The sequence below is a fragment of the Castor canadensis genome, chromosome 1, assembly GCF_047511655.1.
Source record: "Castor canadensis chromosome 1, mCasCan1.hap1v2, whole genome shotgun sequence".
Lineage (NCBI taxonomy): Eukaryota > Metazoa > Chordata > Mammalia > Rodentia > Castoridae > Castor > Castor canadensis.
Genome location: NC_133386.1, coordinates 133727016 through 133799104, shown reverse-complemented (window position 1 = coordinate 133799104; position 72089 = coordinate 133727016). Strand labels below are relative to the sequence as shown.

The 72089-nt window shown below is 42.5% G+C and overlaps 1 pseudogene; it reads right to left on the bottom strand.

The window, feature by feature from the left end:
* Positions 1 to 22548: 22548 nt before the first annotated feature.
* Positions 22549 to 70972, bottom strand: LOC109674679 (pannexin-1-like; annotated as a pseudogene).
* Positions 70973 to 72089: the final 1117 nt, after the last annotated feature.

Below are 72089 nucleotides of genomic sequence, written 5' to 3'. Positions count from 1 at the left end.
TCAGTCAGTGGAACCTGTAGAGGCCACCGCATGTGCCACTGCATCACAACAGTTACCTACTTGTGTGGGTGTGCATGTGTCTCCCTAGTTGACCTGGGGTTTCCTAAAAGAGAAGTCCTTCTTGCACTGTTCCTAGCACATAAATGTTTATAGGCTCAGCTCAGTTTGAATCTGACTGAACTGCATCTTAGCTTCCACGTCCAAGATGAAGATGCTATCCTAGAATGATGCCTTGGGGTTTTCTTGAGGGGCAGCATGTCCTGCTGGGGCAACAATGCTCCCTAGAAGGGGCACATCTTGATTAAAGCTTCAGTTCTGCTGCCTACAGTTTACCTTTTCTGTGCCACCTGTAAAATGGAGATCAGGTAAAAATGCTTGTCCACATTGGGGTGGCAGAGTGACTCAAGTGCCTCACAAGTGAGAGGCCCCGAATTCAAACCCAAGTACCGCCCTTCCCCTTCCCCCCCTCCAAAAAAAAGCTTGTCCACAACATTGGGTGGGGGGTTCAGTGACACTGAGAAAGTGCTTAGGAAATAGTTGCTGAATGAAGAGTTCTCTGATAGCTTGGAGTAGAAGCTTTGCATTTTGACAGGGCTTAGCCAGGTCTTCCTACACATCAATCTCTGGGGCATAAAGGAAAGACCCTGCTCCCTCTGTCTGCATTCTCCAGCTGAAGGTTTTGAACAGAAAATCACCAAGTTAGAGTTATGAAATATTGAGTCCCATGTGAGACTCTAGCTTCTGAAGTGCAATGTGAGTGAAACTGTCCTTATTTTCTCCTTTAGGCTGTTGATTCAGGTACAGAGATATCATGGTCTGTTTATGCCCCAAGACTTCCATGTGGAAGATGCTCCATATGCATTTGTTGTAAAAAAATGACTCTTTCCTATTTAGGAGTTGCCTTTCTATTTCTTCAGGTCTGCAAGCTGAGTCTCTCTCTATGCAGGTGAACAGCTCTCGTGAAGTTAGCATTCCCTGCACATTCACAAGCTTGAGATTGGGATGAACTCAGTCAAATAATTCTTGATTGGAAAATTCTATTTTCTATATTAGGATGAAAGAAACTTGGTTAGTAGATGGATCAGAGAAGATATTCCACATATCTACTTCAATATAATTGCTTTCAGGAGACACCCATAATCTAAACTTCCCCCAAGTGGAATGGTTTTGTATTTGACAAGAATAGAGAAGACATAGACAATGCCAGAGATTACACCATTTTGCTTAAGTTAGGTCTATTTACACAGTTTAACAACAACAAAAACAAAAACTGCTATGGATTTTTTTTATTAAGTATTGAACTGAATTTTTTTTAAAGAAGGAGCACAGTTTTATTATTCATATAGTTCTATCTTTATTTCTTGAATTCAAAATCTATTAAACATTTATTAAAATATTTTATTGGGTCTTATAAACATATTAGGCAAAATGGCGAAACCAGCTGGGATATTGAATCTGAAATATTCTTGGATTGGTAGGTTCAGTCATTCTTAGGCATTCTCAATCTTTCTACTTAAATATTTGGCTCAATTGAAAAAATGAGCCTAGAATTGTACTGTGGGCATAAATATAAAATGTCAGAAGACTATGTTCAGACTGGCTGATCCTTTTATGCTTTTGTAAGCTCCCAAAAGTTGATTCATGACCGAGCAAAGTTGGAGAGCCTGTATCATTTGGGAGTGTTCTTGTAAAAAGCTGATAAACTATGATAGTTGATTTTCTTAATTCTGGGATCACAACAATGAAACAATGGGCAGAAATCTCTGTCCTCATGGAGTACAATTCTGGAGCCAGAAATCTGAATCCAGAAGCTGGCAGGGCTTGGCTCCTGGAGGTGGTGGAAAGCAGCCTTCCTTGCCTTCTTCAGATTCCTTGAGACCACATCAATCCAATCTCTGCTTCAGTGACCATGTTGCTGTGTCTCTTTCTGTCTGTCTGTCTCATGGGCCATGGGTACTTCATCAATAACATTGCACCAACACTTACTAGGTAAAGCAGCCCACGACCCTTGGACCTTGCTACTGTTGGTGGACAGGGGGCCTGGGCTTTATTTCTAAGGCTTGGGGAAGGAAGTACATTATCACAAACCTTGGAAGAGTTTTTCTCACCTATGTCAATCATCCATCCCTGAAGAATTAAGGAAGAAAGAAGTAAAAATCTCATTGCTTTAATGAAGCTTGGAGATACTGCTACCCTCTGGAGTTGGGGTAGGGGCCTGGTTTAGTGACAATCAGATAAGTAGACCAGAAGAAATGAACCAAAAGCTCATTTACCTGACTGGTTAAGAGTTTGTCTGGGTAACAGGACCAATGGACAGGATCCATGAATTTCCTTTGAGTTTCTCAGGGTACCAGCTTTTAAGGGATTTGACACTTCCCAAGGTCTAGCAGGACCTTGTAGCTGGGCATGGTTGCCGCCTCCTCCCCCCTCAGCTCATGCAGTCCTCCTATCCCATGGTGCGGACATGGTGATAGGATGGCATGGGTGAGTTTGAAGTGGGCATCTTCCAAAGCCTATAGACTCCTGACCATGCACTATTGGTCTGCATGCAGGGCATGAACCAACTCATAGTAGCAGTCAACAGGATGGACTCCATCCAGCCTCCCACAACACCACCTGCTGCCAGGACATCATCAAGGAAGTGAGCACCTATATAAAGAAAAAGTTGGCTATAACCTATAACCCTGACTCCATGGTCTTCATGCCTATGTTCAGCTGGCATGTGTCAACGTCCTAGACCCCAGGACCAACAAGAGTGTGCATGAGTGTGGTGATCAGAAGGTGGAGACAGCCTTGGGTTGGTGTGCCAGGAACCTTGCCCCTGACTGACCTCCACTCTACATCTGGGCAGGTGTCCTTGTTCAAAAGCTGGAAGATATAGGGGAAGTAAGGAACCACCACCTGGGTGACTCTGCTAGAAACTATGTCCCATCCACTGGCCAGGTCAACAAGCCTTGAGGCTGACCCTATAAGACATTTACAAAATTAGACATGACTGAGGGCTGTGTGGGACTGAGGCTAGTGTGCTCATTTAGAAATTAAGGAGTTGATAAGGTAGAGACTGATTTCTAGGGCTTAAATACTTCTTTGAGCTAAGATCAAAATACAAAAATACACAGAATTCCAACCTGTCTGATACATAGTTTACACAGAGCCACCTGGTGTGTTCCACCAGTTCTGTGTGTGGATCTTGTTCTTGAACCCAGAGCCAAAAGGACCTATTCCCCAGAAACTGAGTTCTCACTGAGTGTATCTCTGCGTGGCTAACTTCCCTTCTTACCAAACAGACGTTGGCACTATGTCTGTGGAGCCAACTTCCTGAAACCTGGACTGGTGGTCACCTTTGCCAGGGGTACTTTATCACCAAGGTCAAATCAGTGTTGCTGTATCTTGAGGCCTTACCCAAGGCCCTGCCTGGTGACAACAGAGGCTTCAATGTGAAGAATGTATTTATGTAGGGAATTTGGCATAGGAATGTGGTTGGAGATAGCAAGAAAGAATCACTCCCATCATGGAGACTGGCAGCTTTGTGGCACAGTAAGTTCTAAGTAGCCAAAGGCCTTGGGGGTATTGGTGGTGGTGGGAATGCTTAAGAATTAGTCTTGATTTAGACTGAAGCCCCAGGTATCCGTAGATTTTGTCTCAGTGCTAGACTGTCACACAGTCCGCATCTTTTGCAGTCTTGTAGAGCTGGAGGAAAAGATGGGGCAAGAAGCTAGAGGACAACTCCAAACCCCTGGAGTCAGGTGACATAGCTACACTGCAGATGGTCCCTGGCAATGCCATGTGTGTGGAGACCTTCTTAAAGTACTCACTTCTAGGTAAGCCAGGAATTGCTAACAAGTCATGGAAAGAAAACATTGTCTCCATTCTACAACTGAGGTGTGAGCAGAGGAGCACTCCTTTAGTGCCACTTCCCAGGAATCTCATTCTTTTCCTTCTCTCCCAATCCATTTTGCTGAACAGGACACAAAGCAAACTGTTGGAGTCATCAAGGTTATGGACAAGAAGTTCTCTACTGTGGAGAAGTCACCCAATCAGTGACAAAAGCCAGCAATAAATGAAGCCCATCATCTGAAGTTTCCTTAGCAATCCCCCAAATAACTTTACATTCTGTGTATATACTGAATAAAATTAATTAAATCTGACTAGCCATCTTGCTTCCTTCTGGGGAGGAAAGAATGAGTAGATAGGGACATTTTAGATTAACTAAAAGCCATAGCTTTCCTGAGTTGTAAAGATAATTCAAGGTTCTCTACCTCATTCACGCCCAGGGTCTAGCCATTCCTTTGTGTCATTTTGCTCCCTTTCTAGCCCATTCTCCCTGTTAAGCTAGTAGGAATTTTTGTGATGTGAAGAGTACACTCACAATGGCGTAAGTGAGGAGGGATCTTGGTAGTGTCGATAGATTAGTACAACAAGGCTATGGCTCCTACTGCTGCGTCATCCAGAACTTAGAACAAAGCAGTACATGCCAAAGGTCTCTCAGCTAACAGGACAGGGTGGATACTCTTAATAGTTCATCTGGAAGTGTGGGCTCAGAAACTGGTGGACAGCAGACCAGCTCCATTAGGTTAATGTGCCTAGTGGGTGAGGAATGAATGGAGAGAACTTTGTAGCCTTTCTCCTTAGCTTTTTTTTTTGTCAATTAATGGATGCATAAGGATGAGTCTTTACAGAGCCCAATATGTAAATTATGTGCTTATTTAGCATGTGCTAGGAGTGAGGACCCCAGTGTGCTCTTTATCTCATCTACTCACCCATCAAAGATTGACACTCACCATGTGCCAGATAGTGTTCTGACCCATGGACTTATTTAGTGGGTGGATACAGAAATTGATGTATGAGAAAATAAAATGTAGAGATGGGGAATAGACCATGAAGAGTGCAGAGCATGGAGATCACTGCAATAATCCAAGATAGATGGCAACTTGGATCAGAGAGTTAGACATAGGGTTAAGTGGTGAAAGGTGATTCTCAATGTATTTTCTAAGTGACAGACATGTTTAAAGATTGGCTACAAGGTGTGAAGAAGTCGTGTGATACTGAGGTTTTTAGCCTGTGGAATTATAAGGATGGGACCTCTGATGAGAGGTGGGATGGATTCCTACTAACAGAAATGCTGAAGTATTAGAAATGGCATGGAGTTTGGGGAAAGGTGCAGGCTGACTGAATCAGGGGAGTAATTCACAAGGAGGTAGCACCACTTTTCCCTAAGTACTTTCTAGGGCATACTAGTACATGCAGGCAGACTCTATCATCCTGGAAGGGGATGTTAGCTAACTGCACAACCATGATCAGTTTTTTCTTGGAAAGGCCATCATGCTTGAAGCATTGAGAATGTTGGTTGTTAAAATGGCTCAGTTCCCAAGAGGACTGTGGGAATCTGTTCTGAATCAGCTTGGGAATGCCATCACTTCCTGCCTAGCCCCAAGATTCCAATGTCCAAGGTTTAGAATAGTAGAGAGGTGTAGTTTTTTCACTGATGAATAACATCACCTGTCTTCCCTGTCAAACTGGCTCTCTCTCAAGTGCACATCTCATGGGAAACACTGGACCCTGTGCAAACATAGAAATAATAGCAGGATGACATATCAGAGCTGTCACCAGGCCAGACATCAAGAGGTTCACCTGTCTCCAGTGTTGGAAGGCCTGTCAGATTCCAGATGTTGTCAACATGAATCAGTGCCTACTGGGACCTGCACCAAGCTTTGGATTATCTCAAGCTTGTCAATGTCATTAAAGGCCACCCAACCTGGATGCAGAGTTTGGCAGGTACAAGAGTTGTGGCAGGGATAGGATGCAGAATGATCACCTATTGTATTCTCCACTTCCTTCCTGAGTCCTGTGCAAGAGTAGTCAGCTTCATCCAGAGCACTTTAGACTTCTATAAATCAGAAGTCTAAAATGATTGGGTAACATTTAATCTAACAACCTCTATGTCTCTAATATGCACTCAGTAAACATTTGAGCAATACTGAATGAATACCACTATATATTTGCTGAAATTAGTGAATGACTGAATGCCAGTTCATGTTTTATTAGCATGTCAATTGCACAAAAGGGTTTCATTGTGACGTTTCCATACATGCACGTAATGTGCCTTGATCAAATTCACCCCCTTTATTACTTTCTTATCCTCTTATCCTCCATCTCTCCCATTAAAAAAATTAATGGGTTTCATTGTTCTATTTTTGTACTTGAATATAAAGTACTTCAATTATATTCACACTCCATCGCCCTCTCACCTTCTCTCTTCCCACTGCTTTTCCCCCAAAATATTCTCCCTTTTATATTCATGTCACCTTTTTTTCATTTATGTCTAGATTCTGCATGTGAGAGAGAACACGTGGTCTTAGTTGTTCTTCTTCTGGCTTATTTCTCTTAACATGATGATCTCCAGCTCCATCAGTTTTCCTGAGAACAACATGATCTCACTCTTCTGTATGACTGAATAAGTCAGTTCACTCTTAATTCTCAAGAATTATGGCACTTATTACTTAGAAATGGTTTAAAAATTAGATTGAAAAGAAACTTAAAATATAAGTTAATCCTCTAAGCTCAGTCACTGGGGGGGAGAAAGGAGCTCAAAAACACCTGTTGAAATGAATGGAACAGAAACTGTTGCTGGTAAGAGGGATTGTTTCATTAGAAATTGTGAGCATTTTTGTGCAGCACTAAAAAAAGAGTCACTCAAAACTCTAGGTTTCACATCAAACTGTAGCTGTAGCAGTGCCAACTAGTCCATAAAGGCTTCAAACTTTTATCTGACAAGTAGAACTTTCTAGTCATTCTTTCGTGGGCCAGCAGCAACTGTGCCTGGTGGTCCAGGGCCCCTGTTTGTTCTGAACATAATGTAAGCATCTTGGCCAGTCACAATTATTGGATTCATTTTTGGGGCAGATATCGGAAGCTTCATTGTTAGATTCCTTGCTGCTGCTCACCTGGTGGTGCAGTGAAGCAAGTGTCATGCTTCCATTAGTAGGCCCTAATAGTCAGTTCTTTGTGTTATTTGATAACCTCTCAGCAACCTGTCCTTTCAGTCTCAGATGAGCATCTCTCGTTTGTGTGACAATATCCTGGCAGTAGGCTTCAGTTAGCCCAATGGGGGGGACAATCCTGTGGAAATGACTCAATAGGATGGACTCCTTGGGCTTGGCTGCTGGACTCACTTCTTCATCCAGGGAGGTACCTATGCCATAGTTCTCTTCAACTCACAAGTCTTGAACTTCACTCATTTCACCAGTTAAACTATGATAAATAACAAACCTTTTGGTGCTGACTGGAGATGAACATGGTTGGGCCTGTCTGAGGCTTGTGCTAAAGTCCCCTGGATGGGGGCTTTGAATTATTCTTTCAAATGCTAAATAACCACCTGTAGTATGGATATTCTTAGTTTCAGTGCTTTGAACTCCCAGTTTACTCTACCCTACTGTGTAGAGCAAACTGTCCTTGAAGACCACATAGTGTTTGGAGACACGGCACGGGGAGACCTTGGATCCACTGTTCTCTGAGAGGTCATGCTGCCACCCTGTTTACCAGAAGCCAGATGTGTTTTCCTGGCAGCAGTTTCCCCTCCAGTCACTGTTCAGTGATAAGGAAGCCACCTTGCTCTCTCTCCATCACCCCCAGTGTAAAGTCTGCTGTGCTCTACAGTGCCTGCTCCCAACAGCCCCTGGCTGTAGAGCTACCTAGGCCACCTCTGCCTCAAAAGGAAACACCCTGGCTCCCAGGTTTCTCTATGTCCCTGTTAGATAGCATGGCTCTAAAAACCTTTCTTTCTGTTAGCTCTAAGTCCATCTCCTTAAGCCAATTTGGGAGACTCTGCAACTTGCAATTCACTCTCTGGGGCTATATGTGCTCAGAACTCACTGGGCCCAGCCACTCAGCAATCCAGACTGAAGTCTGTGGGTTCTTGATCTTTCAGACTCACAGCAGTTACACTGAAACTGGAATTTTAGACCCCACCCAAACTCCTGAGGTTCCACGTGTCAGGCCCAGACATTCATCCCTATAAGCCAGATAAAGAGACATGGTGAAAGGCAGAGAAAGATTTATTATACAGTTCATACCCACCACAGGAAGAGGCAAAGTACACATTTCAGCCCATCTTCAACCCTCTGCAGCGTACAGACATGAGCTGTGGGTTTAAATAGACACAGAATTTGGTCAGGAAGTGAAGTATGCACAGTTAAACAGTCCTGGTCAAAGTATAGGTGATCATCATGGAGAGGTTCTGGACAAATTGTTATCCTTGCCATCACTTGAGGGGAGCAATCTGGTCAGGAAAAGCAAGTCACTGTTGCCTAGGATCTGTCCTGTGGAGGCTCTGCTGTTCATTCCTGGGGAGCACTTTCCTCCATCCCGCCTTGCAAACATGTTACTGATTAGTTCAGTCCTGTCCTTCCTGGATTTCAAGGTGTCTGCAAGGTGAATGACTTAGAGCAAAGTCAGATACAAAAACAGAGATAGGAATTGTAAGGAAATATAGGCCCCAAAAGTGACCACGTGGAGAGGAGAGATCTGGCCAAGAGATTCTTTATTGCCGGGTGGGAGAGGGAGAGAGCAGAGAGCCAAGAGAGAGAGGGAGAGAGGGGCAGGGATTTAAATATCCCTCAGTGAGGCTCAGCATGATCTGATTGGTTAGGATCTTATGGTTCATGCTGATTGGAGGTTGGGGCAGGAGGAGGATTCAAGCTGGACTTGAGGCAGGAGTGTGACCCTGGGAGGCAAGACCGTGACCCTGGAAAGCAGAAGCTTAAGGGTGCAGTAAGAACTGAAACCCATTGGCGCCATTATTGCCAACATTCCTCCCTTGTTTGTTAAAGGGGGGCGTTGTGCTTGTTCTGGCTTCTTTGAGCTGGCAAAGGGCAGTGTAGGGGAAGGGAGAGTTAGTTGGCAAACAATGTTGGGGTGCTGAGCCTCATGATGGCATACACCCAGTCTCCAAAAATGAAGATTTCCTCTTCCCTGAAGTTGATGAAGGTCCCTTGCAGCCACAGGTCATAAAGAGTCTCAAGCCAGTCCTCCGACCTCTGCATGGTGGGTATCAGCCAACTGGAATGCCAGGCTCTTGTCCCAATTTTGGTTTATTTGTGAGCCCAAAAAAGGAGTTGGTGCTGTTTAACAATAGCAGTTTAAACACCTGTTACAACCCCACACTTTGAAACCAGAAGGATGGGTTCATTCAGAAACTCACTGATGACAACTGCAGTTAAATTGGGCTGAGCACAGTCTTGCCCATTCATTTCTCACAGTTTGGGAAGGGAGACAGAAGGTTATGACATGAGGGGAGATATGCTGTGATGGGGGCATCTTCCAGGGGCTTTGGAAGAAGGAAGAGGTCAATAATGAAGCTTGAAAAATCAAAGAAACTGCCTCATCTAGAAGCATGTTCAAAAGTCTGAAGAGAAGCAGCAGGGAGGACAGTATAACTGACTTGCAGCCAAGGAAGGGGAGGATGGGCAGCTCAGGGAAGGGCCTTAGTGACAAGGTGGGGCATCTGAACTTGGTACTGAGGCAGAGAAGAGCCATGGAACACTTAGATAGGTGCTTTTCCCCTACGTGAGAAGTGCAGGCTTTCAGTATTCTCAGAACTTAACTTGGGCCCTCATGCAAGACAAACACCATGACTAGACCTGATCTCATAGTTGCATTGGCCACTGGAAAAGCAGGAGCCCTCTAGCCACCTCTCATTAGGCCTGAGAAAGTCCAGTCATGATGGCATATGTGTCGCTGGCACAGAAATAAATGAGCAAGACTCTACCAGACTGAGACAGTCTTTCCCCTGGATAGAAGCTAAATTGAAATTCGGAAATGATTCTCTTCATTTGTCTGAATACAATTGATTTCTTCTTGTCATATTAAACCAAGTTCCAGACACTGGAAACAGAAATTCAGGCTGCCATTGCCATTCATGTAAACAATTGGTGTTTTGGCCTTGTGGGGGATGTCCCAGCTCATGTTTACCAGCTGTTTGCATTTGATGGTGACAACATAATACAACTGAGAAAAGTCACCCGATGGGAAAATCTGTTTTCCTTCTGTTCTGAAAAGAAAAATTCCACCACATCAGACAGAGCAAGTATGTCCGGCATACACAGATAGCAGCAGAGTGAGATTCTCAAAGAGAAATCTGCTCCCCAGCCCTATCCTCTTTACCTTTTTAGATCAACTAGGGGTTAGAAATATTTCCAGAGAAAAATTTCCACCTTACCCACATTCCGTTTCCCACAATTATCCAAGTCCTAATTATTCCTGTATTGTCTCTGCCACATTAGTTGTGTGAGACAATGGTGTGTAGGACAATGGTGCATAACTCAAACACAGGCCAATCTAAATGAGAAACTGGCAGAGGACTCATGGGAGGATTACATTATTCATGAAAAGACATCAGAACAATTGGAGTATAACATTAGATTTTAAATCACAGCGGCAATTACAAGACAATTATCCCAAATGGTATAATTGCCACAGTGATGGGGTGTGGGGCAGAACTTACACAGCATTCATGTCACTTTCTGTGCCATCATGAACACTGGTCTGTACATCGTAAAGGGGAAATTCCACAGAAGAAACCATTAGTATTCCATACTCCCAACCCCCACCCAGCAAGCAACCAGAGGCTGAATGAAAGCTGTAGCCTGAGGCCAGGCTTAAATCTATCAGAATCCCTTGACTTGCTTACTCCACAATGTTTTGCTGTCAATTACTTGCCCCTGTTCTTGTGAGAATTTCAGTGCAGCACAGAACTTTAATTCTGCTCCTAGATGCAGTCCCTTACACTCTGCAAGGGGCAGTGGGAAGACTTGCACTTTGGAGGCAGCAAACTGGGTTTTAATCATTGTACTAATAAATTTAGTATCTGCCAGTACAAAGGCAGGTACCAGCTATTCAATGCATATGATGGACATGCAAGACACCTTCATCTTATTCAACTTAACCCCAATGAGTCCTGGTTTTCACACATTCACTTATTCAGCACATGTTTATCTAGCACCTTCTACAGAGCTTGGATTGCAGAAACAGAACCCTGCCTTTGTGGAGCTTACCTCATGAGAAGAATTTTGCACAACTCTCAGAGGTACAATGGACTCTCTATGGCACCAGCAGAGCAAAAATGCAAATTGGGATCAAAATATTGTCACCTCTTTTTTAAGCTTACTTCTTTCCATCTACTTCTACTTCTTTCTCCTTTCCTCCTTTGCTGTTTGGGCTTTAGATCTCTGTGTCTCTTCAAATCAACTCAACAAACATTTCTTAAGCCCCTATTAATTTGGCAATATCCAGCAACATTTAAAATGGATAAATCCTTTGATTCTACAGTTTTACTATTAGATTATAGTATAACATACTTAACCAAGATTGCTAAAATATGTTTAATGATTTTCATTACAGGTTTGTTTTTGATACAGGAAACAATGTAAAATGTACCTTAATAAAAGGGTCATTTAAAAATTAGGATGCATTCATACAGTTAGTTATTGCAGCTGTTAAAAGAATGTTCAGATTATGGAAAGATGTTCAGGATCCCATGAAGTAAAAAAGGCAAGTTTCAAAATAGGGTAGACAGTCAAATCCCATATTTGTTAAACAAATTTTATATATATATAGCAAAAAGACTGGAAGGTTATGAATGAAAAGACTATATTGGGGTGCCTGTGGGGAAATTAGTCTTCTTTATTTATCTTCTGATTTATAATTTGTACAGATTACTTCTATAGGTAAAATAAAAATAGATGAAGAAGAAGCACCAGACTGCTAAGTAAGAGGGCATGGCTTCCTGTACTTGAGGAATGTGATGATTAAATTTATGTGTTAACTTGTCCACACCTTTGATCTAATATTATTCTAAGAAGATGTTTGTGGATGAGATTAACATTTAAATCAGTGGACTTTGAGTAAATCAGATTGACCCCCATAATAAGGATGAGTCTTAGCCAATCAAGGCTTTAGTCAGTCAGTGGTCTCACCCAATCAATGAAGACTTTAATAGAGCAAGGACTAACCTTTCAAGCAAGAAGAAATTTTGTCAACATACTGCCATTGACACTCTTCCCCAAGCCAACCTACCCCACCAGATTTTGTACTTACCAAGCTTCCTCAATCACTTGAGACCATTTACTAAATTACACTCCCTCCCCTGACTTGTTTCTGTTTCTCTGGCAAACCCTCATTACTACAATAAACGTGTGGTTGAGTAGTCTAGTGACACCATGAGGGGAAGAATGGTTTTGCCAGGAGCCATATGTCTGAGTGTGATTAGTGGACACACCAAGGGGTTGGCTTGGGGGGTATTTTAGACCTCCACAATTTCCTTCAGCCAGTCAAACAAACATGAAATCCCAGAGTATGCTTGCCCAGCAAGAACAGTTTGAGGATAGTCTTCAGAGAAAATCAGGGAGGTTGTCTCTGGAGAACGAGGCAGGCAGACACAAATTGGGAGGCTTTGAAACATTAGAAATTATTCCTCACAGTTCTGGAGACTTGATGTTTGAAACCCAGGTGTCAGCAGAATTGGTTTCCTCTGGGGCTCTGAGGGAGAATCTGCTCTGAGCCTCTCTCCTAGTGTCCAGTGGATGCCAACAATACTTCGTGTTCCTTATGCTTGCAGACACAGCACTTCAATCTGCCTTCACTGACCACCACATGGTTTTCTCCTCTGTGTCCCTTTTCCTAATCATTTTTGTATAAGGTGAGAGAGAATCTAATCCAATGTGATCTCATTTTTGACTAGATTACATTTGCCAAGCCCCTATTTCCAAATGAGGACAAATTAGGACTTTAACATATCTTTTTAGGGGACACAATGTGACCAATAACCGAGGGAATCAAACCTAGCTCTTTCTGAAACTTATGGGGTGCAGTCCCCAGTAGTCTTGATAGTATTCTTAAAGGAGGAATTTTGTAGGTATAAAAAAGACAGTAGATTCTAGGAAATTATTCTAACAGTCTTGAAAATGCACAATTGATGAATTAATATAAAACATCAGAAGAAGACATAAATATTTACATAAGCAATGCCTGAAATAATGTGAAAATGGGTGATTTTGTAGGTACAGTAGATTGTAGCACAACTGTGAATGCTGGGTTCATGGAAAGTTAATTTCATTCTTAATTTTTAACTCCCTGAGTACTAATTGGAGACCAAAAAAATGTTCACAGCCTCTATTTGTCAAGGGAAGCATAATTCATTGGTAACACAAGGTCACCTTTATTGAATATAGCAGTTGATTCATTATCTCTTGCCCCAGTGTATAACATGAAATAATGACATAGCTTAACACACACATCCGCACGCACACACACAGCCACCCACATGCACATACCCATGCATGCACACATGCACCCACACACACCAGCACACACGTGCATACCCACACACACATGCACACACCCACCTGCACACACACCCACACACTCACGCACGTGCACTCATGCACACATGCACACACACACCTGCACGCACACATGCACACACACACCCACACACACACACGCACATGTGCACCAGAATTACAAATACAGCAGTATTAGTAGCTTGATGATAAGAAGACGTGAAATTCAATGGCAATTTATGCACTTTTCTCTCAAATACATTTCAGTTGCAACAATCATTTCCCTGACTTAGATTCAATCATTTGATCCTGATTTTCACTAGAAAATCAAAATCAAAAGAAATAATTTAATTTGCTGACTGCACTACATAAACATTACTCTTACATTATCCGAATTTGCAATCTATACCACATGACCAGAAAATTAAATTTTCTCATTGTTAAAAATGATCAGAATAATTCAGCAGTATGCCTCCAGGTTATGGTTTCTCTAATTACCTTGTATGCTGAATTCTTAATTAATTTTATTCTGTGATGTGAGTAAGTCCCTTTGTGCTCAGAGCCCGTCTCAAGACTTTTTCTGTGCTAGGTGAATTATTTACACAGTAAATCTTATCACTGCATTTCAGTTTTTTTCCCTGGAGTTGCTGCCCTTTTGGTCATTTTAATCTCATTCCTCTCAAAGTCAATTTCCTAGCATTTAGAACAAGCATCCTGAGTGTCAGTCTTCTCCACACCAAGATCATCTCACCTGTCACTGAATTCCTTTGTGACCTAGTTAAATGCCTTTTCTTTCTGGGTCACAGAAATTAAAGTTTGTCTCAAAAAGAAGCTTCTGAAGTTGGTCAGAGCCTTGGCTTTATTAGAAAATGACTGAGTGAGAGGAGATGAGCTTCCACAGGGATGAGCAACTGCATTGAAGCCCCGGATGTCCTAGCTGTGCAAAGCATACTTATTTAAACAAGGAAAGATAATGTTTCCAAGAGTTTCTGAGACAACACGACTCCAGAGAACACCTGAGCTTTAATTCAGCAATTATTTTATTAATTTTTAATCATTATGAACTGAACTGTTTTTCTACAGGTTAACGTAGATGGGACCCCTAGAAGTGATTAAAGGTTATTTTACACAGTGGGGCATAGAAGAAAATTAGGAAAAATATTGAATGGCTGCCATTTGAGTTCTTATTATTGTACTAAGCTCTTCACATGCGTGTGTCATTGTCTTCTTGTAATCAACCTGTCTTGAAGCTTAAGCAACTGAGGTATTGAGGAATTAAACATGCACCCAATTTCACACAGCTGGCAAGTATCAGGTCAAATCAACAGTCAAAGGCAGTGTTTCCCAGATGTGAGCTGCACATAGATCACCTGGAGACCGGTGAACATGTAGATTTTGATTCAGTGGATCTGGGATTCTGCTTTACTGGCGAGCTCCTTGGTGAGCTTGGTGAGGCCATTGTTGCTGGTTCTCCCTGAACCTAAACCCCACAGCCTAGTCATACTTGTTCCTGTCCATGTTCCTTTTCTATTTGCAGCTGATGGAAATTCATGGTGGGACTGGGGTTTGCACTCAGGACTTCATGCTTGCAAAGCAGGCACTTTACTGCTTGAGCCACACCTCCAGTCCATTTTGCTGTGGTTCTTGATTGGGCCACATGAACTATTTGTCTAGACTGGCTTTGAACCACAATACTCTAGATCTCAGTCTCCCAAGTAAAGTATTTAGAATTACAGGCGTGAGCCACTGGCACCTGGCTTGGAAATTCATGTTTTAAGGACTCCTTTTGTCTTTTTTTTTACATCACAGAGATATACAGTATCAAAGCTAAAGGTTGTAAAATAATGACCATTCTGATATGAACTGCTGTAGTGGGCACCTCAGCATTCAGCCTCTGGAAAATTTGCTCATTTTATTCATGAAATCTATCTTTTCTGGACCTTCCTGTACAAATGTCTTGCTCTCAGGCCAGCCATGCTTCAGAGGATGGATTCTTGATGGTGCTTCCAGCCAGCCATCTGGACCTCTCTATGTGCCTACCCTGGACAGCAGAGAGGAAAAATACAGGTGACCTGGAAAGGGTCAGTTTTCATGATGTCAGTAAGAAACCCTGGCAGTACCAACCCAGGATCTTCTGAGAATCTAAAGGAGCAATATGGCTTCCAGAGCACTAGATTTGCTTCACGCACCTGGTACAGAGTTGTATAGATTGCTGTATAATCTATGTAGCAATGGTGGGATTATTTGAGAAAATCATGTTAAAGACAATTAAAATGGGGAAGAGACTCAGACTTCAATGGGAACATATCCTTCACTAAAAATTCTGCTTTCAGAAATCCTAACACACATACACCTTTTCACAAGGTTATTAGTAGGAGCTTTGTCTGTGTTAATAAAACACAAAACAGGCCATTAAAGAAGAGCATGACCTAGTGAATCATGGAATGACCATAACGTGGTGAACAATACAGCTGTTACAGTCAGGTCCTTATTTATGTGCAGCTTGGATGAGTGACAATGCCAAGATAGTCTTAAGTGAGCAAAGCAAGTTTCAGAACAATTTATAAAACAGGATCCTATTGTGTAACTTCCTGTGTGTGTGTGCACATGTTCATACATTGTGTTTGTCAGTTTGGGCTGCTACAATGAAGTACCACAGACTGGAAGGCTTATACACAGTGGAATGTTGAAGTCTGAGATCAGGATGCCAGCAAGATGGGCTCTGGTGAGGGCCCTCTTCGTGGTTTCAGACTATCAAGTTCTCAGTGTATCTGACATGTATCAAGTTCTCAGTGTATCTCACATGGTGAGAGAGATCTCTGGGGTCCTTTTATAATAGCACTAATCTTATTTGTGAGGGCTCCACCCTCATTACTTAATTACCTTCTAAATTTCTGACTTCCTAATACCATCACGCCAGGATTTCAGCATGCAAATTTTAGGGGGATAGAACATTTGGTTCATTACTTACACATACATAGATTCTTCCACATCCGAACCTCTCACAGTTACAAGGTTGGCTGAGAAGCAAAGGTAGTCCACAGTAAGAAAATATTCACCAATGAAATGAAATCTTGAAAACCTAGTCTCTACTCCAGTAACTTCCCTGATTAGCACAGGAGGCTCAGATCAAGTCTGTACTGCTTTGTCTATATCCAGTTGTGGATTCTGTAAACTTAGTGCTAATTTTGTGTAACTGACTGCCAAATGAAAGGCAAAATCTTGCAAGGATGCAGGATTTCACAGAGCCTGACCAACTCTTGTGAAATGCTCATGAGAGTCAATGGAAAAGCTGGTAAATCATGAAACATGTATTAAGGAAATAATCAAGGAAGATCACAAGAAGGCACTTGATGTGAAAATAATTTCAATATGAAGGATTGAAGTGTGTACGATATTTTAAAGATGTGATCTTGCTTATGTGCAGGTGGAGGCAGTATGGAAGACAGTGCAAGGGAAGGGGATGCTTGTGCTTTGTTTTGAAAGCTTTGTATGGGTTCTGTTTTCAGGAGAAAGTAGTCATCTGTTATTTGGAGTAATAGATTTAAAAGCTAGTTTCCATCTCCAGCACCAAATGGAAAGAAAAAACATGGCCTGAAAGAATATATTCTAGATAAAATACTAACTTTGGTAGCCATTATTGAAGACATACATAGGGGTTCTTTATGATATACTTTTGACCTGCATTAATTTTCTTCTTTTTATAATGACTTTGCACTGCTTTGGAAACAAGAAAAAGAAAGAAGGAATACAAGTTGAGCATTCATAACTTGAAAATCTGAAATCCCAAATGCCAAAAATTTGAAACATTTTGAGCAGTGACATGTCACCATGAAGGGAAAATTCCTGCCTTCATGCATCAAATTGGGGCACACTAAAAATTATTGTAAAAAGTTACCTTCAAGCTGTGTGCATAAGTGTAACATAAATGAATTTCATATTTAGACTTGGGCCCTATCCCCAAGATATCTTGTTATATAGATTCAAATATTCAAAATTCAAAAACAATTTGAACTCTGAAACACTTTTGGTTTCAAGCATTGTAGATAAATTGCTACTCAACTCATAATATAAACCATAGTACAAATCTATAGTATTACTCTATTGTAGTACAAAAATTGAAGAGCATTTTTACAAAGTATTTTAAAATTTTGTTTTTAAGCCATTTATTCTTCCTCAGCATGTTACGCTATTTTAATTTTTGTGCCAGTTTGTTCCAAATTATCACTTATTATTTGATAAGTAGATTGTCCCAAATCTTCATTAAAACACAGCATAAAGTAGGCATAATTGTCTGAAAGTTAATTAGCATTTTAAAAAGCAAATGGAGACAAAAATGCAAGAATTTTGAAAAATGCTTCAAGTTGCACATCTAGATGGGAAAACTGCCCATTTGTATATGGAAACTACCAGTTATTTGAAGCTGATGGCTGAAGGAGACTGTTTTTCCACAAGTCACAATTTGATAGAATGTTCTGTTGATCAGCTTGCTTTCACCCAGGATGCTTTTGGCTGAATCATGTTGACCAGTTCTTTTGCTTCCAAGGAGAAGGCAGGTAAGGATTAGAGGAAGAGCAGCAGGCAGGCCACTCAGAGGTCCTCTACGTACTCACAATGTACTCTGCGAGGAACTGAGATTATTCACTGCTAAGAGTTATGGCAAATGGGAGTCAGGTGGAAATTTTAGAGGAAGTGTGAATAGGAAAGTTAACATACAGGTCCAATATCCTTTTGAAAGATTGATCCTTGACTGTTGTCTCGGAACTTGGATTTGGGTAAGGTCTCTACCATTTCCAGAACTGGTAAGAGTGACTTGGTAAGCCTAAACCATACAACCAGTGCCATTAATATAGAACACCTGGTATCATTCTGTGGTTCTGGGATTTTGGTACATCCTAGGCAGAGGCTTCCAACTCCTCAATCTCTACTGAGTGTCCCAGGTTGACAAAATTTCACACATGTGGTCCCAACTTTTGTTGTGTGTCATACACCCTGTGTAACTCCATTGGGAGAAGACACTTAGGAGCTTGCGTCTGATTTCCCCTAGAATCCAGCCTGTACACTTTTTCTTTGTTGATTTTTCTTTGAATCCTTTTATTGTCATAAATCATAGCTGTGTGACTACATGCTGAGTTCTGTGAATCTTCTTGGTGAGTAATTAAATCTCTGACCCAGGGACAGAGAGGTAGAGAGAGAGAGAGAGAGAAAAGAGAGAGAGATTCATATATAACTATTTCCGAGCTAGGTGCCAGCCCTTCTATCTTAAAGAATTAGCAGAGAATGCAGGTAGATAAAAACTGTCTTTTTCTTTTCCTGTTCTCCCAAGAGTCCAATATAATTTCTTAATTAACATCTCTGGATTGATCTGCCATTTTAAACATATGGATGAAGATTTTAAACCAATTATCTTTCTGCAAAAGGTGGCCATACAAAAGACATACATGTAAATACTTTCCTGTTACTAAAATCATGAACATATCACTGTGGTGTGGGGTTGAAAGGAAGGAGACTTCATCATTTTAGTTCTGTTTCTCTAATTCTTCTCAGTAAAGTGGCTAAATTTATCAAAATGAGGAAGGATCAAGGAGGACAAGGCTTATTTATCTGGAAATGTCATTGATTAATTTTTTCATTCTAAAACATTGAATGAGGGCCATATGTATACTACTGTGAGGTGATGACGCTACGCTGCCTTCAGGTAACTTATGGTGTAGTGGTGGTGTGGGGGGACCCTTGGCGTAGCTCCTACTGGCTGGTGAGACTGTTAGACTCTCAGGAATATTGTGAACCACTTCCCATTACCTTGGTAGTGAAAAATCAGTCATGATAGCTGTCTTTACACCAAAGGAATTGGTTTATGCTGCCATTGGGTGCATAAACCCAGCTGTTAAAACACCTGCATACCTCTGGGGGTATGGACAAATTCCCAGAAGAACTCAGTGAGTTTGAAGGTGGAAGTCAATAAGGATTTCAAGTAAGAAGACTCATGTCTAGCTGTAGCCATTTCTCATGGAGTTGTGACTCCCTGGCTGAATCTTGGACAGGATCCGTGGACAGGTTGAGTTCTGCTGCTGGTGTAGACAGGGCCCACTCTGATGGCAGCCTCTGGACATTTGCTTACTGGCTACAGGCCTTGGCCTGTCCTCACCAAAACAAGGCATAGGTTAGCTTCTTTCTAGAGTCTTCCGGGTCTTAGACTACCTTTTTGTGATGTCTCTCATCTTCAAATTGTCAATTTGAGCTCTATACCCTCCCAAATTGTCTTATACATTTTAACTCATTTCACTCCATATAGAATTTCTGGAGATGTAGAGGCAAACTCAAGCACCAATTATGCCCCAAACTTTTGAGAAAACTTTTTTTTTTTTTTTTGAGAGAGTAGTACTGCACCTACTGCCAAGAAGAGACAGAGCTGTGCTTAGGGGACAATTTTGCAGAGGTGGAACCCGAGGGCCCTTACCTATCCTTGCCTCTGCCACTTTTAAAAGCACCACAGAGAATGTGTCCAATAAGAAGTTACAGAAGACTCCAACGTACGTGCATCTCAACCAAGGCAGAAAGTCTTTGAGAGGAAAAAAGCCACAAAACACAATGAAACCAAAAGATTTCCTTCAGGCCAGAGACTGTGTTCTTTGAGTGGAGATGAGAATTGAATTGCTGAGATTGGCCTTTTCACTCTGCCCTGCAGAATATACCCTCCTAGGTGCCATATGAGAAATTAGCCAGGGAAACCCGGGACACACACACTTACAAAGAGTCAGCACAACAAACGGCTTCATTTTTTTTTTTTACTTGAAAACTTGTTTTGACCATCAAATTTTGGCAGTTACAAACCTGTACAGTTGTTTTTTTTTTTCTTTTGTCTTTTTTTTTGGCTGTGTTTTTTTGTTTGTTTTCCTTTCATTTTTTTAGAAAAGAACACAAGACTGAATACTGCCAACAGCAATATATGCAGGAACAATCCATTTCCATAGGGACAAGATCCACTTCAAGTGTTAGCTTTCCGCTTTGCATAAGTTTTGGTGTGTGATGTGTGTGCAAGTTTAGGAGAGTGTGCATGTGTGAGAAGAAATGATACACCTCATCTTGATCAGTTGCTTAATAACTGGGCAAAACACATTCATCTTTAAAAAATGTCAATAGAAACATTTTCTTGAAAACAGAGGAGGTTAAGCGAAAACAGTAGAACCAAAGAAAAGTTACAGTACATTTTGAAATAATTAAAAAAAATCATTCTCAAATCTAAAGTCTTATTTTTTTGTATGTAGTTACCTCAAAAGTTTGCAGACCAACAAGGTGGATGACTTAGAATTATATTCGACCCTCGAAATTAAAGCATCCTGGTAGGCATCAAATATAGTATCTACAAAAGCCTGGAAAATTGAAACATTTATATACAATTTTATAAACATTTTAAACACCAAAACATACATCTTTTACAAAGCAGCCTGTTTGCAACAGGTAAATGTACAAGACAGTCTCTGATACAGTGCTTTAAAAGAACTGCTTGCATTTCCAAACTCATTTGTCACTCCCAAAATGCAGTAGTATGGGCTAATAAAATTGTGGAATAGCAATTCAGGTATCTGTTTGCTGGAAGGGTACTACAGTATACACTAATGGATCTGAACACACTCCAAATGACTACACAATTCTTTAGTGCATCCTAAACACTGGAAGAGACTAATTATGGCCTTCATGTATTATTACATACTTGTAATTATTGCTTTTCATTATTACATAAGGAAAGAAATACCCTATTTTTTTCCTATCTTAGCCAGCTGGCTAAATGTGAACTGACGCCAAATCCACACACAGTGACTTGGAAACTCCAGGATTACACAACCAAAAGCTCAAAGATGTGGGTTGTCGTCAGACTAATGTGCAGTTGAATGTTGCAGGACAAAACCAGCGAAAACACAAAACCACCTTCTCACAGACCACACAAAATGATGACACTGAAGAAATGCCTCTTCAAATCCCCATTTGCCAATGTTTGAAACAAAGAGCACAAGACATCAGAGCCTGACCGCTTTGGCAATATCTGTGTGCTGACAGGCAGCAAACTGAAGAGGGCAGACAATTATCTGGACAATCCAAGCAACACAAACACTAGCTCTTCCTGAACTGTTTCACCTAAGAGTGTTTTCTGGGTCTTCAATGGTTTGTTTTGATCAGTCCTTTTTCAGTCTCCCTGACTGTGATGATGCAGGCACAGCATTAGGGTGAGGCTGGGAAGTAAGCAGGAGGCCAATGGGATACATTTTCGATTTGTCTTTTCTCCAGGCTGTGCTAGTGAGTTCTAAGGGAAGTTCCCAGTAAATCTCAGAGTAAGTTCCCTTTCCAAACTTTCACACTGATTCTCTTATAGGTCAAACCTGAGGTGCATGGGTTTGACTAACTTATATTACTAAGACTTTTACCATGGCATTTCACGAATGTGCAGGAAATTGAAAAAACTCAGCAGGAAGATACTCTAAGAGGAAAGGGAATAAATTAAGCACTTATTCATTTCATCTTTTACTGCCCCATGACTCCTGCTTCGAGTATGTCAAACACCATAGTCCAGCTACTCCCAATCTAACCAGAATGTGTACAACACATGCCAGAAAAAACAGAAAGACACTCATTGGCTTAAATATTTCCCATGTTTTTCATCATGGTGGAGGGGGGAAGGAACAAGCAGTAGGTAGTGCTGTTAGAAGGAAAAAAACAAAAACAAAAACTGATTCTGATTATTCTATAATCAGTTTCACTGCAATTGATGACTGGGCTGAGTACAGTTCTGTACTTATCATCCCCATGTGTGAACATTCATTCTGTAAAAGCAGCATTTTGATGAATGTCCAAAGAAATGCAGGAATTCTGCAAGTGCATCCTTCCTGGGGGTGGTGCTGCTTCAAAGAAACAAGATTATGAGGGCTCCAGAAACATTCTCCATGAATATTCTTTTCTTACATATTCCAAAGACAGAATGGTGGGAACTAGAGGGTCCATCAGAAAAAAGCAATGTCTGCTATGGTCAAGGCTATTGAAATACTTTACAAATATTGTGCAGCTCTGCATCTTTACCTTTATCCAGTTCCAAGATTCTTATTAATTAAAATGTTCAAAATAACTTCCTTGAAAAAAAATTAAGTTACCATCATTTCTAACTCACATATAATTTAATGGTAATAAATATGTAATAGAAGAAAATTTAAAGCCTTGATTCCATTTTTTATATTTATCATTAGTTTTTCATTTCAGAAACTGTCACAGAAGTACAAATAAAATCTGCTTTTCTGTACATTCTGAAAGGCAGATAACAGCTTATATAATGTAGGCTCTTCACCAGAAAGCAGTTACATTAGGTAAACAATGGTCCCCAAGGGCCAAAAGTAAACTTTGAGGTTCCTAAGGACTACTCAGTAAAGCAATGTGTCAAATCTCTAAGAATAAAGATGTGAAGGTCCATAGGTTAGGGGGGTTTTTGTATAACATGTGAACATAGTATATATTTGTATAGTCAGAATGTGAACAGTTTTTGACATTCTGAGTCAGTCTTAAATGTTTATGAAATAATGCTTGTGTTTGTCTTAGCCATCCATTTGTAACATTTATAACTCTCCATCAATGCTACCATGTTCTTCTCAAATGACCTCAGTTCTGACACTGCATAAATTAAAATGCATTTTTAAAAGCTCTGCTTAAATAGAAACACAATCAACTGTTAAGTTGCTCCAGCTCCAAGCAGATAGCAAATGTCATTTATGTGCTCTGGTCATATTAGGCAAAGTGTCCCTCACTGTAAATATTCCTGTGTTCTGTTAATGGGTTTAAGTTAAATTCTGTTTCAAATGCCTTTGATTACACCCTGTAGACAACCTCTCTGAATGTGACTGAATTACATTCTGCAAATTCAGATTTACCCACTGGGCTCTTTTTGAAGGTTTCTTTCTTAAAGTCACTGTGGTATAAACTCATTCCACCTTATTGAGTTTTCAATCAGAGTGGTGCTTGGGCCTGCTGCTCTTCAGAGTAGAGTGCAGCAAGCAGTGGTCAGAGGTGATCAGAGGTCTGCAATTAACCAAGGGTGGCGAGTAACAGGGTAAGGCGAGTTCAAGGGTAGGACAACCAAGACACCAGGTTTACACCCAATTTAGGGCCCTGCCAACTATGGACTGACATCCGGGTCCACAAGTTATCCAGTGAATACTTTTCTTTCTTTTTTTTGCAGCACAATGCAAACTATTTGCCTGGGCTGACTTCGAACCACAATTCTCCTGATCTCTCCCTTCTAAGTAGCTTGGATTATAGGAGTGAGCCACTGGTGCCTGGCTCAGTGAATGCTTTTCCTATCCAACAGTTAGCAAGGGCACATAAGAGATTAATATTGAATTATATTCTGATATTTATTATTATTTCAGAAACAAAACAAATCTTCAAAGGTTCTTGCTTTCTAGTAGCTCTGAGTTTCGTTGCACCTTTGGTACAGAAAGCATTTCCTCCAAGGCTCTAAAAGACTCTTTCCCTACTCTTACAACTCCTTCCACTTTTCATTGTTGAGGACTTACACATATATACTTGCTATAGTGTAGTTATCTTCGTGTTGCTTCTTGTAGGAAGTTCATAAACTAGTCTTCCATCACATTTGTTGATCATTGTGCTCATTAGGGACTCAGTTTATCTACCAAAACCCACTTACTGCAAACCAGCTACAAACCCATCAGGTTTCTGTCACAGAAGTCACAGACTTGAAGTTCAAAAACAAAATCATCAGCAAGAAGAATTCAGAAGTCTCTGGCGAGCATTCTTCTCTCCATTATTTTTCACCATGCATGTCCAAACCTGTCAAAATCGAAAGCAAGTATTTGTGACAGGTGTAGCAGGAACGATCAGTACTAATCAACTTTTCTTCTCATGTACTTTGCTTTATCATGTTGTTTCTTTGCCTAATTTCAAAGCAAAGTGAAGGTAAGGCAGCAATTGATAAATTCCCAGTCCCTTTTAAGAAAAAGAAAACAACAGACAAAGGAATCAGAGATACAGAGAGAAAAGCCAGTAAGACAAGACACATATAAGCAAGAAAGACAACAAGGAGAAGTGCTGGAGCAAGAGGCACAGTATGAGGCAGAAAGAGAAAAGTGAGACACAACAACCTGAAAAAATAAAGATTTCCTTCCCTGGAAATGTGAAATAGCATCAATTCATTCCCACTCTCTCCCAGTCTTGAGCTTCCCCTAAGGGCCATGCTAGGCCAATGGTTCAAATGATAGGCTGCTGCAATGTGCTCTGTGGGCTCTGCCTCTGGAAAACTAACCCTACCTGTGAGCTCTGCCATCTGGCTCCCCGGCTCCTTTCCTTTGGTCTCTGCTGACATGGGAGTTCTGCCATCAATAACATCCATCTTGATCATGCCAAGGTGAGTCAGGAGTAGCATGGGATCAATTCCTTGACTACTGCTTTTAATATTCTCCAGTACCTTAAGACACTTGTATGACTTCAGTTCACTTATATTTTCTTCCAAGAAAAGACTGTAGAGGCTCAAGTCGTTGTACCCTTCAGACTTAAAATGCAGAACATCAAAAGTGGGCAGGATTTCATATACTTTGAGAACATCTGTCTTCTGTCGGAATGGAACAAACAGTGTATAGACAACCACGGGAGCCAGTAGAACATAAACCATGAAGTTAATGAAGCTGAGCAACTGGAAGATGCCAACTGCGATGAGTCTGCACTGAAACTGATCGGGAATGGTGCTGTCGTTTCTCAGGATCCCTGATTTGATGCTACGGACAAACTCATCTGAGAGCGAGGACAGGCTGAAGTAATAGCCCAGGTAGACACACGCCAATAGTACAATTGTGAATGTTACCAGTCGGCAGCTAATGTACTTCATGATTAAATTACTAGAGTTCTTCTTTGTCTTCAAGTATTGCTCAACAATTGGGTACTTGAAGTGGCTTTCAGATATCTCCCACAAACTAAAAAGGAAACAGAAAAATAACTTGGACCCTCACCAAGACCATCAAATATTAACAGCAGAACTCACTTAACAGTGTCACACTAAAAATTTTAAACACCCACATCACCTATACCTTCACTCAAATACTAGGGAATAAAACCAGGTTTAAAAAAAAAAAAAGAAAGCGAGAGAGAAAGGAAAACAATAATAAAATACTTTCTCTAAATATTTTAAAAGTCCAGTTAATTAAATGAATTACTATTTAGAAATTCTGAGAACAATGCCTTGCAACCAACCTAGTGCTAAATGTTAAATTTATCAGTTCCTGAATAGGAACTGTTGCTTTTTTTTAACTACTGTTTTCCATGAAAGTATATAGAGTAAGGTAAAGAGTTTTTTAGCCCACCTAAAATACATGTGCTTCTACAGGGGAGGGCTGGAGACACAAAGTGTACAGGAGCAAGGCTATGGGGCCTCACTGGCATGGTTGAGGTCCCCAACCCTCTCACTTAGAGCTACAAGACAGTGCTTTCAATCTGGGGGGGAGCGGTGGAGGAAGAGATAAATACCCTTAGTTAATAATGCTGTTCTCAGAGTTAAATGAGATAATATACTAAAAGATCTCAATGCAGTGTCTGGGATATTTTAAGTATTTAAAAAATGAGCCTGACACTGGTGGCTAATGCCTATAATTCTAGCTATTGAGAGGCCAAAACAGAAAGGATTGCAATTTGTGGCCAGCCTGGACAAATAGTACATGAAACCCCAATCTCCAAAATAACTAGAGCAAAGTAGACTGGAGGTGTGGCTCAAGTACTGGAGCACCTGCTTTTCAAGTGCAAAGCCCTGAGTTCAAACACCAGTCCCAATTTAAAAGAAGTATTTAAAAATGCAGCGCTCAATATTATCATTATTAGCAATAACAGAAGAATGTGAAACGGCAAGGCACTTGTTCCCCATCTCTCTCATCAGTTCTCTAAGCTTGGTTGTTTCAAAATTCAGTGTGCTTTTCCCTTAAAGCCAGCAAGCCACACATAGTACTTGAACGGTGACCTCTGTAAGAACTTCATTCAAAAGATGAGATGGTAAAGCTGCATCAGCAAGGAAAGGCATCTTAACAGGAGGAAAGGCGCTGGAACAAATGGATGGGTAAGATGTGGGGAGAGGGGATGTGCTTTAGCTCCCACAGACCGTCACTAGGAGGATGAAACCCCAGCCCTTCCAGTGTCTGGCAATGGAAGTTCTAGGCTTAGAATGGCAAAAGAAAGAGCAGAGACCTTGAACTACAAAGTTGTCGAGCTTCCTGCCAGGGGCTGTTATCTTTGCCCTATGTTCTCATTAACACCTGGAGCCGGGCAGGCACCATCGCTCAGGTCGAGGTCACGAGCACTCTTTGCAGCCTTAATTGCACGGTTGTAAACTTTATCAAGTTCTTCCATGATAAACTTCAAGTCTGAGCAAAGGTGAGGAGCAGCTGTGAAGTGCCAGAACAGGGTGGGCAGGTGCAGCAGGACTGCGAATAGTAACAGGATGTAGGAGAAAAACTGAAAAACAAGACAGCAAGTCATGGGTTAAGAGATGCTCCCTCTACAATAACCCGACTCTACTAAGTGCTGCTCTCACTGTATACCCATGTCACTTGTGGAAACTACTGCTTATAGCTAAGTTCATCTGTCCAGGTAATAGTTAATCTGGAAGCTATCCTTTTTAAATTTTGATTTTTTAATACTAAACATTAGTTTGAAGTAATTGGCAACTACGTGGTGACACCAATATTTCCTTTCTGATCACAGAAGGAAAACAAAAGAACCAACTCCCATGTTCTGTACAGAAATTTCTGAACAAAATCCCAATTAATAAACAGGTAAATTCCAGTTTTTAAAAATTATTTATTGTGGATTTAAGAGGCAATTAAAGCTTAAAGCTCTGGTTTTTCTTCTTTGGAATCTTGGAAAATGCCAAAAAATTTTTTTTGGGAAATTTTGGTTTCAGTCCTAGTACTTATCCCAATAAAACAGCTGCAGTAAGCACTTAAGATTTACAGAATGTGGAAGAGCTCTCTAATGTTGGAGCAGACCTTAAGGACAGTCCAAAATGCTCATTTTACGGTTGGATAAGGTGAAGTCCAGAGAAGCCCACCACCACAGGCAACAGAATCATGAGAAGGGCGTTGAATCTGACAGATGCAGAATCTGATGGGCTCAGAGGTCCAAGAGAGTGAGAATAACCTGGAACCCAGTCCTCTGGCTGCCCAGCAGAGACTTAGGAAGATCAACAACAGACAGCACAGAGCTTGCTTTAAGCTCAGCTTTGTGGCCTTGGGCAGTAAGGTCACTGAGCCTCTGACCCTCAGTTTCCTTTCCTATGAAATGGTCATGTAACACAAGTGTCATGAAGATGAAACAGACCACTTACGAAGAATGCTAAGCATGTTATTTGTCATGTGGAAAGTAGTAAAACACACCAGGCAAAACCAGCAAAGGCTCACCTAGGTAGTATGTTACCTTTACTTCTCATGACACCGTAGCAAGGAAGGCCCGTGTGGATAGCTCCATTTTGCAAAGGGGAAGAGAAAGCTCTGAGTAGCCCCACATCAAAAAGCTTGTGACAGTCATGACCCCTGAGCTCTCTGACTCCAGAGCCATGCCTTTTCTACTCTACTGCACTCTACATCACTCCACTTCTCTGAAAACTTCTCCTTACCTTTGGATTGGCCTATCTCAACAATTCCTTAAAGTGTCACTGGAAGAGGCCACAATGGTCTTGAGTTGACCCAAACCCCCATTGAGGCCTTCCCTGTCAGCGGCAGATGCAGAGAAGCTATGAAGTCACATCAGAGCATTTCCATGAACCTCTCACCTGGTTTCCCCCACTAATATCACCTTATATTTCCATGGAACACATGTCAAGACTAAGAACTGACACTGGCACATTACTATGAACTAAACTCCAGACTTTTATTTGGATTTCACCAGTTTTCCACTTTCTGCTCCATCTGCAGATGGTTGTCGTATTTCTCTAGTTTCCTTGGGTTTTTGACAGTTCTTCACTCTTCCCTTGTTAATCATGAAAATGTTTTTAAATTCACAAAATAATACATAGAGGTTCCAAAGGAAATTAACTTCTTTATTAATACGGCAAATAGGCTCTTGCAATTCTTGAGTCTGTGACTTCTGTGGGTGACAACTCCACTATGGATTGTTGCCTATGTATAATTTTTAATGTTAAATTAAATTTCAGTTTGAAGTGAATGAAAAAAGCTCTTGTTTATTTTCCTATTCCAGTTCACAGACCTTCATGAACCCACCTTAGGAATTCCTACCCTAGAAGAGAGAGAAATAAACAAAAATGGCCCTGAAATTTTGCAAGGCCTTCTCAACAATCCAGTTTTATTTTGGGGTTGTAGCATGGAATGGGTTCTCTCAAAGTTAATTAACTCAATTTGCCAAGAGCTAATACACAGTGACAAACCCAACAAGCTGTGATTAGCTGGATTTTAGCTGCATAGTTCATAATTGGTGGTTGGGAGAAGCATTGTTCATTCAATCCTTGCCCACTCTGATGGTTGTCCATTATGATAAAAATGAAACTGCTTCACAGAGTTTGTGCTGCTTCCACAACCAAAAGAATAAGGCATTTTCTCCAGGAACCATACGTGGGGGAAATTATTTCTAACAGGCTTGTGAAATATTTTTATATGTCACTTTTGCTTCAAAGCTATTTAAATAATAGCATTTTACCCCACGCTGTTCTCTCAAATTAAAAAGTGCTTATAGTCTAGGGCAATTTTTCTAACATGCCAAAGTGATGCAATAATTAGCACCAATGAACAGTTCATTTGTAATTAGAAAAAGTGATGTTTAAAATGAATGGTATTACATACTAAGTATATGGTATTTTCCTAAAATATCCCTGGTACACTGATCACCTCTGTGGAAATGTTGTTGATTGCCTCATTTCTTGGTATTCCCTACAGTTAAACTTTTCTTGCTCCCATCAAAAATAAAAAGACAATTTTTAGTGTGTCTTTAACAAGGTAGTAAAATAGTTTCAAATGGAACAGGAATCCAAAGACAATTAAATTATAGTCTTTAAAATCCTTTTGTACAAATAAAGAATGTGCAAAAACTGCTGTGCTTTGAGAGGGCATCTGCTGGACAAGAGGGGCTGTGCTCACAATCTCTGCCCACCCACGTGAGGTCCAAGAGGCTTGGCATCCCTTAAAGCCCTGACTGCACTATTCGGTACAATGTTCCAGCCAGCACTGCATTCTTTCAAAGACAGTGAGATTCCTCAAAGCAAGGAGGAATCAAGCAGTTGCTTCAACCACCACTTCCAAGCTATTGACCTTAAAATTTTGTACTTAGGAGGCTAAGGCAGTAGGATCACAAGTTCAAAGCCAGACTGGGCTACATGGGAAAGAGAACCTCTAGGTGGAAGAAACCTTAAAGATGATTCAGTACAACCCTTTCCCACAATGGTCAAATCCTCACTATCTCATCTAAGACTTAACCATCGAAGTAGGGCTGCACAACTTCTTCCCAACATGTACGCCACTAGTCTTATGGGATTAAATGCAGATGACTACATTTACTCAGACATATCTCCTGGAGACCTTTGTGCTGCAGACTAGATGCAATCTACCCAGAGATCACAAAGGCCTAATAAGTAAAATAATCAAAATACAAAAGTGATGCCTACAGAGTATGTAAGCACTTAGGGAATAGAAAAGTCCCTGGAGAGGCCAGGGAACCTTCATAAAAAAGGTAACACCTGGACAATGTTTTAAAGTACAGTGAAGCAATAAAAATAATGAGCAAACAAAAATAAGTAAAACCCTACTATATTAAGACTAAGCTCAAAGTTTTCCTCCTCTGTAGCCTTTTGTGTATCTACTTTTCTTTGCTTGGAAGCCTTTTCTCCTTGTCTGGTGAACTCTCACCTATCTAAGGCACCAAAGTAAATGAACAAGTCCACAAGTGAGGGAGAAAGAGCTGAGGCTAGAAGGGTATATTGGGTTGAATAGTGTCTCCTAAAAACTCATGTCTACCTGGAACCTCTAAATACAACTTATGGTCTTTGCAGATCTAATTAGTTAAGATGAGATCATATAACACAAGGTGCCCTAAGCCAATGACTGTCCAGCAGAGAATGGAGGGGTGCATCTACCATCAGCTACATTGAAAGAACACCAAGCATTGTGGGCAACCACCAGAAACTAGGAGTGAGGCATGGAACAGATCCTCCCTCTCATCCTCGCTGGAGGAACCAACCCTCTCAACAACTTGCTTTGGATATCTGGCCTCCATTACTATGAAAGAATAAATTCCTAATGTGGTCATTCATTGCAGTTCATGGTAATCTGCCACAACAGCTCTAGGGAACTCACAAAAATGTGAAAGCAGGCACTAGATTACAAAGGCTCCAAGTTCTATATACTATACACAATGGGAAGTCATGGTGGAGAGCATGGTCAAGTTTATTTTGGAAAATCACAGCAGCAGTAGGGAGAGAACATATGGGAGAGGAGACAAGGCAGGAGGTCACTGCAACAGAGGCCAGAGGTAACAGAACTGAACAAAGACAGCAGTTGTAGAGAAGGAAAGGGTCTGACATGGACCCAGAGGGAACCTCTTCTCTTCCAGGAGAGAAGGCTATGGTGGTTAGTGGCCCTGTCCTCTCTGGCTAGGAGTGAGTTCCATTGTCTGAGGGTCACAGCAGAAATGGAGCACCGAGCCTCTGGCTGGTGCAATACTATGCCTCTAAGACCTGCCTCCTGGCTATTCGTATTGGCTGCCAAGTGGGTCTGAGAACCCCAAGCCCAGACCTTCTGAATTCCACCTCCAAAAACTACACCCCAGCAAATGTTTGCTGACAAGCAGCACTGAGTGACCTGAGCTCAGATCTTTCAAATCACATGATTTCCACAGCCCCTTTCTCCACACAAGGAAGTAAACTTCTGAGTGGTATCTGAATACACTGAGACCTGCTTCTGGGGAATTACATGCATCCTGGCATGTGTTAGTTACCAGGCAGGACTACGAACCAGCACTGACACTCCCCAAATAATGAATTCCACAGCCTTCTCCTTACATAGGAACATCTCCCGAGCACAGTCTGAAAGAATCAAGCACAGTAGACAGTGTCTCAGTCCCTCCCATGTGCCCCTGCAAGTGCAGAACTTGGGGCTCTGTTTGCTGTGTCCCATTCGCTGATACACTCAAGGGACACTCACAGACTTGCATACTTGCTGCCCCCACAGACACAAACTGGAAAGGCATGTGAATCAAGTGAGAACCTATGTAGCCCAGGCTATAAAGCTCCATACAGCCAGCAGTGGCTTCCAGTACAAAAAAGGAAGCTTTGCTAGTGAAAGCAGTCCAGACACATATAACCAACCCTTTTACAAGAGATTCCAGCTAGTTCTCCTTAATCTGAATAGTGCTAGGGATCAGGTCTAGTGTTCTTAGTATATGGGAAAATGCTTGGCTACTGAGCCACAGACCTATTTCAGTGAGAAATAGCAGCTCAACTCTACCACTGTACTGTTCTGCCTGAATACTGAGAATACTACATTTGAAAGACTATAGGTGATTAAAACTTCAACAATGACCTGGCCTCATGTGTACAAATTCCAACACAGAAACACAAGAAATATAAAAATACAAAGTAACATTACTCCTCCAAAATGAAACAAACTCAACAATTCAAACCACTGATTACAAGAATGACCCAATACCCAAAAGACTGTGACACAGGTTACTCTAGAGGCACCTGCACACCCATGTTTACTGCAGCATTATTCACAATAGCCAAGTTATGGAAACAGCCAAAATGCCCCAGCACTGACGAATGGATTAAGAAAATGTGGTATCTATACACAATGGAATTTTATGCAGCCATGAAGAAGAATGAAATGTTATCATTCACTGGTAAATGGATGGAATTGGAGAACATCATTCTGAGTGAGGTTAGCCTAGCCCAAAGGACCAAACATCGTATGTGCTCCCTCATACGTGGACATTAGATCAAGGGCAAACACAACAATGGGATTGGACTTTGAGCACATGATAAAAGCGAGAGCACACAAGGAGGGGTGAGGATAGGTAAGACACCTAAAAAATTAGCTAGCATTTGTTGCCCTTAACACAGAGAAAGTAAAGCAGATGCCTTAAAAGCAACTGAGGCCAATAGGAAAAGGGGACCAGGAACTAAAGAAAAGGTTAGATCAAAAAGAATTAACCTAGAAGGTAACACACACGCACAGGAAATTAATGTGAGTCAACTCCCTGTATAGCTATCTTTATCTCAATCAGCAAAAACCCTTGTTCCTTCCTATTATTGCTTCTACTCTCTCTTCAACAAAATTAGAGATAAGGGCAAAATAGTTTCTGCTGGGTACTGAGAGGGTAGGGGGGAGAGGGAGGTGGTGGAGTGGGTTGTAAGGGAGAGGGTGGGGGCAGGGGGGAGAAATGACCCAAGCCTTGTATGCACATATGAATAATAAAACAACAACAAAAAAAGAATGATCCATGAAATTAAAGAGGATATGAGTAAATGCCTGAATGAATTCCAAGAGAACTTAAAGAAAGAGCTGAATGAAATAAACAAGACAATACAAGATATGAAAGAAGAATTCAATAAAGATATAGAAATACTGAAAAATTCAAATTCTGGAAGTGAAAAGCTCAATAAATTAAAAAAAAAACTCAGTTGACAATCTCTCCAACACACTAAATTAAATTAAAGACAATATCAGGGCTTGAAGACAAGGTACATGTATTAGAAAATCCAGATGAAGATAAGGAAATAAAAGAAGTACAAATGAAGCATACAAGACATCTGGACACCACTGAAAGGTGAAACATCAGGAATAGGGGGAGATGAGATAGAGGAGAATGGTGGAGGGGGTGAGTTGAACGAGGATATATTGTAAGAACTTTTGTAAATGTCACATTGTACCCCCAGTACAATGATGAAAAAAGATGTTAAAAAATAAATCAAAGACAAAACATATGAATCATGGTCATAAGAACAAGAATGGTTCAAGGCATAGAAAGCATATTCAATGAATAGCAGAAAGCTTCTCAAATCTTGAGAAAGAAATGGTTGTCCAGGTACAGAAGGGTTTTAGGACCCCACATACACACAAGACAAGAAAAGAATGTCTTCAAGGCTTATTAGAGTTAAAACATTAGAGAGCTGCAAGAAAAACAGGACAGTTTAGGGATAGGAACCAGTGACAGGGGTGAGGGTAACAGGAGAGAGTGAAGGAGGAGTGGAAAATATGGTCAAAGTATTTCATACACATGTATGAAAACAGAAAAACAAAACTCACTGAATCGTTTTTTAAAGTGGGGGTGGTTGGCTGGTGGAGTGGCTCAAGTGATAGAGTACCTACTTAGTAAGTAAGAGGCCTTGAGTTCAAACCCCAGTACCACAGGGGGAAAAAAAGAAGTGGAAGTGGGGTTAAGGAAGAGTAACAGAGGGGTGAACTGATCAAAGTATATGTATGTATGAAAAATGTCACAATGAAACCCCTTTGTGCAATTAATATATGCTAGTAAAAATTTCTTGAGAGAGAAAAGCTGCAAAAGAGGCTGAATCACATATACAGACAAACCCATCAGATTAACAGCTGATTTCTCAACAGCAACTTTAAAAGCAGAGGGCATAGAATGAGGTATCTTAGGCTCTGAAAGAAAATTAAGTACCAACCTAGATTACTGTATCCATTAAAGCTATTTTTCATAATTGAAGGAGAAATAAAAACCATCCATGATAAACAAAATGAAGAGAATTCTGATCACTAAGCCAACACAGCTGATGATACTTAGAAGGAACCTTATACACAGAAAAGGAAGATAAACACAACCATGAAAATACAGGGAAGAATAAATCTTGCTAAATGGATAGAAAAGCAAATAAAGGGCATGAAAGAATCAAACACTACAAAAAATGACAAAAGGGCATGAATTACTACAGACTTATTTTTTTATTTTTGGCAGTACTAGAGTTTGAACTCAGGGTCTCACACTTGCTAGGCAGGTGCTCTACCACTTGAGCCACTCCACTAGCCCAACTATATAACTTAATAACTTGGAATATTAATGGTCTCAATTCTCCAATCAAAAGACACAGACTAGCAGATTGCATTTAAAGAAAAGATCTAATAATTTTTGCCCACAAGAAATATATCTTGGGCTGAGATATGGTTCAAGTGGTAAAGTGTCTGCCTAGCAAGCTTGAAGCTCTGAGTTCAAATCCAAGTACCACCAAAAAAAGAAAGAAAGAAAAACAAAAAGGAAATATACCTCACTGGCATGAACAAACACAAGCTTAAAGGAAAAGGATGGAAAAAGATATTCTAAGCAAATGATGCCTGAAAGCAAGCAGGAATAGCTACACTCATATCTGACAAAGCAGACTTCAAGCCAAAATTAGTCATAAGAGACCAAGAAGGTTGCTTCCCATTGATGCAGGGAACAATCCCTGAGAATAATATAAGTTATAATATACACACCAAACATCAGCACATCCAATTTCATAAAACAAATACTACTGGACACAAAAGCAGAGAGATCCCAACACAGTAATAGTGGGTAACTTTAACACCCCACTCTCACCAATAGATAGGTCATCCAGACAAAAAAATCAACAAGGAAACTTCAGAATTAAATGACACTGCAGAGAAAATGGACTTAATAGACACCTACAGAATATTCCACCCAACAGTAAAGAATATGCATTCTTCTCAGGAGCCCACTAAACTTTCTTCAAAACAGATCATACTACAGTCCATAAAGCATGTCAAGAAAATTGAAATAGCTTCCTAGATTTTATCAGAAAATCAATACCAAGAGAAACTACAAAAAATATTCAAATGCATGGACCTGAACAGTTTACTTTAGGAAGATCAGTGGATCTTTAAAGAAATAAAAAGGAAAATCAAAAAATCCCCAGAATCAAATGAAAAATGAAAACAACTTACCAGAACCTTTAGGATACAGCAATGTCAGTACTAAGAAGAAAGTTTATAACTATGACCACCTACATTCAATTAAATCTGAAATATCTCAAACAAATAACCTAACAATGCACCTCACACTCTAAGAAAATAAGAATAAGTCAAACCCAAAAGTAGAAGATGGAAAGAAATAATAAAGATTAGGGTAGAAATTATCAAAATAGAAACTAAAAAAATACAAAGAATCAATGAAATAAAGACTCTGAAAAATTAAGCAAGACATACCCTTAGCCAAATTAACCACAAGACAGAAAAAAACAATTAACAAAATTACAGATGAGAGAGATGAAATTCAGTCGGTCACTAGGGAATACTTTGAAAACTTTTATTTTAACAAACTGGAAAACCTAGAAGAAATGGATAAATTTATAGATTTAAATGACCTACCAAAATTGAACCAAGAAGATAAAAACAATGTAAACAAACATGTAACAAGCAATGAAATAAACAATGGTCAGGCTCACTGCTGAATTCTACCAGACCTTTAAAGAAGGACTTATACCAAGGCTCCTCAAATTAGTCCATAAAACAGAGAGGGAAGGAATGCTACCAACCCCATTCTATGAAGCCGGTATTACCCTGATAACAAACTGGATAAGGACCTAACAAAAAAATTATAGACCAATTTTCTTGATGAATCTATATGCAAAAATTCTCAAGAAAATCCCTACAAACTGAATTCAACATGTGTTAAAAAGATCATATACCAAAAGGGGAACAGGTACTAGAGAAAAGGTTAGATCAAAAAAAAAAAAAAAAAGATCATATACCTTGATCAAGTTGGTCTCATTACAGGGATGCAAGGATGGCTCACTCTATGCAAATCAGTAAGCCTAGTACAGTGCATAAAAAAAAGCGAGGAGAAAAATCACTTGATCATCTCAACAGAAGCAGAAAAAGCCTTTGACAATATTCAAGATCACTTCATGATAAAAGCTCTGAAGAAACTAGGAACAGAAAGAACATACCTCAATACAATAAAGGTTTATATGATAAACATATGGCCTACATTGTATTAAACAGAGAAAAACTGAAACCATTTCCTCTTAAGTTAGGGACAAAAAAGGGTGTCCACTCTCTCATTCTTATTCCATGTTAGTGCTTGAATTCCTACCTGGAGCAATTAGAGAAGGTCCAATTGGGACCCCAATGATGACCGAGATCACTGGTGACTTGAGCAGTATCAGGAGGCATTATTGGGAGGCATAAAGGAAGGAGGGGGAAAGGCCATAAACATGAGCAAAATATCAGTGGTTCTCCAAGGACCAGATGAGAGTCCCAGCCAGTTTTATGAGCATTTGTGCAAGGCCTTCCATTTGTACACCCCCTTCAACCTGGAAGCCACTAAAAACCGGCAGATGATTAGCACCACTTTTGTTGGCCAGGTGCAGGGAGACATAAGGCAGAAATTGCAAAAATGGGAGAGATTCACTGGAATGAATGCTAGCAAGCTTCTGGAGCTCTCCACAAAGGTTTTTGTCAATCGAGATCCAGAGGCTAAACAGGAGGCCAACAGGAATATGAAAAAGAAAGCAGAATCCCTTGCTGCAGCCCTTGCTGGACAGTTGGATGGTCCCCAGCATGCTAATCCAGGCAGAGGCAGAGGCAATCCCTGTGACCAATGCCCCAGGATGCCCGCACCTAGGAAGAAACTAGGGTGAAATTAATGTACCTACTGTTATCAGGAAGGGCACTGGAAGAATGAATGTCCCAACAGGCCAGGGACTCCCAAAAGGCCCCAAAGGCCAGTTTGTTAGAGAAAATATCAGCCTCCTCTCAGGGAAGCCACCCCCCTGGGAGGAAAACATTGTCAGTCTGGTAGGCATGGAAGGCTATGAGGAGGACTAGGACAGACCGGTCTCCATTCTACAGAAGACTATGGTCTGAATGAAAATCGGAGGCCATCCTGTGATCTCATGGTGGACACAGGTGGAGAACATTCAGTCATGACCCAACCAGTAGGTCCTCTTTCCAAAAGGCATATAACTATTTTTGGGGCTACAGGGGACCAAGTCCACCACCCTTCTTAATGGCTAGATGATGCAATCTTAGGAGTCATGAAGTGAGGCATGAATTCCTCTATCTCCCCGATTGCCCTGTGGGTCTGATTGGCAGGGATTTGTGATGCAAACTGAGGGCATAGATAACTTGATTCGATGGCACAGCAGCCTTAAAGTTGAGAGGACCCGAGGCAAAGACTCTAATCCTCATGGTTGCACAAGAGGAGGAATGGCAGCCCTATGCCCCTGAAGGGAGGCCTCTTGAGGTTCCTGAGCTTCCCTTCAAGATTCCAGGTGTAGGGACTGAAGATACCCCCCCAGGTCTGGCCCAAAATGTGCCTCCAGCAGTGATGGAACTAAAGCTCAGATCACCCCCATCAGCCAGAAACAGTACTTCATTCCCCGCAAGGCCCAGGTTGGAATTCAAAAACATTTTGACACATTCTTAAAAACATGGGATCCTCTGACCTTGTCAGTCATCCCAGAACATCCCTATATTACCAGTCCAGAAACTGGGGACTGAGGATTTCAGGCCAGTTCAGGACCTCCCAGCAGTAAATTCAGCAACTGTCACTTTGCACCCCATAGTTGCAAATCCTTACACACTTTTAGGCTTTGTCCCAGCTGAGACAAAGTTTTTTTACCTACGTAGATCTTAAAAATGCATTCTTCTGCATCCGCCTGGCCCCACAGAGCCAGCCTATTTTTACCTTTCAATGGGAAAATCCCAATACTGGGGAAAAGGGGCAACAGAAAAATTCACCCACTATTTTCAGAACTTCCTTGGCATTCAACCCAAAAGCCTTCTCAGCCAACCACCACAGCTGCACACTCCTTCAGTACTTCCTGTTGGCTGGACTACCTCAGGAGGACTGCATGGAAGGGACATGCCTTCTCCCTTCTCTTTATGGGAGGCAGGATACAAAGTCTCTAGGAGAAAGGCTCAAATTTGCCCAAACCACTGTCAAATACCTCAGCTTTCACCTGTCCCAGGGGCAATGCAGGCTTGGCCCTGAGAGGAAACAGGCTGTGTGTTCCATCCCAGATGCTAAAACCTGATAGCAAATTAGAGTTTTGGGGAGCTGCAGGTTTCTATTGAATCTGGATCCCTAACTACTCCCTCCTGGCCAAACTCCTCTATGAAGCCACAAAAGAGGGGAGAACAGGAGCCTTTAGTATGGAGAAGGGAGCAAGAGAACACCGTTAAAGAAATCAAGAAGGCACCCACAAATGCCTCTGCTCCAGGCCTTCCAGATATGATGAAACCCTTTTTCCTGTATGTCCATGAGCAAAAGGGAACAGCTATTGGGGTCCTGACTCAGTTACTAGGCTCCTGGCACTGTCTGGTGGCTTACTTATCAAAACAACTTCATGCTGTTTCCCAAGGCTGGCCACCTTGCCTGTGTGCCCTAGCAGCCACTGTCACCCTGGTGACAGAAGAAAACAAGCTCACCCGAGGGCAAGAACTCACTATTTGGGTTCTCCAGTCCATCCTGACACTCATGGAGTATAAGGAAAATTACTGGCTGACTAAATCTCAGATGCTCAAATACCAGAGTATGCTATGTGAAAACCCACACACCCGGCTACATGTTGTTTAGACTCTAAACCCAGCCACCCTGTTGTCAACTGTCTCAGCCCCCTGGAGCATGACTGCTTAGAGGTTACAGATGAGGTTTTCTCGAGCTGGCCAGATCTAAACAATCAGCCTATCAGCAATCCACACATTGAATACTGCATACATGGCAGTAGCTTTGTCCAGGACGGCACATGCTTTGCCTAGTATGTGGTGGTGACTTTGGACTCAAGTCATTGAGGCCTGCCCACTGCCAGTTGGGACTTCTGTACAAAAGGCTGAACTTGTTGCCCTCACGTGGGCACTCCAACTCACTGCAAGAGTACAAGTCAACATTTACACTGACTCTAAATATGTCTTTATAATGATTCATATCCATAGGGCCTTATATAAAGAGAGGACTCATTAACTCAGGAGGAAAACGTATCAAGTATGGGCAGGAAATCCTCGAATTGCTAGATGTTGTGTAGGCCCCTAAACTGGTGGCAGTTATACACTGCTGAGGGCACCAGAAAGGAGATGCACCAATTGCCTGGGGAAACTGGAAAGCTGACAGAAGCCAAACAAATGGTCCTCATGAGGTGATCAGCCCCAACTGTCCTGATGGCTGCCTTGTTCCCATGCCCCTTAGCTGAATAGGGCCCATGGTACACACCATAAGATCAGGGTTGGTTTAACACTGAGGAGAGAAATTTTCCACCAAATGGATGGTGGAAGTTTGCCAATGGCCACACTGCCATTCCTGAGTCACAGTCTCCTACATTTGTCAAGTAGTTCCAAGAAGGAACTCATTCCAGGTAAACAGCCCTTGAGACTACCCAGCCCAGCATTTTTATGTCCCCAAGCTCGTGAGCATAACTAGGACAGTATGTGAGAGATGCACCTTATGTGCCAAAAACAACCCCAGACAAGGCCAAGAGTGCTTGCCCAGGTGCAGAGTATTGGTGGAACTCCTCTTGAAAACTTGATCACAGACTTCACTGAAATGCCATGAGCTCAGGGATGAAAATATCTGTTGGTGTTTGTCTGTACCTTCTCAGTATGGGTGGAAGCCTTTCCTACACAGACTGAAAAGGCCATGGAGGTGGTCAGATGTCTGTTAAAGGAAATCATTCCTCAGTTTGGAATACCTGTGTATTCGGTTGGATAATGGTCCAGCCTTTGTGGCAGAGATGGTACAGCTAATGGCTAAGAGCCTAAGAATCACCTGGAAGTTGCATATGGCCTACCACCCCCAGAGTTCAGGAACAGTAGAACACATGAATAGAACCCTAAAATTACAGTTAGGAAAACTGTGTCAGGAGACCCATCTGCAGTGGGATCAATTACTGCCCATAGTATTACTAAGGATTAGGTGTAGTCCCACGAAGTGGACAGGGCTCTCACCCTTTGAAGTCCTTTATGGATGCCCATCCTCATTAATCAAGGGCATAAGGGAGGAACCTTAAGGAAATACGTGACTTCACCTTGAGGCAACAGATGCAGGCCCTCAGTGTGACTCTCTTAAAGATGAATGACTGGGTCCAGCAGAGACTTCCTGTCAGCCTAACAATTCCCACACACCCTTACAGGTCAGGGGATGCCATCAGAGTAAAAGGAGTGGAATGTCCAACCATTAAAGCCTCACGGCAGAGGCCCTTTTGTTGTTAGTTTGTCTACCCTTACCTTAGTTAAAGTAGCAGAGATAGCTCCTTGGATCCACTACAGCCAAGTCAAGCCAGCTTCTCTCAAGTGGGAGCACATCCCTGATCTGGTTTTGCTGTGTAAGATTACGCTCTGGAACATCAGCACCCTTCCTAGGCAGGACTCCACTTCCCAGGAAACAACAGGGGACCACAAACAACAAAATAACAGCCCTGCTCCTAATCACTCCAGAAGCTGAGTAGTCTACACATGGCAGAAGCTCCAATATGGGATGCACCCTTGGTTTCCTCTACATACTTGGACTCTTACCATTTGGGTTGGCCCTTGCAAGGTTTCCCCCATGTACTGAATGTTATAAGAGAGCCTTTGCTGGGACCTCTGCACAGCCATACTTTATATTATACACCCATTAACAGGTCGGATGTAACATCGGCTCATACACTCCTTCAGTTTGCGAGATTGCTGGTAGGCGATGCTGGAAGTCCCACAGTAAGGGGAACAATGCAGGCTATATTTGTCATGGAAAGAGGGGAGAATGGGTCTTCTAGGCTTATTAGGGATACTGGGGAAGCTCTAATTGTGGGGGAGTCCAAGACATAGCTCAAGAACAACTTATTAGAGAGACAGCACACCCCACTGAGTGTCAAAGGTACTCTCACCCAGACTGGGGTCGGCTGCCAATCAAAGTGCTGGGCCACCGTATAACAAACTCAGAAGTGAATCAGGCAAAGGATTAGCCCTCCCAACAACAGGAAAAGATCATTTTGTAGACCTGGTGGAAAGGACTGCTAAAAAACTAAATGTCTCAAACTGCTGGGTGTATGCAGGCGTCCTCATGAGTGAGGAATAGCCTTGGAAAGGGACAAGTTTAAATGCCTACCAACTTTTATTGTGGAACCAATCTATAACTAAACAAGAGAGAAATCAACCTCAGACCTAGATTCTCACATCAGAGGTCACTGGGAAAGAATGCATCAAAAGACCAGGTCAGAGTATGAAAAGTGGGTGGGGGAAACTCCTTGTAAAAGGGTACTCTCTTGGAATGGGAGTAATCTAACCTGGTGGCCCGATGAGCTTAAATGGTATTGGCACTGCCCCCATCGGAAAACGGTTCCCAATGTCATGATCCTCCAACCAATGACAGTCTCTTAAATTGTTCTACTACTAGCAAGGCATCCCTGACATTGGCAAATATTGGAATAACCTCACCAATACTGACCCGGTGTGGTGGAGGACATTAGATGGGCTATTTTGGATATGTGGGAAGTAAGCTTATACCAAACTCCCTAGGACTGGGAAGGGAAGTTGTACTTATAGGTGTTATCCAGCCTGGGTTCTTCCACTTGCCCAACGTCCAAGAGGAAATGCTGGGGGTTCCCCTTTATTCTGGTGCCTAGAATAAAAAGGGACCTCAAGGTGGGGGACTGACAGAGATGGGGAGAAGACAAATGGCCTCCCCAGAGGATTACTGAGAGCTATGGACCAGCCACCTGGGTGCAGGGAGCACCTGGGAGCTGGGGTTACCGGACTCCTGTCTATCTGCTCAGCAGAATTATTAAGTTACAGGCAGTCATGGAAATTATTTCCAACCAGACTGCCTAGACCTACTGGCCAAGCAGCAAACCCAAATGCAAGCTGCTATATATCAAAATCACCTGGCTTTGGATTATCTTTTTGTGGAAGAAGGGGGAATATGTGGCAAGCTCAACCAGTCAAACTGTTGCCTCCATATAGATGACAATGATCAAGGAGTAATGGAAATTGCCACTAATATTAGAAAGATGGCACATGTACCCATACAGGTGTGGAAAGGATGGGACCTAAATAGTCTGTTCGACGGATGGTTCTCTGTCTTGGGCGGATTCAAAACTCTGATAGGAGCAGTGGGTCTGATCTTGTGAGAGTGCCTGATGTTACCCTGCCTGGTTCCCCTGGTATTGCAATTTATCAGGACCATTATGGAGGCCACTACAGAAAGAAAATAGCCTCCCATGTAATGATGCTATGGAAATATAAAGTCCTAAATGAAGATGATGCTCTTTGACCATAGGTAGGTGTGAGCATCAAAAGGGATTATAATGTAGCAGGGAGGAGGGCCAAAAAAGAGAAATAAGCAAGTCTGTGTTCTGATAATGTAGCAGGGGGGTGGGGTTGGCATAGCAGGGAGATAAAACCTAAAGAATCCAAATGTAAAGAGGGTCACATAGCACTCAGGGTGAAGTAGCCTATAGAACTGCATCTAACCATATACAGGTTAAACCTTTTTTTTTTTTTTTTTTGCCTCTGTAACCTGCTTGCAAGGGTACATAAGGTGAAACACCTTTGTTCTTGGGGCATGAGTCCACTGAGTCTGTACCAGCACAATAAAATGTTGCTTCCTAGCCTCAGGGTCCCATCTCTCTGTTCCAGTTTCCCAGAACTATACAACACTGAAAAAAGAAACTGAAGAAAAACACTAGAATACAGAAAGACCTTTCATATTCATGGATCAGAAAAATTAATACTATGAAAATGGCTAATCCTACTGAAAGCAGTATTATAGATTCAATGCAATTCCCAGCAAAATCCCAATGTCGTTTTTCATAGAAATAGAAAAATCCTAAAATTCATATGGAAACATAAAAGATCCCAAGTAGTCAAAGTAATCCTAGACAAAAAAGAGTAATGCTGGAGACATCACAATATCTGACTTTAAATTATACTACAGAGCCGTAGTAACAAAAGAAGCATGGGACTAGCACAAAAACCAACACATAGACCAATGGAAGACCAACAGAAGAACCAGCAATACACCTTCAGAGCTACAACCATCTGATTTTTGACAAAGGAGCCAAAAGCATACATTGGAGAAAAGACAGCCTCTTCAACAAATGGTATTGGGAAAACTGGATATCCACATATAGAAGATGGAAAGTAGTCCCCTAATTCTCACCCTGGCCAAAAACCAATTCAAAATGGATCAAAGATCTTAATGTAAGCTCTTAAAGTGAAGATTTTAAACTATTAGAGGAAAATGTATGGAAAACTCTTAAAGAAATAGGAATAGGTAACACCTTCTGAATAGGACTCCAACTGCTCAGGAAATAAGAGCAAGATTGACAAATGGGATTGTATCTAATTAAAAACTTCCTGCACATCAAAGGAAACAATCACCAGGATGAAAAGACAACCCACAGAATGGAAGAAAATCTTTGTAAGCAATTCATGAAAGGATTAATATCCAGAATATACAAAGAGCTCAAAAAATTAGACACCAAAAGAATAATCCAATTAACAAACAGACAGATGTATTTAAAAGAAGTTGTGAAAAGAAGCAAATAGCCAATAAACACAACTTCCTTAGCCATAAAGGAAATGTAAATCAAAACTACACTGAGGCCAAGAACAGTGGCTCAGGACTGTAATCCTATCTACCTGAGAGGCAGAAATCAGGGGGATCATGGCTTGCCAGCCTAGAAACAGATCAAGTCCTTATCTCAAAAATAACCAACACAAAAAGGAATGCAACATGGGCCAAGTGGTGGAGCACCTGCCTACCAAGCATGAGGGGAGGAGGGAGGTGAGGCGGGGGAGGGGAGGAGATGGCACGTGTGGAAGCATATGGAAGCAGGAAGAAAGCCTGCCAGAAGTAGAAGCACGTTATCAGGAAACGGGGAAGAGCAGTTACTCAAGTCTGCACATCCCTCTTCTGCAGTCTGATATCATTTGGATTCTAGATCAGAGTGTGCAAAGGTTTTCCTGAGAAGGGCCAGACAGTAAATATTAGAAGGTTTGTGAGCCATGTCTCTGCTGCAACCATTCCAGTCTACGACTGTTGTATGAAAACAATCACAGATGATGTGCAAATAAGTGAATAGGCAAGGGTGTGTTCCAATAAAATTTCATTTACAGGGTACCCTCTCTTGGGACCTTGCCAACTCTGGGTGGGGAGCTCTATTCTCCCACTTTACTCTTTTCTATCTCAATAAACTCTCCCACTTTACACTTAAAAAAAAAACTTTATTTACACAAAGAGGCTAAATTTGGCCTGAGAATAATGTGTTATAGTTTGCCAACCCTGGCCCTGGATTTTTGCTTCTCAAAGAGTGATGTGGTCCACAGACCTTCAGTTATCACATGGGAAGCTTTAGACATGCAGAAGTACAGGCCACATTAGGCTTACTGATTCAGAGTCGACATTTTCACAAGATGCTCAGGTGATCTTCATGCACGCAGAATTTAAGAAATACTGATCTACATCAGTGGTGCCCACAATGGACTCCTAAGCAGGCTAGCAGAATCTCCTGGGAAGCTAATAAAAACTGTAGGACTGGCTTAACCCCAAAGACTCCAACCTGGTGGTATGGATGGGGCTCAGCGCCCTGTATTTTCACAAGGCGCCTCAAGAAATGTTAAGGTTTGGAAACCTCAGGTCTGCCAGTCTCAGGATTATCCCCACTGAATTTCTATGAATCATACATTTATAAAAGAAATAAAGATTTGCTCACTTCACTAAGTTTTATTGTTGCTGTTATTCCTATTGGTTTTGTTTTTCAGTTTTCTGTTCCAGAAAGAAATCTAACAGTTGCTTATGTTTGGCACTTGACCAAAGAACGGTGAACTTAAACAAACAAACAAAAAAAAAAAAAACAAGGCCAGTAATCAAAAGTCCTTGAGTGCCACCTACTGGTCCCCCTGAATGCACCCACATCTCCAACAAAGGCTGCCTTCTCAGGCTACTAGAGACCATCAGTAGTGAATGGAATGGGATCAAAGGGAAACAGAAAAGAAGAAATGAAAGAAATAGATGAGGAGTAATCACTCCAATGATTGTATCACTGCCATAAATCCTCTACACTGATACTCAAATATTATACTGAATAATGTCTTGGGGGAAGTTAAGTCTCATGGTTTTAACTGAAACTGAAAAGTAAATTGAACTGATAATTGTTTTTAAAAAGCTATGAATTTAACTGAGAACTGTTTTTAAAAAGCTATGTGCCTTTTAATTGCCCATGATTGGTCCGAGTGCCCCTGGAGAACTAAGTGTGGTTATGTGTAGAAGAACAGAAGCTACCTCCTTCCTCTCCTCCCTTACACATACACGAGTTTGTTGTTGCTGCTGTTGTTTTGAGACAAGGTGTCCTATGCAGCCCAGGCTAACTTTGAACTCTATCCCTGTCTCTCTGCATCTTGAGTGGTAAAAGTATAGCTATGTGCCACCATGTCTGCCTACATACAGTTTGACCACCCATTGTGGCCATGCATTTTCCCAGAGTTAAATGAATAAGCAGACATAGGTATAGTCTTTGCCTGCATGGGACTTTCAGATTTGGAAATATATAAGTAGAATTAAATGATTAATTACCACAGTCAACAGTGATTTCAGGAAAAATGCAGGTCCACTCTGGGAACGCACAACCAGGCAGTACAGCAGAGCAGGGCGGGCACAGTAGATGCTTTTCCTGGCGAGGGCCCCATTCTCAGGACCTGAATGTGTTCAAGCAAGATGCGCTCTTCTCTTTACACAGTGTCTTCTTCCTGGAAGCAGACCTGCCTGGCCCTTGATGCAATTTGACTTTGCAATAACCTTGAACCTAAGGTGCAGAGGAAGCTTCTAGGTGGGAATGGCCTATGAACAGAGACAGGAATAATGCATTAGGAGATATGAATGCAGATGAAGGAAAGGGGCTGAGGAAGGTTCTTAAGCAGGGGGGTAGGTTAGCTGAGAAAAGGCTAGAACTAAAGTCAGGGTAGCTCACAGGCACCAGAGTAGGTTTGTCTTGTTCACCAAAATAGTTTTTAAAGAAATAGAAACATTTCATTGGGATACACAATCAGGCTAGTGAAACAAAATGAAACAACAACAAAAAGACATAGTCACCTGTGATTATGCAGAAATAGGGAGGAGAAAAAGGAGAGACTCTACAGGGGTAGACACTGTGATGAAGCAGTGGAAGGATTTAAGAGCCATTCAAGGAAACAGAAAGCAGAACTGATGGGATGTGGCAGATGCTATGGTATGGATGAGTGTCCCCTAAAGGTCCTTAGTGAAAGGCTTGGTCCCTAGCATGGTGCTACTTGGAGGTGCTGGGACTCTTTAAGTGGTCATGCCTACTGGGAGATTCTTACAACTGGGGATATGTCCTCAAAGGGGATGGTGAGACCTCAGCCCCTTCCAATCCCTCTGTCTCTCTGTTTGCTGGCTTAAGAGTGAGTACTCACTCTCACACATGCTTCCATCAAAATGTGTTGCCATTACCAGAGGCCCAAACCCATGGATACCTGAATCTCCAAAATCATGAGCCAAAACAAATGTTTCTTTACTTTGTAAGTAGCCTGGGTCAGGGATATTATAGTGACACAAAGCTGACTAATACAGTGGCTGACAAGATGCCAGGTGGAGGAAGGAAAAGTCAAAATGGCTCTCAGATTTCTGGCCAACAGGGTAGATGGTGGTGTCATCCCCTGGAGGTCACAGCAGGACGGGCAGGGAAAATGAGGTGAGTTTTTCACAAGATGTAATGGAGACCTTCAAGTGGTCAAGTTCAGGATACAGCCAGGCAGATGGACCTGGAGCTCAGAAAAGTAGGCTGGGTTAGAGAGAAAGACTTGAGTGTTAATGGCATCTGAGAAGCTGAGACATGGGGGATGGGGGGGAAGACAATCCAGGGAGATGGTGCAGCATAAGGGAAAAGGTCTGGCTTAGAGTTCCTGGGGAGTCCAACTTCTAGCAGATGGACAAAAGAAAAACTTCTGCAAAGGAGACTGCATGAAGAATCAAGAAAAAACCTGCAAAAGAGGAAATAGTCGACTGAATTAGGTGCCAGAGAGAAGCAAAATAGGATTAAGTCTGAGAAGTGAGAGTTAACTTTAGCAAAAAGGAGGCTGCAGGCAGCCAGGACAACAGGATGGGGATCTGAGGGCTGCAGTCAGATGGTCTCTGGCTGAAAGAAGGCAAGACAATTCAAAGGACAGTGTCAGGGTAGGGGAAGAATGACAGACAGGAAAGAAGATCCCCTAAGATGGGGAGACAACTATGCTAAAATGTTAATGGGAAGAAAGTCCACAGAAAGGGAAGGGTTGACAAAGTAGAAAAGAAAAATGGGAACTGAAGAGTTCCTGCAACCAGGGACAGGGTGGAACCCAGAATTTCAATGGGACACAAAGGGAATCAGCATTCCATCAGAAGAAGGAAAAGGAAAAAGGTGCTCTGGGGCACCTTCCTGATGGCAGGAAACTAAGGACATTCTTATGTCAAGCTTCTATTTTCTCTGAAAATGGTGAGGGAAGCCCTTGGAGAGTGGGAGGTAGAGGTCAGGAATGGAATGGTCTAATTTAGTTCCAGGTAACAAGTTCAGAGGGAGGTGCCCATGGAATGCACAGGTCAAGTAGAAATAAGGTAAGAGTTCTTGGAGATGAGACAGAATGGGACATCAGGCAATCCAGGAAACAAAAATCACCTCAGGTGGTAAAGAATGAGTCATTACCAAGGCCATGACTAGAAAGATGACAGCAATGGGGAAGGGCAGAGGATGATGTAGTCAGTGTCAAGAACATCTGGGTTTTTGCATGAAGGAAGAGCAGCAAGGATGAGAAATAAGGATATGGGAAGAAAATACAAATCTCTAGGTGTATATTCCTGAACTAAGGGCCTCCTGGGGTCAAGAGTAGCTCCCCTGCTGGCCAGCTACCCTGCTATAAACACCTTCTAGGAGTTAAACCAAAGTTTACCAACTGGCAACTTTCACCCATGAGTGAGTCCAGATTTCTGAGACATAAGTTAAACCTGTACCTTTTCAGGTACAGGTTTGTGAAATCTGAAGGAGGCTGTGTGTTTTCCCACCAAGGCATTAACTACTCTAGCCCTCAGGGTCACCTCTGAAATGAGGAGCTTAGGCGGGATGAGTCTGCTAAGCCAAAAGAAAGCCAAAGGGAAAGCTTTTCTAAACTCAAAAAAAAAAAAAAAAATCCAACACTTCAACTTCTGAGTATATGCCCACAAGAACTGAAAGTAAGGACTAAGACAAATGTTCACAGCAGCAGTATTCATAATAGCCAAGATGGGTAAGCAATTCTAGGGTCTACTGATGAATGAATGGATAAGCAAAATGTGGTATAAACTTACAATGGGATATTATTCAGCCATAAGAAGGAATTAAGATTATATATGCTATAACATAGATGGGCCTCGAAAATATTATGTTAAAAGAAGTCAGACCCAAAAAACAAATGTATAATTACTTGTATGAGGTATCTACAGTAGACATATTATTCTTTAAGACACAAAGTAGAATCATGGTTGCTAGGAGCTTGTTTGATGGGTACAGAGTCTCAATTTGGGAAGAGGAAAGAGCTCAAGAGATGGATAGGAGTGATGGTTGTAAAACTTAATGCCACAAAATTGTGTACCTAAAAATGATTAAGAAAGCAAATTTTATGATATGTATGCTATGTTATGTTACAAAAGAAGAGAAAACTGAAAAAGACCAAAGTAGAAATAAAGGAGCTGTGATTACCAACTCTGGCCTGGCTAAGAGAGCCACACTGATGTTCACATCTGGCATAGGTTTACTTTTCCAATTAGGCTAAATCTTGATTTCTAAACACCTGTATTAGTTTTCTAGGGCTGTCACAACCAATCCCACAAAGTGAATGATTTAAAACAGCAGAAATCTCTTCTCTCACAGTTCCAGAGACTGGAAGTCCAAAGTCTCTGAGAAGAGTCCTTCCTTAACTCTTCCAGTGCTCCATGGCTTTGGCAGCATGTCTTCAATATCCATGACCATCCGCTCCATGAGTGTCTTCACATTCATTGTCTTCACTTTGAGCATGTCTATGTCCAGTTTTCTTCTTTGTAAGAGGATCAAAGACCCACCCTACTCCAGGATGGCTTCATCTTAACACACCACATCTGTAACAACTCCATTTCCAAATAAGGTCACATTCTAGGGCTCAGGGGATTAAGACATCAATATATATATTTTAGGAGATACACTTCAATTCATGACACCCTCCAAATGTAACACTCTTCTAAGTCTCAGCCTTCTCCTTCCTCACCTTCTCGGCAGCATTTGGCACATTATCATATCAACACAGGCTGCTTTACAGAATACCTGCCCTTCATTCGCTCAGCATACCCTTCTTGTTTTCCTCACCCCCCCAACTCTCTTGTCTTCTCTGCCAACTCCTCCCACTCCATCAACTCTCCATGTTAAAGACTGCCTCAGATCTTGCCCCGTCTATATTCATTCCCTAGTAGACCCCTCCAGTCCCACAGCTTTCCATACTATCTATTTCCTGACAGACTGCTCCAACCCACACTGTCATCTCCAGACACCATACCCTACTACCTACTTGGCATGTCCTCTGAGCCATGGGAGCATCTCTAACTTAACATGACCAAGCAGAGCTACCTGGTTTTCTTCCAAAACCTTCTCTTTCACCAGGCTTCATCAAAGTAGTATTTTAATAGCCTTAACTTTACCTAGTGCCTGAAAACTTGGTTGTGTCCTTGACTCCAATCTTTCCCTCAACCTCTCATGTCCAATTAGCACATCTTGTTGGTTTCACCATCTCAAACAACTAGAATCTATCCACTTCCTACCACTGCTACCATGCTACCCAGGGGTTACAAAGTGCTGCCAAAAAGCCAAGTCTGGTCACAACCAGTTCCTGTACATAGTCTCTACCATAGTGGAGCTGAGTCGCTACAACAGTGACTATATGACCTGCAATATCAAGACACTGGCCCTCCACAGGGAGGGACATTTGCTGTTCCCTAGCCTAAGCACTTGATGTTCCCTTTGCCGATCCTTTAGTGCAACCTTCTAATAAGCAATGAGACATCAAATATTGTTTTTTGTTTGCTCTTTGCCTTCTCAGAAATATCCCTGCATTCCCTGATCAGAACCGTCCCTCTGTGCCTAGCTAGTGGCTTTCTCCCTGTTTCTCCTCTCTCCTGCACACCACTTCTGAGGACTAACTCTTGGAACCAGCAAGTTCACCTGCTTAGGAACCTGCAATGGTTCCCAGTGTCTCGGTATTTAGCCTATGCACCTGTTAAGCTTTCACAGGTCCTATATAACCCAGCTTCCCTCCCAGCCAGTCAAGACCCCACTGCTTCCCAGCAGGACAAGCTTCTTTCATAGTAAAGTGCTATGACCCGCCCCACCCCCCATACTCAAAGGCAAGTGTCTTTGTGCTTGCTGGGCCCAGTTATCTTCAGCCTCTTCTCCCATCCAAGTACTAACCAGGCCCGACCCTGCTTAGCTTCCAAGAGCAGACGAGATCGGGTGCGTTCAGTGTGGTATGGCTGTACACTTCAGCCTCTTCTCTACCTTCCTATTCCGTGAGTATTTCCTCAAAACTCTCATATTACAAATCTTCCTGGACCCCAAACCTTCCCTCCAGTTGCCACCCAGCTTGTTACTTACTCTTCCACTGATCAGGAAGAGAGATTTTCTGAAAAGGAAAAAAAAATTTTTTGAAGAAATTTTCTATTTCCATCATTTTCATCTCCTCACCTCCCATTCATTCACTTTTTACCCACAACTATCTGGCTGCTAGTTCTCCCCAAATTTCCTCCTGTGATTTCATTAAATGCAGTGACTGCATGTAACAGAGCCACACTGCTCTGTCTGGAAACACTTCCCTCGGTTTCTAGGAAAACCACTCTCTCTCTTTCCCATCTAACTTTCCAATTATTCTCCCTCTGTGTTCTCTTCCATGTCTACTTTCCTGGCATTAGGACGACCCTCCATCAGTGTCAGCTAAAAGGAACTCTCCTGTCACTTTAATTCTTCACAACGCCCAACTCTTGGTGAAATTCCCCACATTATCATAATTCTTTAATTATTACCAGTTACTAATGATTATTTAAAATGAATGCCTGATCTGGATCTCACATGGGTCTGTTTCAATTTCTGATTTTTCTCACATACTTGGTATTTCTCAGTGAAAGCGAATCAGCCATGTGGAAAGTCAGAGCATGCATGTAGGCTCTACACAATGTCACCTTCCTCCAGAAAGGATTCAGTTTTGCTTATAGCAGGCAGGTAGACTAGAGACACCAGCAATGCCAGACCTCCTTCATTCTACTGGTACTGAAATGATTCAAATCAGAACTGTAGTCCCTATGAGGGCTGGTTTAATGTTAGGTTACCCTTTATTCCTAACAAATGACCTTTAAGGGTTTCAACCAAAAGCCTGGGGGTGTTGACCAGGGTCTTTCCAACCTAGCATGTCCCAACTTCAATTTCTGTCCCCGGCCATATGAATCTAGCAAGAGCTCTGCTCAGACACTCAGCCACATGCCCAAGCAAACAAGCTAGTCTCCCACTACCAGGCAATCTCTCAGTATACCAGGAACCTAAGGCATGGCTACCCCCACACTGCTACCAGATTCCCCCTTCCTCCACTGGGGAGACATTGGTCTGAGAGTCTACGACCTGAGTTCTAGTCTATTTAGTTGACAACTAGTCCTATGATTCTTGGGCCTGATTTCTGAGAGTTCCCCTTATATGTAAAAGGCATTTGTATAAAAATCTTTGAGTTTCTTCTCACTCCAAAAAAATCTCACTCATTAACATCCCTGTCAACTCTTAAATCAAGTAATCCAGCTATCTATTCTTTTACAATGCTCAGTCCAGTGACTGGTTACAACTTTACATTTCTGTAAGTAACACATAGACCTAAATTACAGTGTGTATTAAGATCCTTTCTTTTTAGTGGGGGGGAGCTGTACTGGGGTTTGAACTCAGAGCCTCACACTTGCTAGGTACTCTATCACTTGAGCCACTCTGCCAGCCCACAATAGCATGCATTGAGATTTACAAAGCTGTTCAAACTCTGGAACTGTGCCTACTTGTCCCACAGATCCTTATGATGTGTTGTCCTGGCTACTAAGTGACACAAAGCTGATGAGGACCCCCACCCAATGCTAAGGTTGAAAATCAAAGAGAAAAGCCTAACACAAATAAAGACAGGAGTCACTGCAGGGCATGACTATACCAAACTGCATGCAATAGACAAACATGGAAGAAACCAGACCTGAGTCACAGACAGCCAAAATTGCTCTCTAAAAAGAAGGGTGCTGCCTAGAGTCCATGGCAGGTCAAAGCAAGAGAGACTCAAAATAAACTTTAGCCTTTGGTTTTTTAGATTCTGTACTCTCCTCAGCAGATCAGAATGCCAGAAGATACACAAATGTTTGACTTGTGTTCATGAAGGACAAAAAAAACAGTGGTTGAGATTAATTATAGGCTAAAACAGAGTCCTAATGTCAGGTACCCAGAGAAGACCTAATGCAGTCATTTCACTACTTAGAGAATGTTCTGCACACACTTGCTAAGTACAGCTCTAGTTCCTGACCACCCAGTTTCTAAGTATGTTCGCTCCACTGTCCGTCCTCTCCTAGATCTCTCCTCTGTAGGATACATAACCTAGACCCTGATGTGTCTTACGTAGCAGCTCTGCTTCCGTGCAGTATTTGCAGAGGAATCCAGTCCAAAACTCTGCTGCAGTCAGCACCTCCAACGAGTCACCACGAGGCTTCCAGACACACCAGTAACACAGCAGCTCGAACCAACTCAACTAAGAGACCCCGTGTGTGATGGAAAAGACACTGGACAAGGAGCTGTGCTTGAGTCCCAGCTCTGCTCTTTCTGAGCGGATTGAGAGCCTACTAGGGGCCAGACATTCTGCTAGGTGTCAATGACACAAAGCTGAAGACACATAAGGTGCCTGACACTGTGGAGCTAAAATCCAAAGAGCACCTACTTCCCTATTTGCTATGTGAAGGTGCCAGACCAAGTCAGCTCTGAGGTTCCTTTTGAGGTTTTGTGATCAAAGAAAGAGCCCTCGTTGGCCACACACCTCTGTATGGCTGTGGATGGGCACAGCCTCTCCAGGCTTCCTCTTCCATGTCTATAAAGCAAACAGGATGGATTTGAAAGTATCCACCATTACCTTGTGCAGCCACAGCGGCAGGTTTCCAGACTCGCTCTGCAAGGAAGCCTTCTGCTGCACAGCAGCCCAGCAGTAAGAATCCACGAAGGCAGCTTGACGCCAGGAGAAAGAACTTGGGGAGAAACAGCTTATTTGGGTACCTGAGAAGCAAAACAGATTGTTCCAAATGAATGGAAAAAACAGATGCCTGGACCCTTCTCACCCCACCCTTCTCTCACCATTGCTCCTGATCTTAAGTGCCATCTACCTAAGTCATGAAGCACCAGGACAGGAGGTGGGGATAGCAGTGAGGACAGCACTCAGAGCACATACCCAGGTTCACATTAAAACTGAGTACTAGAGAGGTATGCCTGGCCGGCACTGGGCAGTACAGGGATTCAGCTGGAGGGAAAGCTCTCAAAAGAAATGAACCCCCATCAAAGGAAAAAAGGAGCAGAACAAGAATTGGAGCCCAAATGTCTGAGTAAACTTGGACACAGCTGGTCTAATTTAGGGGAAGGGCTAGTAGAAGGGTGGGGATCAAGCAGTCAATGTAGGAAATAAGCCTTTTTAGAACACTACTAATAGATCTCTGGAGGGCAAAAATCAGCCATTTTCCAAATCCACTAAGGAAAAAAAGACATAAGCTGAAACTTCAGCCCAAGCAGATAACATTTGGAAGACAAATACTCAGAACTGCATCTCCAACAGGAGATGGGGGGTGGATGGGGGTTGGAAAGAAGGGACTGTAGGACTTGGCTTCACCCAAATCAAACTGAAGACAGCATCACTCTGAAAACGCTGTGGCCACATGGGTCACACTTAGATCTGGAAGACTCTCCACACTCCTGGTCTACATGGCCACAGGGTACAGCTGTGTCCTCCTTCTCACAGCAGGCATAGGGACTGGTGCTGAGCCTCCCCTGACAGCCCCTGGCCCAGCTGGCTCCCCTGTCCCCTCAAATGTGTACGGAGTGTGTGTGTGTCACAGGCACAGGGACTACATGCTGGTACCCCCACAGGCAACTCTCTCCTACATCGCACTCAGCCTGGGGAAAGCTAAGTGCCTGGGTTCTAACATGAGTTGTATTTAACCCTGACTATGCCACTCATAGTTGTGTAACTCATAGCTGGTAAATCACTTACCTTCCAAAGCCTGGATCTCCAATATGGAAATGATACCATCTACATTATAGATTTGTGGTGATGACAGAAAAAAAGAACAGTTGCGACACGCTTACTATGGGTCCTGGTTCCCACCAGTTGCTCAGTAAGTTGTTACATTTTTCCAGGTGAAGTAATGAGCTGACTCTGGTACTGCTTTAAAGACTGGGGTGTGCCTGGAGTCAGGGATAATTAGAAGATGCCTTGCTGAACTTTCCTAGACCCTGTCACAGAAAAGGCCTCACAGGGTCACCTTCCCAAACAACAGAAGGAAGTGGGGAGGGAGGATATTCTCAGGAATGTAGATTTTTTTGTGGTCCAGGTTACATGGGTAAGGCACTGAGTACTCCTTGTTTCTTAATAGTGCTTTCATGCCCACAGACATCAAGAAAGGACTTCCGAATAAGACCTTGGGGAGGAGACACTCATGAAAAGTCATAAGCCACCACACAATGTCCTATAATAGGCACACCTTGCCATCCAGCAGTGGCATAAGTGGGCGTTGGGGGTGACTAAGATAGTTTAAGTTTCCTTCTGACTTTCTTATTCCATTAAACTTGAAATCTGAACTTTATAAACACATAGTCAGGATGGCACAGGGCTCAGGGCTAACTTTACGATGCTCTTGCATCCATGTGATTTTGTGAATGCTTCCTGTGCCAACACTTACCAAGGTTTATGCAAGCAACAGCCAAACACCAGGCAGATGGGAGGTCCCTGGTCAACAAATGGATGACTTCTCATACATTTCTTAGTAAGTAGTAGCCTGCTTAGGAACATCTGTCCAAATACTTGTCCAAATAGAGACTGACAACATATTGAGCTCCTTAACATGAAACAGAAGGTCAAGAAAACACTGCAGGCAACCAATGTTCACTGGACACCAACAAGTCCTTCCAATCATCACCTCATTTAAGCATCACAGTCAAATAGGGAGAGAGCCTCTTCCTTTTACCCTGGAGGAAAGAAACTGAAGCTCAGAGTAGTTCAGTAATCCTCCCATGTCTCTCAACACTATTCTCTGGGCCTGTTACTGTGACAAGACCAGACTAGAGTTCCCTATTAGGGCTTTTCCAAATGAGGTGGTCTTAGTAGGTGATTCTTCCAAGTAGCAAGGAAGGGGAGAGATCCTGGAAGGGACAATCCAGGAAAAGAATAGATCAGGCTCTATTATAGGCTATTCTTAGCACAGGAATGGAAACCTAGTCTCTTGACTCAGAGGCAGGTGGGGCAAGGACAGAAGCCAAGTCAAGAGTGAAAAGCAAGAACAAAGAGAGCCACAGAGCAGCAGGATGTGGGGGGACCAGCACAAGCTGGGCTGTGCAGCCCTATACCACCACCTTGGTAAGAATCAGGCGGACTTACAGGCACCTGACACCATGGTAAACCAATGCTGTAGGGCTGCGAAGCTTGGGTACTGAACCATCCTGACTCATGTTTCCAAATGTACTTCCACATCCTTTGTCTCATTTACTCTTCAAAACAGTAACTAGGAGGTAAATAGGTTCCGTGTTTCAATCTTTTCCTACTAGTCTTCCATTAAAGAGACTTTCCTGCCTTTCTTTATTCCACCCATTTAAACTGCTGACAGATTATTCATCCTAAAACTCTCTTCTGATTTTAACACTTCCTCGGCTCAACATTGCTCTGAGATCCCCTGGCCTAGGGCACAAATCCAACTCAACAACTACTGTGAATTGTCCAAGTCTGACAGGTTTCCAGACCTTCATCTTTCCTTGCGCTACTCCCCCAGCCAGGGGGGGCTCACTCTCCAGTACCTGATTAAGTTAATGCCCCAGCATACCAGTTATATCGACAGGCCACCAAAAAGCCAAGCTCAGACATCATCTTCTCTGTGAAGCATCCTCTCCACTGACCCTCCCCAGGACTTTAAAGCCACCAAGGACTCACAGAAAATCACCTTCAGCCATGTTGTATAAACACCCACATGTGTCTTATCTCCTCCAGTAACATCTGAAGTCTCTGCAGGCAGGACTCACTCCTTGTCTCTCTCAAGTTCCCACATCAGCCTGTACCAAACAAATAACAGCTGTCTCATGTTTTAAAAGTTTCAAAGTACTACAATAACTAAGGTCTCCATTAACATCCAAGTATCATCATTGTCCCACTTGGTAGTTGAGAAAACAGAGCCCAGTGAAACCCTCCAGCCAGACTCCCACACACTTATACCACTGTGTCGGCTCAGTGAGCACACCGGAGTTTTCAGAAACAACTTTAGTAAGGCGCAACTGCTTTTCACAATGCACACAAGGCAAGACATGAGCGTCAGGTTTATACCCTGCACAACAAAGAACACTCCTGATTGGTTGAAGTGCAGAGAAAACTGTGGGCTTTACATACATGCATCTGGCCAAATCAGCCACAAGATCATGTAGAGAAGACTGGGCCATGTGGAGGTGGTCACATCTGCTAAGTAAGTGACCTAAACCACAGACGTCTTCTGTCACCCTTCAGTTACCTGGGCCTGGAACCCAGGGCACAACCACACTTTGTGTCTGATGGACAGCCCAGGTGGTCCTTATTGCAGCCTAGGCCTGTACCAGTGGCTTCTAAAGCAGTAGATAGCAGAGAATCAGAAAGCAACACAGCCCGAGGTGAAGGAGGCTCAGGGCAGGAAAAGTAACAAGCCAGGCCAGGTTTCTCAACCCAAGCATGAGGACTATATCCGTTCTTGTCCAACTGCAGCAGGAGGGGCTGGGCCCCCCCAAGACACCTTTTTTCTTAGTCTCTTGCAATAAGCTTTATTTTAGTTCCTATACATTACCGACACTGGGCAGGTTAGGAGGGCATCCCTAGAGCTGCAAGGTATAGGCAAAGCCACAACCACCACACACCCACCTCCCTCCTAGGACACTGAGCGGGAATGCATTTTCAGCCTTGAAGTGTTGTGGGTAGCATAGGAAACAGGCTTCTTGAGGAGGTACTGAAGCGCAACAAAATCATGAGTTTAACAAAAATAAAAACATAAATAGATGTAGTTAACTAGGTGGGAGAACTCTGGAGGAACTTTCAAATGGAAGCGCTTCTAAGTGGACTAATGTCACACTGAGGAGACCACAGGAAGCAGTGAAAAGTGGTGAAGGGTCTTAGTTCTTGCTATATACTTCTGGCCCCATTTTAAAGATGAGGAAAGTGAGGCATAGAAATCTCATGCTAGTGGGTGGCAGAGCTGGAATATCAACTCAGCCCTCCATCTTCACTTCCAAACACAAGAAAGAGAAGACAAAAGGTACAGGTTACTGAAGAAAACTAGGTCAGAGATAGGGGAGTAAGGAGAAATGAACCAGAAGAGTTTCTTGGAGAGAAAAATAAATCTTGGCATTGCATCACTGTTCTGGGAAGCACAGAAGGAGGACGGAGAGCATAATAATGATTTTATCTATGATAGTCATTAGTATCCACATAGTATTAAGTCTACAAAGTGTTTTCAGTCTAATTCACTTTAATGTAAATTATACACACACAGTGGGACTGAGGGAAATCATAAAACAACCCATAAAGCAATGAAAGTAGTGCTATCTACTTTCTAAGATTGCCAGAGAAATCTAAAAACTATTTTACTATAAACTCTGAAGTTCACTGAAAATAATCATATAAAGGTGACCATGAAGCTAGGCACCGGTGGGTTCATGCCTGCAATCCTAGCTACTTAGGAAGCTGAGATCCAGAGTATCAAGGTTTGAGGCCAGCCCACACAAATAGTTCACAAGATTCCATCTCCAAAATGACCAAAGCAAAATGGACTGGAGATGTGGTTCAAGCAGTAGAGTGTCTACTTTGCAAGTGTGAAGCCAAGTTCAAACCCCATTCTCACAAAAAAGAAAAAAGAAAGACCCACAGAAGAGTAACAAGCCTTGCAACGGTGAAACAAGTCTGAATCTGTTTAAACTGCCTTTGGCTCCACATAGTAAGACCAAATGATATTTACCCAAAGAATCCTTCCTTGTCAAATACTCAAAGCTACTGACTATCTTTAAGTACAGTAAAACTGCAATAATCTCAAATTTTCTCCTTCTGTAAGTCAATTTTTTTTTTTTGTAGTACTGGAAGTTGAACTCAGGGCCATGTGCTTGCTAGCCAGGTGCTCTACTCTTGAGCCACTCCACCAATCTCAAAATTTCTTCTCCTAAAAAAGAGCCCAATTCCTCTCCTTTCACATTTACAGCAGTCTTTAACCCAACCATCTTCAGCTTTAAATGAAAGTAAATTAATATCTGCTGGAAGTCCCAAATTGTCATTACCGCCTTCACTCTTCTGTTGCAGTAACTTACTACAATGCACACACATCTTTAAGATCAGTGAGAAATGTAAGTACTCACTGCAGTCCAAACTAAAAAAATGCAGTTGAAGTAGATTTCCTTCCCATCAAACCAAACTAGTTCACAGCGTCTCTTTTCCACAGTTGATCTTGGCTTTTAAAGAGAATGCACCAGGGCTAATAGCAGTTGCTAAGATGAGCACAATCATATTTTAACTTACAATTGAGCTCCAAGGAATCCCAAATGCTTTCCTACCCACTACCCACTTCTCAGAGCAATAAATATATCAACTACTCAGTATCTTAGAATGGATGGTTTTCCCCCATGGGTCTAAGAGATTAGACAAGGGCCCACCAGTATAGCAACTCTCTCACTACAAAGAGAGAACAAAAATAAGATTGCATAGTCTAGGATATGGGCCACATGGTCCTGCAGCCAAAGAAGAAACCAAGTTGGTGAGCCTCAGCAGGGAACCTACAAGGCTCACTTAATTCTATCAAGAATGATGGTGTGCCAGGTGTGGTGGCTTATACCTGTAATCACAGCTACTCAGTAGGCAGAGATCAGGAGAATCACAGCTCAAGGCCACCCAGGCAAACAGTTCAAGGACCCCGTTTCAACCAATACACTGAGTATGGTTGTGTGCACCTGTAATATCAGCTACACAGGTGGTATAAACAGGATCATGGTTCAGACCAGCATGGGCATAAATGTGAGACCCCATTCAAAAAACAACTAAATCAAAAACAGCTGGAAGCATGGCTCAAGTGGTAGAGTACCTGCCTTTTAAATGCAAGACCCCAAGTTAACCCCCAGTTCCACCAAAAAAAAAGAATCTAGTGGTGTATTAAAAATGCAAGACATTATTTAAAGATTTTTGTCATCTGAGACATATAGAAAACAATATCATAGATACCCAGGATATTTAAAGTGATATTGACATTTTGCTATATTTACCTCTTTTTTTAATTAAACACTTTTAAAAAAATTTCAGACCTACAGAAAAGTTACAATATTACAATGACATCCCATAATCTCAACATTTAGATTCAACCACTGTCATCAGCAACACAACCTCTAAGTATGTCTGTATAGCATGTATGTTCTCTTTTACGCTAGCCCACTTGAGAATTAAATGCAGAAATCGTACCCTTTACTCTCAGAACCATGATCTTCTAAGAACTCAATGCAGTCACTTAACACACACACACACACACACACACACACGAGTAATCTGTTATCCATATATGTTGAATATTCCTTATTTGACATGCTTGGGACACGAAGTATTTTGGATTTCAGAATATCTGCATAGACTTTACTGGTTTAGCACCCCTAATCTGAAAACCTGAAATGCTCCAAAATCTTGAATATTTTGAACATCATGTCGGTACTCAAAAAGTTTGAGACTTCACAGCATTCTGAATTTCAGATTTCAGTCTAGGGATCCTGATTTCCCAAACTATCCTTTACAGCAACTTGCATTTCTTCCAACCAGGATCCAATACTGCACTACACTGCATTTAGTTCTCATAGTCACCTGATCCTGGAACGAATGGTCCACAGCCTTTCTCTATCATTCATGCCCCCTGACTGCGGTCTCTATTTTGTGCAATGCCTCTTGCTTTGTGTTTGTCTGTTGCTCCACTCCCTGATCCAGGTTCTGCATTATGGAAGGAACCCTACAGAAGGGCCACCACTTTGAGAAGCACCTGATGACAATTTCCACCATGGCTCATGATGTCACCTGTAGTGGTCACCTGGCTAAGAGGCCATCAGACAGGTCTCTCTATAGCAAAAGTGCCCCTTTTCCACTGTGAGATGATAAGAGCTCTATGGGGAGACCTCGGAGACTGTGTAAATATTGCATATGTACACACCCTATTCCTCTTCAGCTTGCTTTATCCATTATTCTTATTTGGTGGCACACACCATTCACATGCTGTAAGAAAACCAGATACCATGTTGACATCACTTCCCTAAGTACTGATCACCTATGAGCTCCATCCCAACACAGAATAACCTCCCTGAAGAGAAGAGACATAATTACTGACCACTACGAGAAAGAAATTTGATGTTCCCATTCCATCCAATGAAAGAAACCTCAGCAGTTAACATTTTCCCCATTTTACAGAAGAGGAAATAGAGACTCAAAGAGGTAAAATGAGTCAACTGACACTTGACCAAGCTATGATTCAAGTCCAATGTATAGCTATCCTCTTCCTCCAACACAGTGACCAGTGGCAGGGAGGAGACAGAGTAGAGGCAAACCTGAGCTGGGTGATGTGGAGGTGATTAGACCCTGTGGAGCACGAGGCTGGCCAGTGCTGAAGAGGCACAAGGAAAGGACAAGCACCAATTCTTCCAGCAACACGCACCTGAGCTCCAAGCCCAAGTTCATTAAAAAGGGTCACCAAAACGACAGAGCCAACTGGTGGCATGTGTGTGGATTGTTCCCAGGCACCTAATGTTCATTGTGTGGAGTCACAGAGACAGTCAGCTGGGTGGTGGGCACTGCAGACATGGAGCCCACCTGGTGGGGACAGGGGCTGGACACATGGAGGGGAGGGTCAGATCAAAAAAAAAACCATCAAAAATGTCACAACAGGAATGTGACATGTGAGAGACAGAAAATAAATCCTTGTAGCAACCCCAGTCTGGTCACACTTCCACCAGAGGAAATGTGTTTGGTCTTGGGATCTGCACTGTAAGAGGGTATTGAGAGAACCTGGGTGGGAACCCAAGGTGAACATGAGAAACAGATGGTGCAAAAACGCAAGAGGTTTTGGGAAAGGGGCCAGCTTAAGAAAAATGTTAAAGGAACAGACAAGTTAAGGCCAGTGGATAATTTTGATAGATGCCCTTAAGTACAATTGTCAGAACAAACTATTGTTCAGCTGGTCTTCACTGACACAGACTAACTTGTGTGAAACAATATGGAAATCAGGGAAATTAAGTAAGTCTACAAATAGAGGCACTAGACCCTTATTCCTGAATGTTGCTTTAAAAAAGATTCCATTATACTCGATAAACATTGGGTTTCTTTTTATTCTTAGTAAGTTACTTAACCTCTCTGAACCTAATTTTTTCATTTGTAAAACCTCATAAAATTCCTATAAGCATTAAAGGAAGTGTCTGCCACAGTAACGGCACCCAGTAAAAAGTCAATAAATGGTAGCCAAGCTTTTCATTTCTATGTCAGGCACTGCGGTACAAGGATGTAGGATTCCTTTGTCAAATCCTGTACTATTTTCTTCTGTGCACTTACGATTATTTTAATTGCCCATTTACTTACTGCTTTCATATCTCTTTCATATTCTAAACCTCCAGAACAAATACATCACAAAAAGAGGGCCTTGAAAAACTTGGAACTAAGATTTTAAAAGGTCGTGAGTCTGAAACCACATTCAACATCACTGAGTCCTTTCCCATCACCTCTTCCTGAAGACATCTCTTAAAAGCTAGCTATTGTAGTTCCGGAAACAAAGAAACCCCTTCTTGTGGAAGGCCTTGAACATCTACCTCTGTACTGAGTCAAAGAGTAGTGACTCTGACAAAATGAAAAGAGCTCACAAGAACTGTCACCACTATGTAGACAATCAGTCATGAGACTTCTTTGTGAAGCAAGGACAGTCTAAACAGACCATCACGTGACAGATGCAGATGATCAAGTGGCAAAAGCTTTCTTCAAGGAACCTCACTAAAGAAAAGGGACTTTGAAGCTTTTCATCAGAGCACAGTATGTACTACTTCACAGCCTTTGTGACAACAGCACAGCAGATAGCCAAGGACTCCTGTGCTCCTAAGGGCTCCATTCCTCCCATTCGTAGATGAGGCAATAGAGCAAGGGTGTTCTGAAGGCACTCAGATATCAAGTACTGAGCTTATCTCCAGAAGCGACCACTGGGCACCAACTATGGACATGTTACCGTGTGTGACGCAGGGATTCAAAGGAAACAGGGCATGGTCCCTGCCCACCCCCCACAGGGGTTTACAGTCCAGTTGAGGAGGACACAAATACGAACATAAACTACTAATGATAACAGACAAAAATATCACATAAGAGTAGAAAATAGTGAACCACAGCAGATACACACACTCAAAGGGAGGAGAGGATAGAAACCTGGCTGCAGAAACAGCATACCTAAGTAAGTGCCTTTGAGGCAGGCTAAAATTAGGGAAAGTTTGGGACTCATAAGAAAAATTTTACATCTTAGATCAACCATGCTTTGGCTCAGGCACAATGGTCACCTGGCCGGGTACCACCCATGCCCCTCCCCGCTCATTGATTATTGGATGAGAATCACTTTTAAAGTAACTGAGAAAGAGAAGCACTCTCTCTCTGACAGCAGATTCTACCTGCCCCCCCCCCACCAAGCTCCCTTTTGTAAATTCCATCGCTTTTAATAAACTCCCTTTACAGCCATGTGTCCTGCCATGGATTCTTCCATGTGGGACAAAGAATCTGAAATTCTTCTGATCACAGAGTGAACCAGCACTGTTAACACTTTGAGTATTTAAAGCTGATAGCCTGTTTAGGACAAGGAACAGACTGCTATGCCTGGAACACAGAGCCCAGCTGGGGATCAAAGCGAGGGCATGCTGGGCTCCAGCCTTGACTCTGTGAGCAGTGGCAAGAGGGCTCAGCAGGGTGGAATGGGAGCACATTACTGCTTTAGCATCTCCAGTGCTGTAGTCCACGCACTCACGCTCCTGATGTCATCATCTGGGCTTCACTGTTGAGCCCAGGTGAGACTGGCTGCAACTCTTACAGTGCAGGTGCCCTTCCCAGCAAGAATCCAAGGAGCAGGGAGTGATTCCAAGCAACAGAGCTGGAGACCTGGTGCACATCAGAAGCCTCTGAGCAGGGTGCAAGCCTGCTCCACTCAATCCACCATCCCTCATACACACAGCAAAAGGCAAATAGAACCAAACAGCACTACAGCTCACACTGTGTGCCTCTGGGCAAATAACCTGACACCTGTCTGCTGGCAACTGTTCCTCTGTAAAAGGTCAAAACAGGATTAGGGACATGTTTGCAGTTAACCTGCCCTGAGTGCTTTCTACCTTCCAGAGACTGCTCCGGTGCTTTACCTGTGTTAATTCACTGAGTTCTCACCACCCTGTGAGATAGATTCTACTATGATCCCACTTACTGATGAGGAAGCTAGGGCACACAGAAATCACATAGCTTTTCCAAGGCCTGGTGCTGAATGTGTGGTGTGCCAGGATCAGACCCCAGGCAATCTGGCTCCAAAACTCACATCTTAACCACTGTGTATCCCACACGGTCTTTCAAAAATGAAAAAATATAAATGAAAGATTGCTGCTGTGAAAAATATCATGCCTAATGGATCTCACACACAAAATACAGAGGCTGTTAATATTGGTCCTAAGGACAAGGGACAGCATTAGGAGGGACAGCCTAAATGCAGAGGCACCACACAATTTCCTCTCAGGACACCCTCTCCTCAGCTGTTCCCCTCCAGGACTCTGACCAGACCCTCCAGGACTGCCAGCTCACAGGCTCTCAGCCCACAGGGCTTCCTGCTCTGCCAGGGAACAAGAGTAAACTACTGGAGACTACATGGGTCCAGGACCACAGCACACCCGGCCCAGCTCAACGCTGCCAGCCACAGCCTTACTTACGATGCACTGTACTGGCAGAGCTTCAAAGCCCAAAACACACTTGCTCAGTATGACCAGCTTGGGTCTTTCCCACATCAACTCCAGCATTCTCAGAACAACAGAGAGGCACTAGACATGCCTACAGCACTCACCAGCAACAGCTCCTGAAAAACTTCCACGAAACATTTGCTCCATACAATATACCATGCCAATTCTAAGATAGAGGTGACACAGCTGTTCCTCAAAGTACACACAAGCTGGTAAGCATGAAATTGCTATGGTGGCCCTAACTAGTCTCTCAATAACGGTCCATTCTCCACCAAGTATTGGAGGTAAGATTCATTTCATTTCTTTATTTCTTTAATTCAGTGCTGGGAACTGAACCCAGAGTCTCCTGCAAGCTAAGCAAATGCTTAGACCACTTAAGCCACACTCCCAGCCCTTTTGTTTATAATTTGCTTTTTGAGAAAGGATGTCACTAATTTGCCTAGGCGAGCCTCAAACTCACAATCCTCCTTCCTCTGCCTCACAAGTCGCTGGGATTACAGATGTATGCCACCACACCTGGCTCATGCTCATAGCGTGAAAATCTTCTGAATATTCTTTGGATAAACTCTAAAATCCAGGTCCCATCATCAAACCCCTGCTCATCTTCCAACCTCTTTACACCATTCACTCGCTGCTCAATAGGTCCAATGACACTAATTTACTTTCAGTTCCTCCAAAAAAAAAATTAAAGCATACCCATTTCTTCTGAAGAGGCTTCTTACACACTCATGTGCCATTTGGCTGAAGGCTGTCTTCCTGGGCATCCTGGGTGAGGCTTCCTCACCACAGTACTTGTTGAAAGGCACTGACACAGCCAGAATTCTGAAGAAAGTCACCACAAAGTGGCAAGCCCCTGGGCTCTTGTCCGCTTCTTTACTGGCAGGTCTGACTGTGCAGTACGATGATCCACGTGAACACAGCACCAACGAATGAGAACAGGAGTGAATGGGAGAAGAGATGAGAAAGAGAATTACTGTAAGGCAGGCATGAGCCACAGTTCCTGGGCTGGAAGGGCACAGCAGCGCATCCAACAACTCATTTTAGCCTAGTGTCTTCATATTACAGAGTGGGACTGATCCCAGGGAGATGCCTTCTGGTCACACGTGAGCCACACTGCTGTTGTTCCTTGCTGTTAAGAAATAAATATGTGGGGAGGGCGCTGAGAGGGAGATGATGTGGGCAATGTAAATAATGTACACTGTAAGACTAATCAGCATTATCACTACAAATCACTCCCTGTTTAATGTATATATCCTAATAAAAAATTATAATAAAAAAGAAATATCCTAAGAGTGCTCCTTCAGTTCTTAAAAAGGCATCATTGCTGTTCCATTATTTGCTTGAATGTGGACAAGTAAAACAAAACAAAACCACAAAGGCTTAAGAGTGTTTTTAGAAGAAGGCTATAAGCACCAGCCCCTGGGCTCTCTTCCCTCCAGGGACACTAGGGTTAGGAAGGGTGGCAAATCAGTCACCATCACCCAGATTCACTCAACAAGCCTCCAGAACCCTTGAGTGGCCCTAAATCTGCATGGAAGCTGGAGAGGAGCATAAGCCTGTCTCAGATCTGCTGGGGGCTCACAATTTAGTAAAGTACTTTCAGAGTGTAAAAGCTTAATTTACCCTCAGTTCAGTTCAGCCAACATTTATTGAATACCAACCATGTGTCAGACCTCTGTCTATGTATTATTTCATTTAAATAGACAGTGCACTGATGCTTTGCAAATAAACAACCTGGTGCTATCTGAGAGCAGAATTAAGTTCCCCAGCCAAAGGCACAGCTGAGCCTTTCTTCAGGAACCCTTATTCTAGGGCTTCAAATGAGAAGCAGATGTTAACTCTTAAAAGACTTTTTAAAAAAGACATTTTCACATGTACTAGCAAACCATGTTTATAGTTTTATCAGTTGACTAAACAGGAAACCTTTTAGCTTTAAAAACAAAAAAAGATAAACAGAGTTAAGATGGATTTTGGAGAGATGGGGAAGGATTTCATAAGCAAAAGATAGCAAGTTGAGACCTGTCTGCCTCTCCAAAATCCAAAACCCCAGGCCAAATGGTAAATGGCCAGAAGGAAAGGTGCAGTCTCCAGACACTGCCAAGAGTGGCAGGTAGAGCCTAGAAATATGTCTTGTGAAATAACACTGTAAACAGGCAACTGCAAACCAATACCATAAAATGCTACTTCAACCTTAAGAATAGCAAATTAAAAAAGTGTCTAAGTTCTAAGGGGTCTCCAAACACACCTTTTGACCCTTGGACTTTTAACTCCACCATGAAATTGGATTCCAAAGCAATAGTTCTCAAAGTGTAGCCTGGCAACCTCAGAATCCGAGACCCTTTTGCAGAAGGAGTTCTGTGATGTTAATTTATAATAACATCATATTTTTACTTCCCTTTCTATTCTCATTTTCTTGTGAATGTACAAAGTGAGTTTTCCAGAGGCTACTGATGTGGGACATCACAGAATAATGAATGAGAAGCAAATAGGAGAATCCAGGTCTTCTATTAAGAAGATTAGCAAAAATACCATTCAAGTTTCTGAAGTCACTTTCTATAAAAATACACATTACATATGTTAATATGCAACGGACTTTTCTATATAGTAGCAATAGATACAAACCACAAACAAAAGCTTTTATAGCATTCTCAAGAAATCTGAAGAGTGTAACAGGACTCCTGAGACCAAAAAGTTTGAGAACCCCTGCTCTAGAGAAATATATTTTATACAAAGAAGCACAGATAAGGATGTTCACTGAACCACTGCTTGTAACAGAAAAAAGTGGTATGAACTTATGTGTCATAACAGAACAATTACATAAGCTGAAATATAATCACACTATGGAAAGTTACACCCTTTTTAAAAAGAATGAGGGAGCGCTACATGCGCTCACATGAAAACATTTCCAAGACACACTAAAGATAAAGGAGCAGATTACAAAATATTCTACTTAAATATTATGTTAAAATGCTAATAACGTTTTTTCCATAGAAACAAAGAGAAGTGTGAAAGAATATACACTAAACAATAGAATGGTTGGTTACACACACACACACACACACACACACACAGGCATATGGTTTTTGGCAAATTAAAATTAACCTGGAAAATTCCCTCCACTGCCACAGCAGCAGTGTCATAGTGTGATGGTGGGACATGCCTACGGGAGCTGACACTGCAAACCCCTCTGGACGGTCAAATTGTACCCTGAAACAAGACCACCTTGCCAGCTGACACATCAAGTCCATGGACAACCTGCTCCTGCTTTACCTGAGAACACTCGCCAGCTGCTATACCTATCTGGAAGCTGTAATTTTTCTCAAAGATTCACTTTATTTGATCCATCCAAAATTTGTTACATCATAAAATCACGCAGACAGTAACAAGAGCTGTGACAAAATATGAAAAGTGGGTAACTTTAATGATGCCCCCAAATGTAGAAATGAGTATTCCTCCTAACTATCAAAAAGAAAAAAGTCCAATTGTTGAGATAACCTGACAAGTTCCCAGTAAGGACCCTGCTTCCTATTACTGAATAGCCTTTCAAATATTATCAGAATGGCCAAGAATTTTTATGAGAATAGAGCTACATACAGAACAATACAAATACCCCTAAAATAAGCTCATTTCCCTAGGGGTTGGCTATATAATAACAAAATCATAGTATATCAGTGGATATGGGTTGAATTCCCCAACAGTCTTAACATTCCATTGAAAGAACAAAACAGGCTGAAATGATAAGTGTGCAAGTAAAATTATTAATTATATTGGAAAAATAGATGGATAATTAAAAATAAACCTGCTCTAAGGATGGCCTATGTCAGTCTAATTATAATGGAATTTTAAAAAATTTAAATGTGCAGAATTTAGACCAAAAGCATTTTTCATCAAGTCATACCAAAAACAAAATTCAAAGGTATCTGAAATCCGGTATTGTAGATATTTTTTTCAATGGTTGTAGCATATTTTTAAATTGCTATTATCATTATGAAATGTTTGTTATTTGTCATTTCATATTTCTTGCTCTTATTGTTATTCTAAATTGGCTCCAATAATACTACACAGAACTTTCAAATAATTTTTGATGGAATTTGTTTTAATTTTAATTTTTCAAGGGATATAAAATTCTTCTTAGAGACAACATAGTAACAGTCAGTATCCAAAAAATGCTAAAATCCTATTGACATTCCTGCTCATTGTTTATTTGCCCACACTTTACTTGAATACCTACTTTGTATCAAATTTTAAGAACATATGGTACAGTCTAGAGGGGAAGACAGAATTCAACAAATAACTACCTAACTGCAACTAGCATTAAGTGTTAGAAGGGAAGCTTACAGGGTGTGGTAAAACATGTTATCAGGAAGTCCAACTCAAAGTCGCAATTTGACCCCTGAAATGGGTCATTTCTTCCTTAAAACCAGGAACACATCAATATGCCCCTTCCGAACCTCTGACAGCTGCATGTAAAGGGAGTCAGAGCTAGATGGTGCTACTTACTTGAACTAGTAACTCGGGAATGTAAAACCATCCTGAAAAATGACTTCATCTTTCTGGAAACCAATACTGTTCTTATGTCCTTTTCTTTCAGTGTTGGGAGGAAAGCATTTGCAAAGATTTATGTATAAACAAGCTTTATGTGTAAGAGTACAAATACTGAATGAACCTAAGTGTCCATCAGTAGCAAACTGCTTAGATAAATTCTAGTAAGAATTACACTGCAGGTTGCTAATCTGTCCATCTTATAACAGTGAGGCGATACCTCTACATTGACATGGAAAGCTCTCCAAAAGACAGTAAGTGAGAAAAAGCAAACTACTATAGCATGATGCACTTTGTTTAAAAAATAAAATATGGTATACAAATACAGAATACAACATAGTATACAATGTAGCATTGTATACTGTATTGATTCCAAGAAAGGGGGTGGTAAGGCTGTACAAAGTGTCCACTGTGGTTACCTCTGGCATATGGCATGCGTCCTTTACCATGAGAATACTTGTAGGTTCTGCTTGTGAACTAAAAATAAGACAAAAACATTCACAAGATAAAATGTCTACCCAACAGGAGCCTCTCTGGACTGTAGATGTCCTTCACTTGGTTTTTTGGTTTGAGGATGTGCTGTTATAGGACCTATGCAATGAGATCCTAAAGACTGTTACAGATGCCCCTTAAAAGAATCAACCAGCTTTGCCAGCTGGCACACACTGAAAACTAGCCTGAGGATATTCCCAGTAACTGCCTAAATCCAGTCACAATAAAGCAGATGACATCAACCCCCGGGGCTGCCAGCTCCAGCCTCAGTTACGGGAAACACAGGGAAATTAAGATAGAGGCAGAGCTGCCTCTGCCTCACTGGGGCTGGCCCAATGTGTGCCCTGTAATGATAGCACAGGGCAGAGTTAACATGAAGAAACACATCCCTCCCTGTCCAGAAATGAGGCTGTCCACTGGGAGGACAGTGGGAAAGGGTGGCAGGGGAACAAGGATCCCTGGCTGACCACACATCCTTTCCCCTGGGGTCTACAGGCTGCCTTCACTGCTCATTTGGTCCAGCCAGCCTGGGTTCAGGCCAAGAAACATCCTCACAGGAGCCTAGGGTACTTCTCTCCCCAAGGTACCCAGAGGTTATGGTACCCAAAATTAAAGAAGTCCTAAGGCAGTACACTGGGCCTGACACAACCTTAAGTCTAGGGCGTCATGGACCATGTCTGTCAAAAGACTCCAAGAACATGGCAGGGAACAAAAGAACTGAGGAGTAGGATATGAGCAGAGTCAACGGGATACAAATGATGCAACTGGGCCCATTCTTCCCAATCTGCACGCCCACTGTTGGGAGCACTACCGGGGCATTCCAAAATTCAGGATGAAATACAATAAAATCACATCTCACCAGACCCGACAGCCCTCGATAACGCAGCCCAGCGCTGGCCGCTGTGCCGCCCCCCTACTCTTACCAATGGAGATCTCCTGCGCGAAGGCCAGCGAGATGAGCAGCAGAGGCAGCCCCACCGCGATGCATGTGACCATCTTGTCCACCGCCAGCTCCAGCCGTAGCCCCTTGAACTTGGGCTCGATGGGCTCCTTAAGCAAGAAGTCCGAGAACACGTACTCCGTAGCCAGGTGGGCGATGGCCATGGCTCCTGAGACTCAGCTTCGGCCAGGCAGGCCCACCAGGGCAGCCCGGGTACCGCCGGCGTCGGGAGGGCTGCGCGGCGCCTGCACCCGGTCAGCTGCCTGGCGCGTGGCTTTCGCTTTCCCTTTGCCGGCTCCCCAGCTCCTGCTGCATCTCTCCGACCTTTTGTCTCGGTGCGTCGGTTCCCAGAGACCCAGCCGGAGCCACTGCTGCGTCCCCGCGGTGCCCGGCGAGCTGGGGCCCCGGGGTGCGCGGGGCGCAGGAGCTCGCGCCCCGGCCTCTGTCCGGGCGGCACTGGGACCTGGCGCTCAGACGCGCTGCGGTCCCGCCCCGCGTGCTCAGCCCGCGCCGGTCCCCTGGGGGGCGCGACAGCTGGGCGCAGAGCTTTTCTCGCCGCGCCACGAGGCGCAAAAACAACCCCGAAACAACGCACTGACCTCTGGCTCCCGCCCCTCCGCGCCCCAGCCGCCCTAGCTGCCTTGCAGGCGGACCCTCCGCCCGAGCCCAGGGATCCGCGCTCTTCCGGAACCACCGGGGAAACCGAGTGCTCAGGGGCGTGGAGTTTCCGCAAGCCTTGCTGACGCCGGGCGGGGTGGCCCTGAAGCCCGTGCTAAAATAGATCATCCCAGCCAGAGTCCTCAAATTTCTCGTGCCCTTCCCATCTTCATTCGACCTCCTCCTGGTACATGGATTTTTAAAAATTAGGATGTATTCGTTGTACAGGGGGGATTCACTGCGGCAATTCCAAATAGGCTTATATTATACATTGGTTAGATCGCCCCCAGCATCTCTCCCCCTTGATCCCCCTCCGCACCCCACTTCAAGCAGTGCATGAAGTTTCATTCTTGCATTTCCTATAGGTATATGAAGTCCATCAACCACATTCCCTCACCTTAAGCTTTGCTCCCCCTCACCCTCCCACAAGTACCCACACACACTGTACCGATTTTACAGTCCTGACTTTCATTCATTATAAATTTCTAAGTCAATGTTCAAAGGGATTTCTCTATCTATCTTCGCTGTGTGTATACTTTACTTTGGTCCGTTCAGTTCCTTCCATTATTCTCCCATCCCGCCTTTTTCAACAGATTTTAATATATTCGTTATATCCTCTACTTTCACAGATGTTATGTTTTGTGGTATTATTGGTGCTCTTTGTCTTTTCCTTTCCCTCCTTCCATTTCCACAAGCAACCTCTAACCCTGTGCATAGGATAGCCTCCTTTCCTGCCTCACGACCAACATTATTGTGTGATACTGGGGATGGAACCCTGGGTCTCTTGCACGCTAGGAGCCCAGGGCTATATCCCCAGCCCCCACTCCAGCATTTCTCCCAGTGAAGTCCATTTAAAGGGAGCTGTAGAAACTTCAAGGAA